Source organism: Gossypium hirsutum, chromosome A08 (assembly GCF_007990345.1).
Source record: "Gossypium hirsutum isolate 1008001.06 chromosome A08, Gossypium_hirsutum_v2.1, whole genome shotgun sequence".
In the NCBI taxonomy this organism is placed as follows: domain Eukaryota; kingdom Viridiplantae; phylum Streptophyta; class Magnoliopsida; order Malvales; family Malvaceae; genus Gossypium; species Gossypium hirsutum.
Window position 1 is genome coordinate 5,031,063 of NC_053431.1, and position 72,089 is coordinate 5,103,151.

The following is a 72,089-nucleotide window of genomic DNA, read 5'->3' on the forward strand; positions in this document are numbered from 1 at the left end:
ATAACAATCCTCTAGTGCTGTATCCGTCCAATTTTAGTGAAATCAGAACATTAGTTTTATGACCACAAATCTGAGTTATAAAGAAAATTTTATTTTAATATTATGGCATGGTCTATGTTATGATAAAAAGGTGGCATGAAAATTTTGATAAAAATAAATTTATTGATTTTGTAGTTAATTGATTAAAAAGGACCAAATAATAATAAAAGGTACATTTTCGGGACTCCGTTCCGGTAAATCGAATTCATAAATATTTTTAATAAATATTTACGAAACTAGTTGTGTAGTTAATTAGGTTTTAATTAAGTGAACTTGACTTAATTAAGAATAATTATGAAAAAGAGCTAAATTGCATAAAGGGTAAAAGTTTAATTATAAATTAAAAAAATTAAAAGGACCAAATAGGAATTATGCCATTTTTAAATGTTGAGGAGGTTTACAATAAAAAATATCAAAGATATTTTAATTAAAAAAATAAATATTATATATTATATTAACTTAACAAATAAGTAATATATTAATTTATATTATTATATTATTATATTATTACATTATATATATTATATTATTATATATATGTAAAACAAATGAAAAAGAAACAAAGAAACAGAATAGGTTGAAACGAACACGGGAGAAAGAAAGAAAGAAATAGGAGAAATTAGGGTTTAAGAGTTTAAATTTAATTTGGTAAGTCAATTTAATTTATTTTCTTGTAATTTTTGAGTTTTTATAATCCTAGAACAAAATACTACTTAGTATATGTTGAAAATTTAAAAGTTAGTAGATTTTTGGACATGTTTTATGTTGAATTAATTGATGAATTAGGGGTTGAATTGATAGAATTTCAAGTTAGAATTGGGTAAAGGATTAAATTGAAGAATAAGTTAAAAGTTTTGTGTAATAGGGACTAAATTGTAAACTAGTGAAATTCAGAGAAAAATTCTAAATTTTGTGAAACATAAGTGTTGTAAATGATATATGAAAATTTCAGCTAGGCTTGAAACAATGATTAGATTGCATGAATTTATTTTTCGAGCCTAGGGACAAAATTGGAATTAATGAAAAATTTAGGGGCAAAATAGTAATTTTACCTAGAGTGTAAATTGAGTCCAAATGAATATGAAATGTATTAAATTAATGATTAAACTTATTTATTTAGATCCGAATAACTCAAATACGAAGCTAGATCGAGGAAAGGAAAAAGTCTCGGATTGTATACAAACAAGTATCGAGGTAAGTTCATGTAACTTAGTATTGATTCTTGAAATGTTGGATTGTATGATTATGTGATATGAGTGTTAATTGAATATTTAAAATATATAAAATGTGATTGTATGTTTGACATGACTTGAGAAAAGAAATAAGTTCCTGTTGAATAAAGGAAATTCGATGGATTATTGTAATGGTGATTCTGCATATGTTGCAGACAGGATTTAGGTTGGACGAGTAATCATAATAAGTCTCTCGAGCATTATGAGGTGCAAGCATAGTAATTGGTAGTTGCATATGTTGTGAACTACCGTAGCTCTTTGTAAGCATCGAGGTATAAATATAGTGATTGGTAGCAATTCCGCATAAGTTGTGAGCTACCGTAGCTCTATGTGAGTATCGATGTATTGGTAGTAACTCCGCATAACTTTTGGACTACTGTAGCTCTGTGTGAGCATCAAAGATATGATTTACCCAAATGACTTGAAAAGGTGGCTCAAGAGCTTCGTACACTTTAAGTGTACTATACGAGAGTATCCATCGATATTCTGATAATTTCATCGGGAAAAACTTAGAAAATGGTTAATGGGTTTGAATAAATTTCCCTTGAAAATGTACATGTGGTATGGAATTATAAGCAAGTATAAATTATAATATGATGAGCTCATATATGTGATGATATTATGTGTAATTGCTTGAGTAACTTTGATGATGAAGTTGTATGTGATAGGATAATGATTTATTTGCTTGAATGCGTGCATGTTTGATTAAATTTAATGGAAACACTTGGTAAGTTGGTTTCTGGTTACATGAACTTACTAAGCATTAAATGCTTACTAGGTTTTATTTTCTATGTTTTATAGTGCTCGGAAGCTCGGAAAGGTTGGAGATAAGTCAGAGCATTATCACACTATCAACCTACACATTTTGGTATACAAAAATGTTTTTATTTTGGTATAATGGCATGTATAGGCTACTAGTACCAATGTTAATGATGAAGTGGATGAATGTACTCTAGCCATTGGAATGGCTAGTAATGACTTGATTTTGGTATGTTTATAAAGTAAATTATGGTTATACATGTATGCTTGGTACATTTTGGGGTAATTAGATTTAAACATGTATGTTATGGAAATGTAATATATGACTTAAAATTTAAAGCATACATATCATGTTAAATGTTTGAAATTAGCTTGTAAATAATGCTTGAATTGGTTGGTTGGTATTGGAGGTTTTGGATGAAATGGGTGAGAAATAGGGCTTGGAAAATAGCTTTATTTTGTCCACAGGGGTGTGTGACTTCTATAAGTAAGAAATTTTTTTTGGAAGTTTGCAAAAAAATTCCTCGAGATACCGATTAGTCTCGAATCGATTCTAATGCATGTTTTGGGCCTCGAGGGTCCATTTAAGGGACGTTATGACTAATCTCGAGAAATAAATAGTGTTTGACTTGTTTTATCTAAAAATGTTCTGTAAACTTTAGTAATGCCTTATGACCCTGTTCTGGCGACGGATACGGGTTAGGGGTGTTACAAGTGCATTGACATGGGGATTGGTTTCTTTACAATTAGGGTTTTTTTAGAGAAAAGACATTGCAATTAAGGGAACGAGATGTATCAGAAAAAGATGGCGAGGAAGAATTAAGCAGATCTGGTAACACTGAGCACAATGACAGATGATGGTTGGTTAGATGGAGAAAGGGAAATGTGACTAACGATAAGACTAAACAAAGAAAACAAGTTGAGAGATAGAATGTCAAAAATGTCAAATGTCCCTTCACTCAGTTGCGAAAAAGCTTTATTTATAGTGTTTTAAAAATTGGAATTACAAATAATTAATGAGAATAATGATAGATATTTTTCAATTACAAAGGCATTAATGGTTCTTTCTATTATAAAAGGATTTTGTAGATGATAGTAAATAGTGAATAAGAATTTATCATGTTTATTAAATAAGGTAGAAGCAATTAATATTACCGGAAAAGGTTAAGAGGAAAATCTTTTAACTACCTTTATATCTGATCCACCATATCTAGCTCTTCGAAACACCCCAAAGTGAAGATAAGTCCCAAGAATCCTACCATATTTCAGGGTTACTTTCACTTCTACTTTGATGAAGTGGAAACATGTGAAACATCTTTCAAAAAGCATCTCTTGAAACACAATATGATGGTTATTCTTGGATGAGAGCTGTTCCTAAATAATGGTTATTTTGACTTGTTTCAAACATGAGTTGCTCTCAATATAGTTGTTCTCAATGTAGATGTTGTTCAGAACAAGAGATATTATATGGTGATGCTTTTCTTAGTAGAGCTTGTTCTGAATAATGACTCTTTTGGAAAAACACAATTGTTCTAAATACAAGCTATTCTAAACAATGGTTGTTTAAAACATAATTATTCTTGAAACATCTTTATTCTAAGCAAGAGATGCTCCAAACTTTAGTTGTTCTCAACATGAGTTGTTTTGAAATAACAACTACAACGGATGATAGTTGTCCTAAATAAAGTTCTGTTATAAATATAGTTATTCTTGAACAACAACTATTCTAAAAAAGAGTTGTTTCTCTGGAAAAAAATATTAAGTGAAATGACAATGCTAGTTGTTTCACAATTGGTTGCACACTTTTCTGAAATATAATATTATTTATCTTAATGAAGAGATAAAATGTTATTACCCAAATCTAAGTATCTACAAGTATCGATTAAGTGCATCAAAAGCTCAAACAAGCTAAGATAAAAAAGAAAAAGCCTAAACAAAATGAAAAGGACAACATCAAACATCTTTCGAGGCAAATACCCTTCTTGAATATCATCAAAGACGGTTTGAGTCCAAACCCCATGCTATTCAAGCTCAAAGATAGCATAGAGGTTTTAAACCACAAAGCAGTCCCTACTCCCATGAATGGCCACTAGGAAACTAATGATGAAACTCAAAATAAAAAAAATTATAAAAATGGATTGAAGAAAAGCAAAACTTGGCAAACCTTAGAATCAATGGATGCCAAATCTCTAAGAAAATAATGAAATTGAAGGTCGCAAGTCGAAGGAGAAAGCCTTCTTAATCAAATTATTGGGAAATGTGTTCATATTGTAGTAAACATCTAATTGTTTTCTATATATGTATATTTGAATGGTGAATAAATTAAGTTAATTTTACATTTCACTATTATATCTTTTGTGCTTTTATCTTTCATGTTTTACATACATAGCGAAATTGTGACAAGCAAATATTAGCTCATTGATTTTCTAAGTTCAAACTGATGATAAGTGACACTGTAAGAACATTTACATTTCAAGAAAGACAACTTACTTCAGTAGATAACCTAAATGAGTCCGTAATCCCTTAAAATAATCAAAGTGAGCATTTGATTCAAATACTTAAAAGGATTATTATGTTGGCTACAATTCCAATTAGGGAAATGACTAGTCTTGGCTATCGAAGCAGTTGACTGCACAGGTATAGACATAGATGTACTCATTGGAAGAATGATACATTGGATTGGACTCAAGTTGAATTAATTTTGAATTCATTTGTGAATAAATTCACTTGTGACGTTCATAGTGTGACTTACCTAAATCCTGAGTTAGTCACTAACCATGCATATGTAACTCATATGCTTTGATATAAATAAAGGCTTATGCTCTAAAGATGATTGAGCCAATAGCAGGTATGTTGGGTGCATGACTTGTATATGTCATGGCTTTTACTAGTAACAATGGAATTCATAGCTCAAGTAAAGAGTTAACAATATCCTCTCATTGGCATTGTGTGGATTGATAAATATGGAATGTGGCCACGAGTTGCTTGTTCTTGAACGAGCAATTTATTACAGTCATTAATTGACAATAGTCATATTAATCATTAAGAAAATACAATGGTGACAATAAGATAAAATAGGATTGTATTGAGTGAACTAATTTAACTTAAAGGAATCAAGGATATCATATGAGGGCAGCACATACATGGCGAGGTCACTAGACAAAATAATTGGATAAATTGCTTTAATAAAAAGTATACAATAAGGAGATTTCAATCATGGTACTTCCTGTGGACTGACTCTATGATTAAGTAAATTGCGAATTATTGGAACAATGCTACTTGAAATAATTGCAATTAACTCGAGCCTAATTGTATATGTTTGATTGGTCTGTTCTCCAAAGAAACAAAAGCTCGATTGGACTGCATTTGAATCAACAGGAAATTCTACGAATTTATAAATAATTTAATTGACTTAATTTATTAGATTTGAAATTAAATTAGGTGGGTGCGAGAATTGTTCAACTAGAGAATTTGATTAAAGAATTTTCTTAAAAAAATAATTTGGAAAATCTTATTGATTTTGGGAAAATTAATTTTGATCAAATAAAGTGAAACTAATTAAATTGATTAAAATAAATGTAATATCTTTGGAAATCAATTTTCAAGTAAGGTAATTAGCTTAATGATAATTGAACTTGAAAATTGGAACTAAGAACAAAAAATCAAGACCGAAACTCAAAACTAGTTGAATTGGGCCTGATATGTGAAATAGGGCCAATAGTCCAATCGGTGGCTGGATAGGATAGGTTGGGCTGTCATTAGCCCAGACCGAACCGGTAACCGCAACAACCATGCACGCTAATGTCTGATTGATGGTGCCTTAGCCATGGCAACAAGCTGTTCGAACATCCTGTTGGGGGTTCAGCTAACCTCATTGGTAGCACCGGGTCAGGTGTGCGAACGCCTAGCCAATGAATGTTGTGTTGGATCTGGTGCCTTGAATGTAATATATTCTTTTGTAAACTTGTAATTTTTTTCAACCTGATTAGTTAATAAAACAAATTCATTGATATACTTTTTATAATTGTCTTTACATGATTTTTGCACATAAAGCAAAATGGAAGCAAATGTTGCTTATTGATTGTCTAAATGTTTAAGCGATATTACATAGTCAGATCGTAGTACAAAAAGACAACTTGTATTAGTAGACGAACCTAAATATGTCTTTAGTCTAATAAAAAATGAGCAAACCAATTAAAAAACTAATATGTCATCTATCAAGTCCAATTGAGGAGATGCATTGTCTTGGGCATCGGAGCGGATGACTCCTAGAAGATAGAGACATAGATGTGACTGACTGGACTGGCAATACATCGGATAGGACCCAAGTAAAATATATCCTAAATCTTTTTATGGATTTATTCACTTGTGACGTTCATAGTGTGACATACCTTAATCCTGAGTGGATGATAAACTATGTTTGTGTGGCTCGTACACTTTGATGTAAGTAAAAGCCTTAGTTCAAATAGATAAATGAATCAAAAGCTAGTGCGTTAGGTGTACGACTTCTATAGTATGTAGCGTCATTCACAACAGTGGAATTCATAAACCAGATATGAGTAAATGATATCCTCTCATTGGCATTATATGGTTGATGAAAATTAAACGTGGTCATGGGTTGTCCGTCTTTGTGATGGATGACTTGATCACTATTTGATAGTGATTAACTTTTCATGAAAGAAAATGTAATGGTTACCATGAGATAAAATATGATCATATTGGGAGAACAAATATTATCCCAAAGAGATTAAGGATATCCTATGAAGGTAACACACTTCTAACAAGGTCGTTGGACGAACATCGAGTAGTTGCTTTTGTAATGGTATGTTGTTGAGGAGAGCTCAGTCACAATACTATAGTGGAATGACTTCATGATTAAATGAGTTTATAATTAATTGAAGAAAAATTGAAACTTAGTTATAAATAATTTGAGCCTCAATTACATATGTCCAACTGGTCCCTCTGCTAAGTCGTTGAAACCAGAAATGAATTGCGTGTTTGAATAGAAATGAATTGAATGAATTGGAAAAGAGAAATAGGAAACATTCAGGAATGATTATGGTTTTCTCTGAAATGGAGAAATGTAATCATTTGAAAATGAATATAGGTTTTCAAAAATGGAAATGGAAACGATTCATTTGCAATCCTATATGGATTGCTAAAAAAATGATCGGAGGAATGATTTTATGTTTTTGGACTGTTTTGAAACCCAAAAATAAAAATAAGCCATTCAGTCATATTGAACATGTTGAGTTATGAAATATTAAACATATTTTTCTCTAAATTTTATTAGGGTCAAAATCATTAAAATTTTACCAAGAGTAAATTAGTCAAAATTTTGTTGGAGGTAAAATAGAGATGAGAAGTTTTTTTTATATATAAATAATAAAGTTAATTTTGAAAAATAGAAAAATTGAATCAGGTTGAATTACATTCCAGAGAATTGGGTCAAAAAGGTCTAAAAAGTACTCGTAATTGGACCCAATGTGAGAAAGGCCCAAAAAACCCCTCATGGACATAAAGGGGGCGACAACCCTAGTAGGAATATTAGGGTGTACTGTCCATCCTAGTCCTATTCTAAGTAGGATGTTATTTTTCTATTTGAAATAAATCACTACAAATCAACAAGGGTTCTACCTTCTCTTCCTATAAATAGATGACACCGGTAGAGCTATTAATACAATTTTAAAAGATTGTTATTCTGCCAAAAAATAGAGAGAATTTATTCTCAACTATTACATATTTTTTTCAGAATAATAATTCTACCGGTTTCTATTAAAAAGAGAGAATTTTCATTTTCACCCTAAAAAGAGAGAATTTTCATTTTCACCCTAAAAAAAGAGAAAATTTTTTCTCGTTCTGTGTATCGATTCAATTGATTCAAACCCACACTTGGAGCAGTTCGTGGAATGAGAATAATAGAGAAGAACGTTTGGTTGAAATCTGGGAATAAAAAACATCCGCTAAGCTGAAAACATAAGTACGAATTCGGTTAAGATTTATTGCTAAATATCACAAATTGGGTCAGTTTCAAAATTTTAATTTTTCGCTATGCAAAAAAATTGTTTTCAAATCGAGATTTTTCCAACATTTTGCTTTTAGCCCTGTTACACCACGATTTTCCAACACAAATCCCTCTCAAAGTCTAAGAGAATGGGAAATGAGCCAACTAAAATGGTAGTAATAAGAGACAAAGTGAATTAAGGGGTTTTACTTTTCGCTGGAGAGAGAGAATAAGGTATCTAATGGTCACTATTTTTTTATCAATAAGAAGTCATTCTATTGATATGAAAAGCACAATAAGAGGTCAAACAACCCTTATTGTATAAGAACAATAAGCCTTAAGTTAAACATATCAAGAAAATGATATGTGCGTCTAACCTAAGGTCATGCCATACCAAAAAAATATGGCTAAAAGCAAAATGAAGCAAAGCCTTGAGGAGTCAAAGCCTAGGACCTCCTAATCATCAAACGGTGTCAGCCTCCAAATTGTTCCCAAAATGGAGCATTGAAAACCTAATAAACCAAGCCTAATTTGTTGAGCTTTCACATCCTAAGAAAATATAGACAACAAAGATGACAAAAAAATGCCATGAGAAACAAAGTAAAATGCCTTAATAAAAAAACCCTCTTAGTCAATAAATGATGGCTAAATGAAGGCCACGCTAAAACTATTCTCTGAAAAAAGGTCGAATCTAGAAAAATGAAGAAAACAAAATAAGATAGGGAAATGGGAGATGGGGGAAGAGGAAGAGTTAGGAAGAAGGTGTAAGGGATGAAATGGCTAGTTAGCTAGCTACAAAGTTGCCATTAGCTATTGATTGATTAAGTAACCACTAGTGATAAGAAATGGAGGGAAGGGGAGGAAATTTTGTGAGGGATGGAATGCAAGAAAATATATGGAAAGAAAGGGGAAAAGGTAAGGAGGAAATCATTGACAAAAGAAGGGTGGCTATCGATCATCGATTGACTAGAAACTAGATTCAACTATACAGTAGTGTCACGGGGCTAAACCTTTCATCTCGCAATCCGTGCGGCCTTAGGCAATTTGCTCGTCCAAACTCGGCCAAGTCAGCCTTTGCACCCAAAAATGAGGATTCCTTAAGAACTCCTCCAATGCACCAATTTGTATAGCGGAAGCGATTGTGCCAAAAGAAGCTACAAATAAGTAAAAGAAAGCCAAAGAAAGAATGCACACAATGTGTTTGAGTAAATGCCCAAGAATTTTATTACTCCTAAGAATTTAACATACAATGGATGGTTTACAAATGAGGGGGAGGCTCTCTATTTATAGTTGAGCTCCCCCAGAACTGATAGTCAAGATACGTTTACATCGACGGACGAGATTAACGATATCCCATGATTTAAGGGATTTACAAGATATGACTTATCAAATCTAATCTAATCTTTACAAGATATGATTCTCTCTATCTTTTAAGATTAGTTGCCCAAAATAGCCTAAGTTGCCATATCTTCGCTATTGGGCCACCCAAGTTTCAATCTGACAGGCTTCTCCAACAATTCTTTAAATCGGGCCAGTTCTTGTGGGCTGAATGATCCCCATCTAATCGATCGACCTCCATAGAGCGCATCTTGTGCCATGGTCACGGGCTTGGAACTTTGGCCCGTGACATTCTTCCCAACCTATTCTCGCAACGCCCTCGTTGCGACTTCCGAATGGCACTGGCTTGATTCATCTCTAAACTCTCTCATTGCCTTGGCTTTTTCCCGGCTTGCCTTGCAATCGGGTTGTCCCTTTCTTCGGAACCTTTACCTCAGCTTCCATCGCCTCTTAACTTGAACCGTTGCACTCGTTGGTACATCTCGTTGGCAAAAAGTCTCCAATTTAACTTGCCCCAATTCTGACTTGGTCCTATTGGAATCACCTCGATTCACACATCTTGGCTTCATTTCGCCCACAGTCCATCGGCCTTATTGCTTACGAACTTTGAAAGGGCCCCTACGATCTTGCCAAGGCAACAAGTCAGAAATCAAAACACTATCAGTATGTTTGCAATGTACCTTACTCGTGGCATTCACTCGTCTCGACTGCTTTCGTATTGCTTCTTTCTCCTTGAAGTCTAATGCACAATCCACCTTCCCCAAAGGTAGCATCTCCACAGTCGACTCTACAGGTCTCATATCAGACTCACGCTCCACTAACTTTTTCGAAGGGGCTTTCGTAACATTCTGCTCTGTCGAGTTAATGCTTCCTCCATATGAAACATCTTTGACTAATTAAATTTACGACAACACCTTAGTCCCAACCTTCATATCCCGATGCACTGGCACAATAATCTTTGATGACGGACCAGTGACAATATGGATTTCATCGGCCCATAGAAACAGAATTGTCTGAATCCTGTCAAGAAAGTTCAAACCAAACACATAATCGTAATCATCTAATTGGATTACCTCAAAGTCTTCCTTGCCTTTCCATTCGCCGATTTGTAGCTCCACATTACGAGTTGGGGCCTCCTCAGAATTTACTGTCTTGATCTTTTTATTCGATTTTCTAATTGATAGACCAAGCTTCTTGGCAGCCTTTTCTGATATGAACAAGTCCGACGCTCCCGTATCAATAAGAGTACTTTGCTTCTGACTCGCAATGTTGATGTCCACAAACATCAACCCCTCTCTACTATTCCTTTTGTTAGGAATAAGAACCATCGAATCTACCCTTGATGTTCTTCCCTCCACAGGCTTCGCCTATTCTTTTGGCTCATCTTTCGTTTGGATAGCCGATATCATTGATCTTTTTGGACATTTTCGCAACATGTGTGGTTCTTGACAAATGAAGCATTTTATTATCTTCCCTTGTCCCTTGGGTTGTTGGATCCCCACTTCGCATCTCGTGGTCTCTCATTGCCACTTGTGCTATCAATACTGTGGCCATGGTCGCGATGTCCCTCTTCATCTTCCTCATGGTTTCTCTCACCATTACCCTTCCCAATGGGCTGAGACGATTCAAACTTGTCTTTTGTTAGACCAAGTTCAACAAAGGATTTTGCTTCAGCCATGGCTACAGTAAGTTCGGTGATTCCTTGCCTATGCAACTTTTGCTTTGCTCACAGTCTTAACCCATCCTCGAACCAATAGAACGCTTCTTTCTCGCTCAAGTCGGATATTTGAAGCATCAACTCACTAAATGCCCGAACATACCCCCGAACTGTGCTTTGTTGCGTGAGATGGCGCAACTTAGCCCGAGCCTCCTTCTCGGCATACTGTGGGTAAAATTGCTTCTTCAACTCTCTTTGGAACTGCTCCCAATGTGACAGCCCTAATTTGACCTTAGTCGAAAAGTGGTTTCGGGACCACAAAACCGAGTCGTAAAAATAATTAACCATTAAATTTTGTGTTTATTGTATGTGAAAAGGCATGTGTGAAAGTTTCATACTTTAATTTTATCATTTGTATGCGAAATTATTAAATAGGACTTATGTGAGAAAATTTAGAAATGTGTTAGGCAAATGTTGAAGTGACTTATTAATGCATGTTATAAAAATGCTTGGACTTGCATGTCAAATATCCCCTTTTGCTAGTAGTGGCCGGCCATGATGATGAATTTATATTAAAATATGTATTAATTTTAGTTAAATGGTTTTATAATTTAAATAAAAATAAAGAAATTTGGTGATGAAAACAAAGTTCTCTCTTTGTTCAACTTGGCCGAATAGAAGAAAGAAAGGAGGGGAAGAATTTCGGTCACTTGAATCCTTAGGGAGGTTAGTATATTGTGTTAAATTTGTGAAATGTTTACTTGTTTTAGGTAAATTATCATGGTTCTTGCTTAGCCCATGCTAAAATTTTCAATAATGATGGGTGAATGGAGCATTCGGCTATGGTTATAAAGGAAGGAATTTTGATTGTTTTATTTGAATTTTGATGATGAATGTGTTGAGGAAAGAAATTGGTCTTTCTAAAAATATGAATGGTTAATGCTTATACTAGTAATAGCCGAAATAAAGATGCTTGATGTCATGAATAAATGTTGTTTATATGTTTGGAATTGAGTAAAATTTGATCACTTAAGGATTCGGCATTGTTTAAGATAATTTATTTAAAATGTGATTTTGAATATTATGAGTATTGGGATGTAAGTATATGTGTGTGCTTGGTCATAGGAGTTTGCTATGAAATTTTGTTTGGTTGAGTGATGAATGGCCGAATGAACTATAGGCTAGGGTGGATAAATTTTTGTACATAAATAGTGTGTGTGACTATTGGTTAATGACATTCGGCATTATATTTTTATATGTGTGCATTCGGTCTTTGGGGGGGGATAACAAGATGAAGTCAAAATGTTAAAGAAGGATTCTAAGACTTGCTAAGTTGTTATGATCATTACCGAATGTATATTGGTCAAAGGGAAATTTTCAAATCATCTATGTATGAGTATGTGAACAAAATATTAAATGAATATTCGACATAATGGGGTTTATGAGTAAATGGCATACTATATATATATGTGAATACGTGGTAGTGCATAAAACAAGTAATCGATTAAATTGTGATAGTCACACATAGGTATAGATATATGAACGCTTTATGTATGTACCTTAAGACATAGGGACATTTAGATATATATATATATGTAGTTAAATTCGTGTATATGGAAGCATGGTAAGTTATGTGAATTTTTGCTTGTTCATGTGAAATAGATATCGGTATAATAAGCATAAAAATTTAGTCTTGGCATATTATATAAAACATATTATACTTTGAAGTTATGTGACTGCCGAATGTGAATAATAAGTAAATAATATTAGCTAAGATATTAAACAAATTTCTTTACATTTATTAAGCTAAAGAGCAAGGAGGATCGAAGTTGGATAGGGGAAAAGAGAAAGCAATAGAGTAATCAATCTACAACCATTCGAATATACCTAGGTAAGTCTTTGAGTAACAGAACTTAGCTTATGATTTTATAGGTATCATATAAAAGCATAGTAGATAAATTGTGATCTTATGGTTCTATATAAATTACATAGTGAAACAAATGATTTTTATTTTATATGACTTGGAACCGAATGGTTAAAGAATTCACGTGGAATAGCGAAATGAAATCGTATTACGTGTATGTAGCTATTGAGCCGTAAGAGTAAGGGTTGATAAGCATGTTGAACTTGTTTGCTAGTAATGCTAATGGGTTATGATATATATATGTGCATAGCATTCGTGCGGGTTATTATAACCGGGTTAAGTCCCGAAGGCATTCGTGCGGGTTATTATAATCGGGTTAAGTTCCGAAGGCATTCGTGCGGGTTATTATAACCGGGTTAAGTCCCGAAGGCATTCGTGCTGATTGTTATATCCGAGCCAAATTCTGAAAGTATTTATGTTTGGAAAGGTGCGATTCTGTCGTAATAATTCCGATTAATGTGCTCATAATCCCTAATATGACCAGGTATGGATCATATATACATTGGAAAAATTTGGTACAGTATAAGTTGTGATTATGTAATCGAATAATGCTCTCCCGGCCATTCCTTAGGGTTATATGAAGTCTATAGCTCACTCGAGTTACATGAAATTGATTCAAATGAAATTTAGTTAAGTTTGACTTCGAATGTGTAAACATATTGATAGAAGTGTAAATTAAAATGAATATGTGATCTTGTGCATAGACATTTATTTATCCTTATGAATGCTATTTCTTTTGTGTTTTTGTTTCAAATGATTTCCTTACTTATAAGCTTACTAAGCATCGAAACGCTTACTCTGTTGCTTAAATTCTCTGTATTATAGATTTTGTTCGTCAGCTATCGGACTTGGAAGTGTCAAAGTCGAAGTCATCCACACTATCTAAGCCTCTTTTTGGTACTCTTTTAGTTGAACTTTGATAATGGCATGTATAGGACTGACCTTTGTTGTTAATTAAGTATCTTTTGGTAATGTATATATTCGTATAGCCATGCGAAAATGGCTTATATATTTTGAGTATAGCATTATAATCATTTTGTATATATGGTCTTATGATATGGTTATTGAGTGGTATGGAAATGCTTGGTAATGATTAGCCATTGGAATGGCTAATCATGATCATATTTGGTGCTATGTATGTCAAATTGCTAGCTAATCCATGAAAACCATGAAATAGGTAAAATTTATCACAAAATAGATTCAGACAGCAGTAGTCACGTGAATTTGAAAAATCACTAAAAATAGTAGAAATGGAATTAAATAATGAATAAGTTATGGAATCGAAGCTTGATGAGTCTATTTTCATATGGAAGAAACAAAACAGGTATATGAGCTATATTGTATGAGATGTTTAAATTTTTGTGAAACAGGGCCAGAGCGATTTCTGGATCCCCTGTTATGACTTTGGAAATTCACCATAAATTTTACAAAGATAATTAAAAGTCATGATTTATATGTACAGATTCATTATTGAGTCTAGTTTTATTAGAGACAAACAGTATAGTCATTGAAGCTCTATACAGGGAGATATCTGATTCGTAATACATAGAGGTCAAAGTAGTCGAACCCTGAAATAGGGGAGACTTTAACTAATAAACTGTACTAATTGGCCAGACCAAAAATTCTAGAAAAAATTAGTAGATAGATGTATGAGTCTAGTTTCAAGAAAAATTTACGGAATTGGATTTCGAGTTTTGGAACTCGAGATATGATTTTTAAAGCGACTGTGATGCAATTAGCCAGCTTGTCTGGAAAATTTTAAAATGAATTGTATGAGCTGTTTAAGTCCGTTAACACCTCGTGTTCGATTCCGGCAACGGTCTCGGGTACGGGGCGTTACACTCAAGTCCCAATTGCGTTCCCTCCATGTTTCTCATCCGTGGACCTACGACGCCACAACAAGAGAGCCACATCAGTAAAATAGATTGAAGCAGTGTTTACCTTAATTGCATCATCCTCGATGCCCATCGCTCGGAAGTATTGCTCTATTTTCCTCAAGAAGTTGTCCACGTCTCTCGCGGTCCTTGCACCTTTGAACTTCTCCGGTTTGGGAACATCCATTACTTGTTGCTTCGACTTTGAAGACAACATCCCATTACTCAAAGCAACTTTGTAAATCGTGAGCTCCCCCTTAAGCTCTTCGATTTATTTCTTCATGGCTAACATCATTTCCTCGAGATTCTCATCTCTCTCTGCCAGCTTTTCCGTAGTGGAGTTCACTAACTCATTTAGCTTTTCTGCATTGGCACTGAGAGAATCCAACACAAAATCTCTGAGTTGCTCCTCCATTGAGTCAAACCCATCTGTGCTCCCTCGACCAACTCAAGCGTCTCCTTCATGTTCCCTACAGACTCCTCGAGATTACCAACTCGATCTTCTAACGCTGACAGCATGTCCCTCGAGCGACTTACTTTTCTACCCCTCTTACGGGTCTGCATTGGCTCATTCTGTTAAACAACTTCTTTTGACATCCCAACAGTACCTTCGAACCAATAGCTCTGATACCACTTGTCACGGGGCTAAACCTTTCGTCTTACAATCCGTGCAGCCTTAGGCAATTTGCTCGTCCAAACTCGCCCAAGTCAGCCTTTGCACCCAAAAATGAGGATTCCTTAAGAACTCCTCTAAAGCACCAATTTGTATAGCGGAAGCGATTGTGCCAAAAGAAGCTACAAATAAGCAAAAGAAAGCCAAAGAAAGAATGCACATAAGGTGTTTGAGTAAATGCCCAAGAATTCTATTACTCTTAAGAATTCAACATACAATGGATGGTTTACAAATGAGGGGGAGGTTCTCTATTTATAATTGAGCTCCCCCAGAACCGACGGTCAAGATATATTTACATCGACGGACGAGATTAATGATATCCCATGATTTAAGGGATTTACAAGATATGACTTATCAAATCAAATCAAATTTTTACAAGATATGATTCTCTCTATCTTTTAAGATTAGTTGCCCAAAATAGCCTAAGTTGCTATATCTTCGCTATTGGGCCACCCAGGCTTCAATCTGACAGGCTTCTCTAACAATTCTTTGAATCGGGCCAGTTCTTGTGGGCTGAATGATCCCCATCTAATCGATCGACCTCCATGGGGCGCATCTTGTGCCATGGTCACAAGCTTGGAACTTTGGCCCATGACACTAGTGACAACACATCGACAATCATTAAAAAAGAAGGTAGCCATGAAAAGGGAAACAAAGGTGGAAAGAAAAGAGAGAAAAAGGAAAACGATTGAAAGAAAATGCACTAATGAGAGAAATGAAGAAATAATAGGGAGAGGATCGACACTAACATTAAAGTTGATGGCCGGCTAATTGGTCAATGTGGGGAAAGTTTAGGGAAAAATATGGATTTTTTTAGAAAGAGTTTAAGGTTTTAAGAGAAATATGAATAATACGTTCACACTTATGGTAGCCAACTTTTTTTGTAATTTTCTATACATGAATTATTTCAAGCATTAGGTTTCTTGAAAATATCTTTGAAGCTTTGAGCTAAAATCATTAATCATGCTTCAAAACTTATCATAAGATTGTTATATTCAAAATTAAAAAAAGAAAAAAATATTATACTCAAAATTGTAAAAGGAAAAGAAAAAAAAACATGTTAAGTTTGTTGATAAATTTTATTTACATTGTGCTTTTTTATTATTCGAATAAAAGACACGTATGCTCTTGAGAGTTTTTTTACATAAACAATACAAAAAAAATTATGAAAATGGAGTACATTGTAGATTATTTACGTAAATGCTATGTTTTCTACAATAAATTTAGGTGCCATCGATATATAACACTTGCCTCAAAAGCAACCCATCATTGCCCAATCATTCTATGTGAAAGAAACTATTTTTTATGTGGTGCCGCCACATTTTTAGGCAATACTAAAAAGCTACGGATTTCCCTTAAATACTGAACAAATATCATAGGAATACAAAAAAAAAACATTTTTTTAAAGTGGTGTTGCTTGACACATTGGCGGCATCGATTCAAATTATATAAAAAAAAGGTTAAAGGACTTTGGAGGATGGGTTGTCGTGACCAATTGATTGGTTACATCAAGTGTCAGGTCAATTCCGCAAGTCAATCGATCATGATAGTCCATCCCCCAAAACCCCCAAAACCTTTCTTTTCTAACATGCCAACTTTCTTTTTGCTCCAATTTTTTATATATAATTTGAATCGGTGCTGTCAATGTGTTAGGTAACATCATTTTAGAAAACTCTTTTTATATTCTTACAGTATTTGTTTAATATTTAAAAGAAACTTGTATTTTTTTGGTGTTGCTCGACGATGTAATTTTTTTTCTCTTGGAATGATTGAGTGATGATGGATTGTTTTCAAGTCTGTTACTTCCTGACACATTGATGATTCTTAGTTACTGTACAAAACATATTATTTACATAATTAATCTAATTAATCTACAACCTGTCTCATTTTCGTAATTAATTTTTTATATAAAAAAAACCATGCTTATGTAAAATAAATTTACCTATATAATTCAACAATATAATATAGTGTAAAAATCTATATTTTGATTCTTTTAATAAACCAAATGGCAGATGTCCGCAGTTAATTGATCAAAGGACATATCGACTTGATAATGTTAAAGGAGAAGTACCACGTTGACAATTTTAATGAATTTTAGACACCATTCATAATATTAACCCATTACATTATTAATTTTTTTATTTAAGGTGTTAGTCGATAAATTGAAAAATTGAAAAATTAGTGTTGCAAAATTAAATATTAAAAATTTAAGTGTTGAATTTAAATTATAAAATTGTTTGATATATTATTTAAAATTAATTATGGAATATAATTAAATTATTTGATATATATTTTTAAATTATAAAATAGAATATTTTATATTTTACACTTAATTTTTAAACATTTCATTATATTCTAAACAAAAATCAAAATTTAAATGTTTATAAAAATATAATATTAAAATAAATACCCATTAACTTTTTTTTACAAAAAAGTTCTATCAAATTATTTTTATTTTGAATTATCAAACATGCATAAAAAAAATAAATTATTAAAAATATTAACTTTCAATATATTTAACTTTTCAAAATTTTATCAAATAAGACGTGAGTTTTATTTATTCAAAAGATTTAGAAATCTATTTAAGTATTATTATCTAAAAAATTTATCCACGTTTTTTTTTATATTTCAATTTGTTAATAAAATATATTCTAACTAATTATTTATTCAAAAGGATAATTATGCACAAAAAATGATTATAAAATTTCCTCAAGGGCCCAACAGACCCAACCTGTTCTAATCTAGCCTTAGATAACCTGTATTAATATAAAAAAGATGTTTTAAAAAAAACATTTTTTTAATAGTGGAAAAGGACTATCTAACTCATTGAAGTGAGTTCAAATTTCAAACTTTTTTCTTTTTGAATAATTTTATGGGTAAATTGTCAAAATAGTCACTTTTGTTTACTTCAGATTATATTTTAGTCATTTATGTTTGAAATTTTACGTTTCAGTCACTTATGTTATCGTTTTGTTACACAGTGGTCACTCTATCGTTAAACTTCGTTACCTCCCTAATGGTGGTCCTACGTGGCAGTCCGAATAGGTTTTAAATGCTAACTTGGCAGTCTAAATTAAATTTATTTAATAAAAAACCTATTTTCATCCTAGCAACTGGACATTTAAGTTGGCATTTAAAACTTATTTAGACTGCCACATAAGACTGCCATTAAGGAGGTAACAATAGAGTGACACATCATAATAAAATAGTAACGTAAGTAAATAAAACATAATATTTTAAATATAAGTAACTAAAATATAATCTAAAACAAACAAAAATTATTATTTTTATAATTTACCTTAATTTTATTATAAAAATTAATTATATATATTTTTAATACAATATCTAAAATTATGTATAACTCTTTTTAATTTATAAATATGAAAATAATACGTTCACTGTTTAAATTTCAAACTTGAATGTAAAAGAAGTTTCCAAAAAAAAGAAAAGAAAAAGATAGGGTGGGCTCAACACCTAAGCTAGGTTGATATCAAGTTGATAAAAGAAAAAAGAAAGGGTGTTGGGTGATTAGCTGGCCGCCTACTTTTTCTTTCAACGCTTGTCTATTCTTAGGATTTGTTTCCTGCACGGCAGGGGTCAATATGTCTTATCACGGTTGACGACTTTTAATTAATGTATCATTATTATTTTTAAATATATTTAGAGTGTGATGGTTTTTAACTGGAATTGATTATGTGTTTATGTTGTTTAAATTCTAATAATTTGATTTTAAAAAATTATAAAATAATTAATAAAATTAATAAAAAATTTATTTAAATTGTTGAGCTGTTAATATCGTTGTTATATAATTTTTTTATCTGTATCATTTGTATTAATCAAAAGTTTTTCTTCTACAATTTAATTTTTTTTATGAAACAACTTTAAATGTTATGAATTTGTAAATTAAAATCCAAACAGTTTTCTTCTTCGATCATCAAATTGACTTAGATTTAAAGTATGTTTTTCTACTCGTTGATGGATACTGATCTATCATACTAATCATCGAATCGTTACTTGGAGTTGAATGACAATCTAGTGACTAAAATGAAAGCATGGCTATTTTATAATCTTTTGAAATTGAATGACCAAAATGAAAACTTCCTAATAGTTTAGTGACTTTAGGTGTCCTCATTCGGTTTAGGGCTTGAGATCAATTTTGTTTTGAGTCGAAATTGTATTCAAGTAAAATCTTCTCAACAATGACAACTTCAAAATTCGAACTTAGTCAAATGTGTGGGGAATAAATCTATTCTCACTTCTTCCGACCACTTGTTGGTGAGAGAGTTGTTTTTATATAAGAGTGGAGCTACAAAAATAAAATATTAAATTAACAAAAAAATTAATACTATTGGTTTAAACACCTAATAGATTTCACACTTAGAGTTTCTTATTTAAATTCTTCATATTCTAGTTTTCTTAGCAATATGGGATTTCTAATAACACTTCCATAGTGTTTCATACACTTCTAACCTCCACTAATGTCTATCACGTGAATCAGCTCTAACCTTTTAACATTATTCAATAATTTCAATCTAATTTATTAATAAAAACACTTCGTATCCAATCAAACTCAAAGAGAAATTTTAACACATTTAGGGTGAATCTTGATGGGCAATTAAGTGCGGTGTGGTGCGTTTAGTTTACTTTTTATCTTACACTACAGTATTACTACAGTATCAATCTTACAGCCAGTGTTATTTTTACACTAATTAAAAATAAATGCACCACCTGTCTACATCTACCATTAAACAAAACCTAGACAACTTTATCAACAACAACTAGAAAGAATCTAAGTAGATTTGACTTTTAATTGTTTATCATTAGTATAACATCTTTATATTTATACAATATATTATGAGTATCTTCGATCTAATTAAAAAATTATTATAAATCAATTTATTTTACAAGATAATAAATTTAATTTTTGTTCGGAAATTATTTTATGAAATGTAAAATTCACTTTAAAAATTCATATAGAATTATATATTAAAAAAATAATTGATCCATTTTGAATTACTGTCTAACAAAAGCATAAAAGACAAAACACTAAAACCAAGTTATGTAGTAAAATAAGACAAATGTTGTTTCAATTAATCTTGATGAGGAACATACATACATTATTGGTATTAATTAAAGGCATGCATGCATCACTCAGCACAAGACGACAAAGTTGTATTTATTTATTTGGGGGAATATTTGTCACCAAATTCTGAACATTTGACAAAATTTTGTTGATTTAGGTCACTTGGCACTTTCACATCTCTAATTTATGTTTAATTGAAGAATCTCTATTAATAATTAGGCAAATTATTATTCATCAACGTGATTAAAGTGGATTAGGTTTTCGAGTAAATACAAAAAAAATTAGTATGTATATATATCAAAATAACTAAGGGACAAACCGTTTCTTATCCTCGTCACCCTCCAGATACTTTTAATTGGATAACGTAACAAATATTTAAAAGCCAACTGGTGGTCACTAAGCTCTAGTAAGAGTATACATCATTTGGAAGCAAGTCAAGTTGAACACCAAAGGTTGGGTAAAAAAAATTGGTCGGAATACTAATTCGAAGTAGACTGGGTTATAGATCGGGTTATTTGTCTAAGTTTGTTTTAAAAGTAGAAGGATTTGAATAAAAATATAGGTCCAAAAAATAGACTTGGATAAAATAAATAAGGTTTGTTTAAATAACCGGTCGGGCCTCAAACAAGATTTTTTTGACTCGACCCGACCCAACTTGAATTTGAGGAAAAAAATTATGCTACTGTTTAGTTTTGTTTTGTTATTGTTTTTCTACCATTTCCCTATTATATTATTACTATTTTGTTGTTATTTTTTAAATTTTATATAATTTTTGTTTTATTGTTAATTTTGATATTTGCTTGTTAAGTTGTAACTATATTAGTGTTATTTATGTATAAAGACTTTTTTACATGTATTTTTAATTTTTTTGGAAAACATTTATTTTAATGTTTTTAGTCTATTTGATGTATTATATTTTTAAAATTTATTTTTATATAAAAATAATCTAAAAAAATTAATATAGGCAGGCTAGGCTAGGCTAGGCTAGGCTTGAGTTTAGCATTTTTTATTCGAGCTGGGCTTGAGCTAAATTTTAAACCCATTTTTCGGGCTGGGCTAGAAAACAAGACTAATTTTTTGCATTGACTCTGCTCGACCCATTAACTGTTCTAATTTAAATAAAAAGCTTGAATCAATTTTTGAATGAATCTTTTGAAATAAAAAAAATTGATTGAATTGAGATCAAAATTTTGTTAAATCAACAATTAACAATTTTTTAATTATTATGAATTTTTAATAAATTATTTAATTGAAATTTGATAATTAAATTAAAAATCAACAATATTATTGATTTAACTATTGATACTGTTTTTAAAACTATTTCCATTTCATTCAACCGAAACACTGTAAAATAGTTTTTAAAGGCATACCAAAAGATTTCTTTATTCTACCGTCCCTTAATCTATTTTTTGGGCAATTAGGCCACTCAAACAATGATCATGTCTTCCATCAAACCTTATAGTTAAGCACAAATATTCGTGGAAACGATAACAATGTCTATCACACAAATTATTTTATTACAAGTGTCTTTGTAATTAATTAAAATGTGCTTTTTTTCTTAAAAATAAAATCGAACTTCTAACCACATAATTTTACAAATTTACCCTTGCCAACATTTCCAGTAGGGGTGAGTATTCGATCGAGTCGAGTCGAATCGAGTAAAAAATTTTCGAGTTAGTCGAGTTGACAAATCCTATTTTAGCAACCGAACTCAATTTGAAATTTTTTCAAATCGAATCGAATCGAGTCAAAAATTTTCGAGTCAAATCGAGTCGAGTTAACGAATCCTATTATTTATACTTAATGTTATGTTTAGATGGACCGATTATTTAACTAGTAGATGAAATACAAGATTATTTAACTACATGAATAATATAATGATTTAGTCTTTTAACTTAATGAGTAAACATTATCAAAACGACGTAGTTTTACCTTTTAACTTAATTATTTTGAATTTTAACTTTTAATAAAGTAAACATTTATCAAAACTACGTAGTTTTGTCTTTTCTTATTCGGATTTTCGAATAACTCGAATTGTGTAATTCATATTCGAGTTAAACCGAAAAACTTAATTTTTTATTCAGTTGATCCGAATAATTTGATTAACTCAAATAACTTGAACTATTTAATTCAAAATTTAAATTTTTTATCGAATTTTTCAAATCGAAACGGATTTTGCTCTCCCCTAATTTCCTGAACACTACTATCTTTAGCCTTAAAATTCCACGCTCCCTTGAGCTTCGGCCTCTAGTTCATTTTCCCATCACGCAACTGTTTGTACGTAAGGATGGAAAAAAAATCGTGAAATTGATTTGAATTCAATAGTATTTGGATTGTTTTTTTTATTTATAAGTTAATAACAATAATTAGTTTAATTTAATTTTAATTAAAATATTAATTAATGGCGTCTCTTTTTTTAAATATTTTACTATGCCCATATAAGATAGTTGTCAACTTCTAACTCTATTTGTAGTGTCTAAAAACTTCATTAACAGTCAACCAATTAATTTCTCTAAAAATTATTGATTAGTTTTTTGTTTACTTGAAAAATTATTATTTTTTAAAATATACATGAAAACGGACCTTAAAACTCTACCAAATAAGTTAAAAATTCATAAAAGTATTTCATTAAAATAAACTCTAAAACCCAAATTTAATAACCTAACCAACTCTATCCTTACCCCAACTAAAGTTACTTTCGCCTAGCTGATTAAGTCTTAGCTCAATTAGCATCAGTATTATTGTCAATGTAGGAGGACGCGGATTTGAGTGCACTAAAACGCACTGTCCTCCTATTTAATGATTGAAGAGAGACTATAGATTATTTTAAGTATTATATAAAATAAAATTACTTTTGCCTACTTCATCCGTTTTACACTGCACACCGTTTACATTAATTTGTATCACCACGACTATATCCCTAACATTGTACAAGAAACCTCTTTCTCCATCATTGTAAGTCATCGATACCGAAGGGGATCTTTAAAATTTATGTCTTTTGTAACAAGGGAGAAATAAAATTTTTTTAAGGGTAGAAATTAAATCATCTATTTTTTATGAGAGTTATAATGTAATTTTATTAATATATTAGTTTATATCTTTTATATTTTTTAAAAGGATTAAATCAAAATTTTAACATTTTTAAGGGGCTAAACTATAATTTTACTATGTATTAACTTAAAATTTTATAAATTTTGAGAGATCTAAAGCAAAAATTTTTCATTTTAAAGGGCCACCATGTCCGCCCTCTCCCTTCGCCCCTATTTTGTAATCACATTTAGAGCGAGCGTTCGATCGAATCGAATAAAAAAGTTTTTAGTTAACCGAGTTGGCGATTCCTATCTTATCATCCTAACTCGATTGAATTTTTTTCAAATCAAGTTGAGTAAAATAAAATTTTAGTTGAGTCGAATCAAGTAAAATTGTTCGAGTTAAATTAAACAAAAATAAAACATGTTAAATTAAAATTTTGTTACAGTATAACTAATTCTATGTTAAAGCACATACTTTTTAAAGCAAAAAAAAAGAAAAAAGAGATACTTTAGCATGATAAACTTGAATCATTAATTAACTTATTTAGGTCCCAAAATTATTGTTTTAGAAAAAATTAAATTTCTTTATATATTCTTTATAATTTTTAAATTTTTTAAAATTTTTAATAAAATATAAATTTTAGAATTTTTTATAAATATTTTTAATTTTAAAAATTATATTGTAATTTTTATTGAGAGAGACCAAATTGCTCATTTTTAAAATTGATAGGGACCAAATGGGTATTTATACCAATTTGTTGTTCAAATTATTCGAGTTATTCGATTTGTAAAATTTAACTCAACTCGAACTCGAATTACTTATTTATGTTAACTCAAATAACTCGATTCGATTAACTTGAAATTTGAAAATTTTTTGATTTTCTAAATTGAATCATATTTTACTCACCCCTAACCTCATCAATATTAAATCATGGATGAAAATAATTATAGAACAAATATATTTATAAAAAAATTATTTAAGAATTAAATGAAGTTTTAAAAATGGTAAAAATATTGAAAATTGCGAAGTTTTGAGTTCAAATATTATGAAACACAATTTTCTAGATTTCAAATGATTTGATATGGCAAAAATATCTCGATAACAATGTCTATCATTTTATGAAAGGAAAAATTTTCGGTAATTTCTCAATTAAGTTGAGACCTGGTTGAAGGGTGACATTCACTGTTTTTAGAATCGGACCAGATATGCTGATTGAAATGGTTGGATTGAGAACCGACCGAGACATTGATTCAAAATAATGGGTCAGACTAGTTAACCAATGAACTGATTGAATTGGTTAGACTAATTAATTGGACCGACAGTCGAATAAGATGAAATGATTTTCTCTAATTTTAAAAAATATTTTTAAATAATTTATTTTATCAAATCGGTTAAACTAATCAAATCAAGAGTCAATAATTTAATCGACTCGATCACTATCCAATTCTAAAAACTTTTGTCACACTAATTCAATAATTCCCTTAAATATATATAGTATAGGTATAGGCAATTAACTAAATTGATGAAAGTTATGTGTTACATATATTCAACATTAATTGGTATATTGATAAAGTCATGTAAATTATATTTAATATTTAAAGTATGATTAAATATATACATTGGTAGATTGATCCAATTATGCATCCTTAATGATTAATGTATGACTAAAGTTAATCTCTTAATGTTTTAGTAAAAGCTAGCTACAATGGAAATGGGCCCAAAACCCAAAACAATATACAAGCCATAAACCCAAGGTTTGACTCAACAAACCATCCAAAGTAAATAGTTGGACCATTTCTAACTCTCTATTATTATTTTTTGAATAAATTCATTATAAGTTTTGATTATATCTTTTTTTGACACAATGTTTAGAATTATTTATAATTTCTCCCCAACTCATAAATAGGAGGATAATATATTTAACACACTCGAACTTATGTCTTCCTACATTGACAACAATGCTCGTGCCGATTAAACTAAGACTTAATCGACAAAACTCCCTACTTGATAACAATTCATACGTTACAATATTAAACAGACGTTACACCTTTTCTGTTAGCCAAGTTGGCTAATAATACATACAATTTATGGAAAATATAAGTTTGATAGAGGAAAATTAAGTTTCATTATTAGTCTATATATGGAATGCTATAATAGTGAGTAACTGATAAACTTTAATTACATTAAAAAAGGATTATTAACAATAATTCCTTTTGTTTTTCTTGTGATTAAATATAAATTAGCCACTACAATATCAACACATGCCTCATAAACATACCACTCTCTCCTCTCTCGAGGTCTAAATTGAAAACATCCCCAAAAATTTTAAACATCAAACAAAATCTGGTCCTTTATTTACACCTCGATTCCATCGATGTTTATCACCAAACTTTCTTATCAAATTAAACACTGAAAAATCAGACTCTTCTCTGCCCTCACCATTCAATACAAGCTACCATGAGTGATTCCTCCAACTTTGTAAGCCAGGTACGGTAAAGTATTACAACATTTTTCTTTTTAAGTTCATAAGTTTGAGAAATTGTTTATTAAATTGATAACATCATTAGTGGTTGCGATAATTGAAATGTTTTTGGTTATTATTCAAGCATACCATGAGTAGTACGGGAAAGTTTAGTCAGTCACATTCAACTAATAATTATAAATCTATGTCATTCAGATGTTTAAAATTATATTAAGGTTAAAATATATTGTTATTCCTTATACTTACAAAATTTGAGATTTTAATTCTCGTGCTATCAATAAAATTGTAAGTAGTTTCTACCAAAATTTGTCAAATTGAATTTTTGATTTAACGTGGCATATGATTAACAAAAAATAAACAAATTAAGTTGATAAATTTTGATAAAAACTATCAACGACGATAATGATTGAATTAACAAAGAAAAAAAATTATGTGAAATTACAATAGGGAAATTAATTCTCATATTCTAATATAGTAGAGGGACTAAAAGCATAAGTAAACTAACTATTTCTAATAAATAGTTTTTGTCAGCGATAAGTTTATTATTACAAAGCCTACTTTCATTAAAATCTTGTTAAACAGAATTATTAGATAATAAATAAATCATAATTAAAATTATAGATATTAAATTACTTCATTTTCAAAATTCTAAATAGAAAAATTTATGTTGATTTTTTAGATTTTTACATTAAGGTTAAAACAAACAAATTTATATAGTAATGTTAGTTTGATGAGTATAACTTTTTATTAATTTTATTATTCATAAAAGATAAATTACGTGTGTAAATTTATAAATTTATAAGGTTTATATAGTAATAAAGTTAATTTGAGTTTAAGTGTTTTAAGTTTGAGTTCTATAAATGACACATAGTTTATTAATTAATTAATTTGAATTGAATTGAATTATTTAGTTAAATACTTGTGATGCTTGAAGAAAAGTAATGAATATATATTCGATATGGCTTTGGGTGGTGGTTTGTTAGGTTGAAGAAGAAGTTATAGAAAAGAGAAATGAAAAGCCAGAGTGGGTAGAAGCATTTCTGCGAAGAACATTCTTTGATGGATGTACACTTCACCCAATTCGAAGGAACGAAAAGAACAGATACTGTATCAACTGTGACTCATCTGCTTGCCAATATTGCTTGTCTTCCACCTCTCATCGCCATCACAAGATTCTTAAAATATATCGGCATGTCTACAAGGACGTTGTCTCACTAGTTGCCATGGAGAAGTACATTGATTGTGCTGAAATTCAGGTACCCCTTTATCTTCCTACTTGCTGTCACCATTTGATTTATGCACTTAAAAAAAAAAATTAACATAGATAAAAGAATCATATGAAATTGTTATGTACTTAATAAATTTCAAATCGATCTGCTTTGTTTAGAATGAATATTTTTTAAAGTGGTTGTCGGGTAGGGTGGGTGGATTTTTTTTAGATGGTGGATATAAAATAGTTATGGTAATTACTTGCCATATTCTACCCTGCTCTACAATGTGCTGTATAGAAATTCAATGTTGTTTTTGAATGATTATGTTTAAATATTTATTTGACTATAAAAATATTGAAAATTTTAAAAAATAATTAGCAAGAATTAAATTAAAGTGAAGTGACGTGGTGTGAAGTGGATGTTGGATGCATTCAACAACCATATGCATTCATGGGATAATGGTAATTTTTAAGATTATACATTTATAATAAAGTAGGACGAATGATAGAGTAGAATATGCTAACAATAGAGTGATAATGAATTTGACAACATCTACTCTCGTCTCGTTCCATTACTATATCTAATTATGTCGCATACTGCTTATGCATAATCACTGTTTGATAATATTTTTTTTATCATTTTATTTTAGCCATACAAGTGCAATAAACGGCTGGTAATAGCATTGAATCCTCTCCCCCATTGTGGTCCGATATTGAACACTGAGACATCATGTGACATCTGCAAGAGAAGGTTAGCTGAACCAGATCTTTATCGTTATTGCTCTATTTCTTGCAAGGTACGTAATTACAATTTAGGTTTATTATTAATTAATTAATCACATTTATTTATTTATTTATGGTAATTTGCGAACTTCAATGAGCAGGTCATAGCATTTGAGAGGAAATCAAGCGATTTAGCTCCCCCTTTTCTTTCGATCAGGTCCCCAAAGAAAGCTTTGAAAGCTGAGCAACTAAAGCACAAAAGAAAAGGAAAACCTCAAAGGGCTCCCTTCTTTTAATGTCCAAAATATTCTTAACACCCAACAATTGATTTTCTTCATATATATTGTTTTGTTTTGGACAATCCCCCTCAAGTTGAGGGGGTGAAAAATATCCTTCATTTCCAACTTGGAACTAAGATACTTATGCTGTTGCACACTTAGGCTCTTTGTCATTATGTCTGCAGTCTATTCTTTAGTTGAAACATGTTGTGTCTTGATTCAGTCCTTGGATTTTCTCCCTAACAAAATGACAGTCGATTTCTATGTGCTTAGTTATCTCATGATCGACAGGATTTGCTGCTATTTGTAAAGCTGCCTGATTATCACAATGTAATTTTCAGCTTTTTCAACTTTAATTCATTCAAATTACTTCAGCTACTGCCACTGACATGCTTCTATACTCTGTCTCAGCTGAAGACCTGGAAACAATGCCTTGTTTCTTTGATTTCCAAGAAATAAGTGACTTCCCAACTTGATACAGAAACTAGAAGTTTACCTTCTTGTCATAGGACATGCAGCCCAATCTGAATCACAATAAGCCTCCATATGTAAAATGCCTTTTGCAGACAATAAAATCCTTGTCCTGGATTTTTCTTGACATATTTAACTATTCTAAGTGCTGCTTCATAGTGAGATTTCTTTGGCTGTCGCATAAACTGACTAAGATATTGCACTGAGTATGCTATATCTCGTGTTGTACTAGTTAAGTAGAGCAGCTTTCCAATCAATCTTTTGTAAGCAATAAGCAATAACATCTTCAAGCAAGTCATCTCCTCCTTCTATATGTAAACATTGATCATACTCCTGTGTTGTTAATCTTCTGTTTTGTTCCATTGGAGTTGACACAGGTTAGCTCCTTCTAATCTGGCTTCTGCAATAAGTTCTAGTGCATACTTTCTCTGGCTAAGCACTATCCTTGATGAACCATGAGCAATTAAATTAAAAAATACATATTTTATTCTTTAATAAATAAAATCAGTGAACATAAGCTATGTATTTATACTTTACATTCTATCATAACTAACTAAACTAACTTTTATCTATCTCAATGAATTCTATAAAAATATAATCATATTGAGCTTATCAATTGAGGCTTTGATTGGTTGGTATTGTTGCTATTGTAGCAATGAGGACATGGGTTTGAACACGGTTAAGTGTGTTTTTCCTCCTTTTTAAGGGTTAGGGAGGAGTTATGAGTTGCATTGGATTAAAAAAAACCATATTGAGATTAATTTTTTAGGATATCAAGTGCTAAAGAGATATTAAATACTAAACCTTTTAAATTTCAATCTATAATGCCTCTAAAACCGCTTTGCTATAAAAAAATGGTATCAAGTTTGAGATCGTACATAGTGGATTTCTTAGTAAAATGAAATAAGGTGTATAATTGATAAAAGAAAAGGTTGATGGATGCCAAAGAAAGTTGAATCAAGAAGTTTTTTGTGATATATTAATTGAACGTAGAGAATAAATCGTAAAGATGTGAAAAATTTTGGGACTCAAGTATAAATATTCAAAATTTAAGGGGTTAAAATATAAAAATGGGAAAAGTTCAAGGATTAAAAGTGAAAATATTCTAAAGGTGGAAAGGACATAAATGGAAATATAAATATTTACTAGGGGTCAAATGGTCATTTTAAGAAAAATAATGTTTGGCTAAATTACTAAAATGCCCTTGGGTGTGTAGATGAAATCTTAACCTTTGACTTTGTTTAATTAGAAAGGATGAAATATGGGCCCTCGACTATAATTATGATGTTGGTGATTTTTATATTAATTAATTATCTAAATATTATTTTAATAATAGTTTGTTAAAGATATTTTATCATTATTTTAATTAATAAATATTAGATAAATATGAAAGAAGTATGAAGAAAAGGCTTCATACTTCCCATTTGCTTCCAACGTCTATGAGAAATGGAGAAGAGATAAATTTTCTTTTTTCTATAATTTACTCATTTTCCATAAATTCTACCTATTTCACTCAGAATTAATGGGAATTTTTATAGCTACCAAAAAGAAAAAGTGAAGTAGAAATCTTAGAGAGTTTGATTATTATCTTGGAAGCAAGAAGTTGGAGTTGGAGGTGAAAAAAGTTGAGAATATAGTGAAGCGATTAAGGAGACAAAGTGAGATTTCAAGTGTTTTCTTATGAAATTTATGTTTAGTTGAAGTAGAGATATGAGAAAGTGATTTCCAGTAAAGAAATTGATTATGCTTTACTATGTTCATGAAGTGAGAAAGAAATGAAGGTACTGATGGAGACATTATAGACAACGGAGAGGAAGTGACAAAAGTGTGAAAGAATGATAAGAGAAGTAAGAAAGTGAAATCTAGCAAAAGAAAGGCACATACTCATACGAACTCTACTTATTTTTCAAAGGATTAAATTGAAGTGTGTTATAAATTAAGTGTAGTGAATGAGAATTTAATTAAAAATAATATTTAGAAATAATAAGAATTAAAAAGATTAAATTGACATATTATGAGATATGAAAAGTGATAGTGAAAAATAAATTTAAAATGCACATAAAAAAGTAGAAAGTGGGGCTAAATTGAGTACTACTTAAAAGTGTAGTGAAATTGGTAAACCAGTGATCTTAAGTAAATATTTAATGTGTGATAAATAAATTAAATAATAAGTAATTAAACTAGCGAAGTGACAAAGTAGTAAGTATTTATGAGTGAATATCACTAATGGAAGTGAATAATTCCATGAATAAATTATAAAGTGTACAAGTTATGAAAATTGACATTTAAGTGAATAGAATAGTGAAAGTGATAGTCGGGGTGTTTAATTTATTAGTACATGATATATTAGTTTAGGAGACTAAATTGAATAAAATATAAAAGTGAATTAAATTATAGTAAAGTAAGTATTCTTGAGACTAAATTATATGAAATATCTAGTAAGTGAATTAATTAATAAATTATTTAATATTAAGTGAACTAGAAGCATAATTTAGTATTGAAACAAGAAATAAAATAGTGATGTCATGAACAATAAGAGAAATTTCATGTACAAGACATGAAAATATTTAGAGAGGAATTTAGGAATTTAGAGAATTTAAAAGTGTAATAAAAACATAAAAGAAATTAAATCATCGAGAAGAAGTGATAAAATCGTGTAATATATTTGTTTCGGGATATAAAGTATAAGTGAAACATAGAGTGTAATTGTGATGTTAATTAAAGAATTGTGTTTAAAAGAATAAATAGTGCAAAAGTCCTTGTAAACTAGGTAGGACTCGTGGGATATAGTTGGCATGCCATAGGAACTGGAGCGCTCCTGTGTTATTTGTATTACTCGTGACATTCTTGGCGCTATGGTACAATTCGTGTTAATCATGATATGAGCACTTCGGTGCATCCTATGTTTTCTTGTGATATTGTTCCATGTATCCTTCGTTGTTCTCCATTGTTTACTCAGGGCATTTATGTAAGAAAAAGGTAAGTAATGATCGTGAAAAGAATAAAAACCGAGTCGTGAATAAGTTAATAAAATTCTTGGTAAGTGGATATTAAGGGCTATTTCATATTTATAAAATCAAGTGATAATGAAATCTTGGTAATTTGGCTATATTAAAGTGGATTGTGAACAATCGTGTTAATAAAAAATTAAAATATTAAAGAGATATTATATGTTACATTTAGTTATAGTAGAATTCATGTGAGTATTTACTAAGTTTTTCTGAAGCTTAACACGACGTTTCTAATGCATAATGTGCAGATAATGCTTGGGAGGAAAAAGAGCTTGAATAAGCTAGATGGATCACATCTCATCTTCAATAAGGTATGGGTTAAGAATTATGAAGTTAAATTATGAGATTAGAGTAGCATGTACATAGGTAATATGAAATGTACTCATATTTCCAAATTGCAGAAAATTACAAAAGAAGAAGATGAGGTAACAAAATTCAGAATTTTCCAAAAGAAACAACATGTATTTCCATCATTTTGCTTATTCTCTTCATACTTCAAGTTCTTACTTCCCTGCTGACATGGTTCCCATAACAAACTAAGCAAATTTCTTTGGTGCCTTACGGTTGCGAATGGGTCTTAGGTTTACTGATGGTCCATCTTCTTAGTCTTTTTTTGTATTGGTCCTTTCATTGTGTGGCCTATTCACAACATTACCCCCGGTTCGGAAAGAACATTGCCCTTAAGGTTTCAATCAGGAAAACTACAAAGCATGTGGGTTTTGTCCTCCCAAGTGTCTACTTCATAGGGAAAACCATTCCATTGGATGAGATATTGTATTGTAGTTTGGCCAGAGCGCTAGACATTCCGAATGTCAAGGATAGCTGATGGTTGGAGGATTAGTGTTGCTATGGAGTAGACCAAATGAATGGGAGTAACTTGTTAATCCAGGATGCCAATACACTTGTGAAGGAGGGACACATCGAAAACATGATGAACCTTTGCTGTGGCAGGTAAATCCAATTTATACGCCACCGTGCCAATACATTTGAGAACTTGAAATGGGCCAAAGAGAAGTCATCCAAGCTTGTGGTAGCGTTGTAGTGGGACAGAATTCTAACAAAATGGTTGAAGGAGGACATATACCTAATCACCCGCTTCCAAGATAAGATCTCGATGATATTTATCAGCTTGAGCTTTCATCTCAGCCTATGCGCGCAGCAAATTGGTCTTGAGGAGATAAAGTGTAGCATCTCCATCACACATATACTCATTGACTAACAGAGATCTCGATATATCCTGAATATAACAGGCAATTGTTGGTGGTGGATACTCATAAAGGACTTCAAAGGGAGACATACATGGTGCTTTTTGAAAAGCAGTGTTATACCAATATTTAGCCCAATGTAGCATGTGTTGTAACACCCCTAACCTGTATCCGTCATCGGAACAGGGTTACGGAGCGTTACCAAAATTTTTCAGAACATTTTTCAGATAATTCCTGCAAATTACTATTTATTAATCGAGATCATTCAAAACGTCCCTTAATTGGACCCTCAAGGCCCAATACAAGCATTAGAATCGAGTAGGGACTCAATCAGAACCTCTAAGAATTTTTCGCAAAAATTCAAAAATTTTCCAAGGTGCAGGGCTCACATGCCCGTGTGATCCAAGGGACATGCCCGTGCTAGAGGCTGTGTTCAACCTCGTGTAATTTTCTGACTTGTGCACACGGCTATGCCATACGTCCGTGTGCAAGGCCGTGTGGTTAATTAATTCAATTCGAAGTTAGGTGCATGTTTCACACGGCCAAGACACAAGCCCGTGTAGCACACACGACTGAGACATACTCCCGTGTCTCTGCCCGTGTGCTCAATTCTGAGCATTCTGGTTCTCAAAACTAAGGTGCAGGGGACACACGACCTAACTACATGCCCATGTACTCAGCCGTGTACCACACACGGCCTAGACACACGCCCGTGTGTCTACCTATGTGGACAAAATAAAGCCATTTCCTATCCTCATTTTTCACTCAAATTCACCATTTTCCTGCACCAAAACATACCAAGTGCAATCCAACCATTCCAAGCATTCAACATGGCATATTATTCCATGCATACATGTGTCTAATTTTACCTTAATTAACTCCTCAAGTTAGACATAATTTGATCAATTACTTAACATATATGAGGCTACCATAGTTTAACGTTACAAGTACATCAAAACCTGTAATACCCCGAAAATTTTTATAGTAAAATATTATCCGTGATATAGTAAAATAAGGAAATAAAGTGACAAAAAGGGAAATTTTGAGTTATGTCAATATTGGGAAGTATATTATGACATATTGGTTCAAGAAAGGATTAAATTGTAAAAGTGAGAAAAGTTTTGTGGCCTAAGAGTAAATACTCAAAATTTGAAGGATTAAAGTGTAAATATGAAAAGTTGAAGGACTAATAGTGCAAATATTTTAAGGGTGGAATGATCTAGAAACCAAGGAAAATTGATGAATTAGGACCAAATTGAATAGGTGAAGAATTATAAGGGACTAAATTATAATTTTATCAAATTAAGTGATGACTCAAGAATGGAATTTTAAAAGATCACAAAGGGCAAAATGGTCAATTGGAAGAGAGAGAAATCTAGAGACAATGATGATCTTGGAGATATTTTAGATAAATTAAATAAATATTAGTTTATTAATACTTTAAAATTAATTTTTAAATGATATTTTATTATTTTATTATTATTTTATTTAATATATATATATGTAAGGAAAGAAAGGGGAGGATGATATGACCACCTTTCTCATGTAACTAACGTGAGAAGAAGAAGAAGAAAGAAAGTTTTCATTTTCTTACAATTTAGTCCTTCATCCAAAAATTCATTATTTTCACCTAAAAATTGAAAGAATTTCCATAGCCATCAAGAGACAAAGATAGCAAGGAGATGATGGGGAGCAAGAATATCAAGTTAGATTCAAGAAATAGAAGCTGGAGGAAAGAGAAAATCAAGTTAAAGATTAGTATCAATAGAACAAGGTAAGTATATCAAGATTTCAATATGTTTTTAAGTTTGTTATTATTGACAAAGCATGGAAATAATGTTATAGTAGAGTTTTCTTACATAAGGTCCTATGTTCTTGATATGTTAGTAAAGAGAAAATAAGAGAAAGTGATGAGAAATGGTGTAGAAAAAGAAAATAAGGGTGTTATAACATGGTAATTAATATCTTGCACTAAAACAGTTTTGGATAGCAGCAGTAGTCTAACTTTGAAAAATCACAAAAAATTGTAGAAATCGAATTATAGGATGAATAAAATATTAGATTAAATATTATTGAGTCTAGTTTCTTATAGAAGAAACGGTGTAAGTAATGGATTTGTAAATCATGAGATATAATGGATTTTGTGATACAAGGTCAGAATGAATTCGGGTTCCCCTGTTCTGACTTTGAAAAATCATAAAAAATTGGATAGAAATAATTAGGGGCTTAAATTTATATTTTTAGAATCTTTAATGAGTATATTTTCAATATAAATAAACAGGAATATCATTTGAATTCTGTACAAGGAGATAATTAATTTTTAGTGAAGAAGGGTCAGAACTGTCAGACAACAGAACAGGGGTAACTTTAAAGAATAAACTGTACTTATTGGCTAAACTAAAAATTCTGAAAATTTTATGGTAAGAAGATATATGAGTCTAGTTTTAGGTAAAATTAGAAGATATTAATTTTGAGTTCTATATCTCCAGATATGAATAATTTAGTGACTATGACACAGATGGACAGCTTGAATATTCATAAAAGTAAATAATAAAAAAATATAGATAATGTTACTTACAAGTGTGTTATATACATTAAGGATGTGGAATGGAGTGGAGGAGGAGGAAAACATATATGAATATTCATTTATCATGGCTAATTTGCATATTTTAGGCTTAGGGACTAAATTGAATAAAAGTAAAACTTTATGGGAAATTTTGTAAAAATGTCAGAAATGACCAAATTGCGTGAAATGGATTAATTTTATTATTTAAATTAAAAAATTGAATGAAATTATTAATTTAGTTCAAGATAGGGGGAAAACATGTTTTAGGGATTAAATTGAAAAGTTTTGAAATTATTGAAAATTTTGATATTTTATAGAATTCATGGATTGTTATCAATATGTATGAGAATAATAGCTGGAAATAAGGATTAAATTGCAAGAATTTTATTTTCCTGACCCTAAGGATGAAATCGTCATTAATTAAAAGTTTAAGGGCAAAATGGTAATTTTTCCTAGAGCGTTAATTAAATGCATTAGAATATGAAATGAATGAAAATGATGATCAAATTTATTTATAAAGATCCGGACGACTCAAATATGAGACTTGATCGTGGAAAAGAAAAGATATCGGATTAATGAAATTATAAACACAAACAAGTAATGAGGTAAGTTCATGTAACTTGAATTATATTCTTAAATGCTTGAAATGTATGTTATTGATGTGAATATGATTTGAAAGTTCATTGTATGAAAATTTATGAAACATTGATATATTTGATAAAAAAGAGGAAGAAATCCCGATTGAATGAAAGGAAATTTCGATGGATCTCTGAAAAGGAATTGACGGTAAAAAGGATCTAGCCCGGATTGGTGATCCTATCCTGATATGAATATGTGGAAAATGGATTTAGCCCGGACGGGTAATCCGAATTAGGGTCTGAATTTAGTTTGAACTGGTAATTCAGACCAAGCTCATTAGAGTAATTGTCGTTGCAGGGGATTTAGTCTGGACTGGTAATCCCGACAATACTCTATGAGTTTATATTACAAGGGATTTAGCTTGGACTGGTAATCCCACTATAAGGATGAGGTTCACGAGAGTGTGCTCTCTGATATGAAATGTGTAAGACCATGGATGAAAGATACCATGGCAACCTGATATGAAATGTGTAAGACCATAGTTGAAAGATACCATGGCAACCTGATATGAAATGTGTAAGACCATGGTTGAAAGATACCATGGCAATCTGATATGAAATGTGTAAGACCATGGTTGAAAGATACCATGGCAACGTGATATGAAATGAATAAGACCATGGTTGAAAGATACCATGGCAACATGACAGAAAATGAGTAAGACCATAGTTGAAAGACACTATGGCATCATGTCAAAGATAAATAAGACCGTGGATGGGAGACGCTATGACATCTATTGAACAATTGATATTCAGGTAATACGTATCAGATGACGAATGGTTATATGAAATGGTTGTGTGAAATGTTTACAAGAACTGGTCATATGGAAATATATGTACAAAATAGTTGTATGAAATAATTATGAAGATAGATAAACGAAATAAGTATAAGTACATGGAATATAATTTATGTTAAGTTTGATATAAACTATCACCAGAATAAATATACATAAAATGTAACGACCCAAAATTCGTGGGCACCAGAAAAGTGTGTTATCGGTCCTCCGTCTTAGTGAAATAAGTTCGAAAATAATTATTAAAAATATTTATGAGTCTAGTAGTGTGTTTAATTAGGTTTTAATTAAGTAAATGTAGCTTAATTTAGAGTAATTAGTAAAAATGATTAAATTGAATAAGGGTAAAAGTTTAATTATAGATTAAAAAAAATTAGAAGGACTTAAGAGGAAATTAAACCATTTCCTATAGCTGAGGCGGTTTAACGTGGAAAATATCAAAGATTTTATTGATTAAAAAAATATATATTTATTTAATAATTAAGTATATTATATTATATTATATTATATTATATTATATTATTATATATATAAAAGAAACAAATAAGTTAAAAGAAAAGGAAATGAAAACGAAAACAGAGAAGAAACAGGGGAGAAAGAAGAAAGAAAAGGGGAAATAGGGTTTATGAAGCTTGGAGTTAATTGGTAAGCTCAATCAAGTCCTTTTCTCATAATTTTGATATTTTAGAAGTCTTAAAACAAGTTTTTGATGAAATTAAGTTGTTAGTTTGGAAGTTCTTAGGTTTTTAAACAAAGTTCATGTTGAATAAAATGATGAAATAGGGGTTTAATTGAATGAAATTCAAGTTAGAATAGATATAAGGATTGAATTGCAAAGTAAGCTATAAGTTTTGTGTTTTAGGGACTAAATTGAGGAAAATTCAGAATTAAGAAAATATTTTGAAAATTTAATAGTTAAATTTGAGTTTAAATGAAATTTGAATAGGAATAAGGTGTGAATTGGTGTTATAAATTTGGTTATTAACATTTTACATCAAAACAGTTTTGGGAAGTAGCAATGGTCTGACTTTGAAAATTCACTAAAAATTTTATAAATTGAACTAGAGGATGAACAAAATATGGAATTAAAGCTTATTGAGTCTAGTTTTTTATAGTAGAAACAGTGTAAGCAATTAATTGATGAATCAAGAGATATTTGAAATTTTGTAATACTGGTTCGGGGTGATTTCGAGATGCCCTGTTTTAACTTTGGAAAATCATTAAAAATTGTAAAAAAATTATTATGGAGTGTAATTTATATATGTGAACTCCTTAATGAATCTAGTTTCAAAATAAATAAATAAGAACCTTATTCGAGTTCTGTACAATGAGATAATTTATTTTTAGTAGAGAGAGGTCAGAACTGTCAAATGAAATAACAGGGGAGTATTTAACGAATAAACTGTACTAAATGGCTAGACCAAAACTTCTGGAAATTTTATGGTTAGAAGATATATGAGTCTAGTTTTAAGGAAAATTTACGGATATTAATTTGGAGTTTCTTAGCTCAAGATATAAATAATTTAGTAACAATGACTCAAGTAGACAGCTTAATGGTGAAATTATATATTTATACATTAAAAATGGTTAAATTTGCATGTTTAGGCTCATGAATTAAATTGAATCATGTTGTATTGATGATTATAAATTATTATTTTCGTAGCCAACAAAGAACCTGAAGCATCAGCATTGAAAGGAAAGGAGAAAGTCATCGAGGACTAAAACGGGAGAATTACGGTGTGTATTACTATAATTCGAATTTTAATTATTATTGATTGCTGAAATTTTAATTGTTATGTATGGTAAATAAGACTTGAGGTAAGTATGTGAAATTGAAATTAGAAAAAGTAAAATAATACCCTATTAACTCGTCGGACTAGATTCGATACAAATGGCATGCCATTGGATTTGTGATGTGATGAAGAGATTGTAGTTCGGCCGAGAAGATGTTTCTGTTATTATATACTTCGGTTTATCTAAATAGGCATTTAATGCCTTATTGGTGTGTTTGGGAGGATATATTATACCGGTGTGTTATGGAGGATTTACAATATTCCGGGTGTGTTTGGGTTGGATATTCTGGTGTGTTTGGGTGGAAATCCGCGTATCTATCATAGTCCGAGCTTTGTTAATAGGGTAAATAATTGAAATGAAATTTTGAAAATGAGATTATTTGTTAATAGGGTAAATAATTGATGTTTGTAATTTATTAATGTTAAATAGTCTTGGATTATAGTAATACCACTGAGTATATCCATACTCAGCGTACGGTTGTTTCCGTGCGCAGGTTAGTAGAAGTCAAGTGTCCCGGCTCAACATCCAGAACAATCCCGACTCCAACACAAACTTGGTGATGTATATTTTTCTTTTGGGTAAAGGTGGCATGTACATAGGTGTTATTTAGTCACTTGAATATGTATATTACTTTGGGTAGTGAAGGATGAATTATAAAATTTAGATGGTTAAATGAAATGGTAAGGAAAGTACATGATATTTTGATACATGAATATCAAGTTGTTAAATGAATGAAGTTTTTAATCAATTTTGAATGATGCTATAATAGTTATTAAATTAAAATTTTGTTAATAATATAAATATTAGTATATGAATGTGAAATATTGGTGTTGGTTGTTTTGGTTTGAATTTGCAGGAGGTTTAGGTAAAAATAAGCAGAAATGCTGCCGAAATTTTTATAAAAAAATTTGGAATACTCGAACAAGTCCCGTTCTACTTTTAATACGTGTTTGAACTTCGAGAGTTCAAGATAGGGACTTAATTATTATATTATACTGTGAAAGTTATATTAATTGTAAATTATTCGTAAGTTGTTTGATATATCCGGTAATGCCTCATAATCTCGTTCCGGTAACGGTTTGGGGTTAGGGGGTGTTACATAAAATATATGGAAATGATGGAGCATGAAATATTGATATAATGAAATGAATGATATGTGCTTATGAAGAAACGGTAAGAGCATGATATGTTTCATGACATGTACATATATGATTATCTTTGATATGTTGATACAAGGAAATTATGTAAGTTGAGACGATTATTAAACTCAAGTGCGATATCTCGAGAAAATAAGTATATTAATGTTGAATTTAGATGAAATATGTGCAAGTATACTAACAATGATGTTGTTTGACGCTTAGACAAGTGTCAAGCTATTGATTGAATGGTAACATGTTTAATTATAAGAAGCATTGAAATAGTAAGTACTTAGAGGAAAATAAAATTTAAGATTTTGCGAAATTTTTTTTTATGATCCCGATTTAATTCCGGTTGGTTTTTAATGTATGTTTGGGGCTTCGAGGGCCCAATAAAGAGACGTTATGATTATTTTCAAAATATGAATAATAAATGACTCAGAATTATCTGAAAATGTTCAGTAAACTCCGGTAATGCCTCGTACCTATTCTGGCAATGGATACGGGTAGGGGGTGTTACAAAACCAACCATTACTAGCCATTCCAATGGCTAGATTACAAGCATCATTTACATTTACATGCCAATATGGCCAACATATCCTATACATGTCATTACAACCATAATTGATTTACCATATTGTATCGACATGGCCCTATGGATAGTGTGAGTGATCTCTGCCCAGCTTCCAATCCAACGAGCTTCTGATTCACTATAAAATAGGGAAATAAAACTAAGTAAGCATATAATGCTTAGTAAGTTCGTATAACATGGTACTGAACTTACCATTCATTCTATTTTGAGGTAACTATGTAAGGCATAATCAACCAATTTGACCTCAAGCCCTACACACATTCTCAATGCCCTTGTTAGTCATATAATCCATAATATCATCAAACATATATGGGCTCAACAACAATCAAGTTTCCATGCAAAGATGCTTTTCACAACATGTATAAATCATCTCTTTATATTGCAAGTATAATTTCATAATAGTTCATCTCGAGTTCAGATCATTTCATATCAAACTTTACCCATATTACTCGGAATATCAAGGTCACGATTAGTACACTCAAGGTGTACAAGTCTATAATCAAGGATATACATACTCATTAAATAAATTCCATGTACAATATCATCATTTCATATTTCCATGTATCAATCATCACGTATTGTCATATTCATGTGTTCCAGGCCGATATGTGTAATAACTCAATTCTTATTCATATCTTCACATGTCAAGAACTTTAACCCGTTGAATTTATTCAGAATATCGATGGATACATAGGTAGTACACTCGAGGTGTACAAATCAGAATTCATCAGTTCGTGTCCAATGGTACCCATAAGGTACTATTTCAGAGAGTACCCTCTCGAGCCACACATGTATACAACAAGATTATCAGTCTAGGCTAAATCCTTTTTATGACATATGCTCTAAGGAGCTTGATCTAGATTACCCGTCTAGGCTAAATCCAATCCATAACATATGCTCAAGAGGACTTATATCAGGATTACCCGTCTGGGCTAAATCCTTTCTGTAATGAGGCAAATAGGATTACTCGTCCAAGCTAAATCCCGTCAGCAACAAATGCAGGACCTCATTCATTTCGGGAAATCACATATCCATCGATTTTCCATTTATTGAAATGGAATTTAACATCTTTCAAGCATTACCAAGTAAGTGGTCTAACAGTCCGATTTAGACCCTATTCGAAACGTTGGTTTTGGGACCACGAATTCGAGTCAGAAAAATATTTTAATATTATTTTCTGTGTTTATAATGTGTGAATTTATATATGTGAAATTTTTGTATTTTAATTTTATCGTTTGAGTGCCCGATTTAATAAAAGGGCTTAATTGCATAAGTTATAAAAGTTGCTAACTAATTATTAAAGTACCAAATTGTTTTTTTATTTTAATTTGGGGTATTTATAATGCAATTATACCCTTGAATTTTAGCATGGACAAATTCGACTATTAGTTAGTGGAATGAGAATAATTTTATAAAGGTTAATTTTGTAATATGTTAAATAATATAAGATATAATAAAACATAAATTAAAAGCCATGCATTTTGTTCATACTTTTGGCTGAAACTTGAGAAAGAATAAAGGGTTTTAAGCTTTCAAATATTCAGCCTTGTCCAAGCTTGATTCAAGGTTAGTTTTTGTTCGGTTTTTGATAATTTTTACGTTTTTGAGATCGTTGCAATGTAATGTACAAAGCCCATGCTTGAATTTCTGATTTTGATGAATATTTTGAGTTATGCCATTGATGTATAATTGAGATTTATGATGTTAGATGATGAAGTATGAAAGATATGTTTTGGATTAATATGTTTTGTATTAGAATTTTTGATGAATTTGAGTAATTAGGGCTAAATTACAAAAATAATAAATTGATGGACTAAAATGTGAAATAAATGAAATGTATGGACTTGTATGAGCATGGATAACATTCTGCTTAAGCATGGTGTGTGCAAATTTTGCATGTTTTGTGTGATATGGACTAAATTGTAAAAAGTGTAAAATGTTAGGGGTAAAATGGTAATTTTCCCATTTATGTGTTTTGGACTAAATTGAATGAAATTACATTTGAATGAGTTTAATTTGAATATTTTTAGATCGAGAACCAAAGAAATCAGATTTAGATCGGAGAAAAACCAAAGTTGTTGGATAGTCGTCTCGTTCCGATTATTGTTGTCCGAGGTAAGTTTATAAGCAAATAAATGCTATAAATTTTGAATATATGTGAATTTAAAATGTTGAATTAAATTTTATGAGCTTATATATAGGATGGCCAAATGTGTATATGCTTGGGAACTATGTTTATGAATTCGATTCGACCAAGTTATGACGTCCGAAAGCCCCGTAAGAACCTTAGGAATAGCTAGGATATATATGTCATAAAATAGGATTTCCGATATGTGTTCTCGTGTAAGACCACGTCTGGGACGTTGGCATCGATATGTATTCTCGAGTAAGACCCTGTCTAGGACAGTGGCATCGATATGTGATTACATGTAAGACCACATTTGGGACGTTGGCATTGTACGATATGTGTGATTATCTGATTATCCTATTCAATTCCGAATGGTTCAATGGGCAGTGATAAGTTGTGATCGAATGTGTAAAACGAGCTAAAACGATCAAGTATGTGATAGTTGATTACCTATTTGAAAACAAGGTAAGTTGGTTATAGATGATACTAATGTAAATATATGTGTATTTGTGTAGTATATTCGACCACATGTTATGTATAAGTATGTGATATTAAAGTTTGATTCATGAGTATATGCATATGAATGTATATATATTCGGTTATATAGTGATATTATGGCTTTGAAATTGAATGATACTTTGATAATATATATATATGTATATTTGGCCAAGATAAAGTTTATATATGAAAGTATATGTTGTATATGAATCTGTAAGCTTGAAATTAAATGTGATTATGATAGCATAAATTGGTTTGGTTAAATTGAGTTGAATATGTCATTGAGTTGCTTATTTGCTTATGACCTACTAAGCTGTGATAGCTTACTGTGTGTGTATGTTTACTTCTGTTTTATAGATTTTGGAGACTAGTTACGGGCTCGGGGATCGTCAACGAAGTCTATCACACTATCGACTATTTTCAGTACTTTGTAAGTTTGAACTTGAACCTATGGCATGTATAGGCTAGTTTATATATTTGATTTTGGGGTATGTAAATATAAGCCATGCGAAAATGGCTTATTATTTTGTTAAGCTTGGATTTTCTGCTTTGATCAATTGATGGTTATGTTTGGTTTTGGTGTTTCGACTATGGCTTAGATATATATAAGTATATATATATGTGAATCTTGTTTGATATGCTTGTTGAGGTTTTGTTATGTGAGTTGGTATTAAGGTAGATTCGGTTATGGCATATAGAGGAAGTGAAGTTGATATGATTTGTTAATATTTGAGGTTTAGTATGTTTAATTATGGATTAGTTTATTTTGGTAAAAATGTTAAAGATATACGTGTTGATGAATGTATTCGGCTAATGATAAATAAATTAAATACATATGCATATCATTTGTTTGTTTGTGGTTTGATATTTAAAGGTCAAGTTGAATAGTTTAATGTTTGATTTTTGTTATGTGCATAAAGTTTTAATGACAATTATAGAAGTAAAATGGTTACTTTGATTCGGTTATTTATTAGTAAATAATGACTATGTATTAGGTATGTTTTGTGAGTTAAATGGATAGTCATAAAGTGACAAGTTGACATTTGTATTTACCTATGCAATGGTAACTTTAACTTAAGATTGAATGGTGGAATTGGTTGTGTACTTGTAATTTTGTCATGACGCTAACATATAAATTTTGGTATGTTTTGAATTGGTAATTATGTTTAAAAATGGTTCATAGGTTGGTTGAATTTATGATGGTTAGACATGTTATTTAGCTTGCGAATTAGGCATGATATATCTTGACATTTGTGTTCAAATATGGTCCATATTGATATGGTAATATGCGCATGAATTTGCAATGTAGAAGAAGTATATTTGTCCATGTTGTAATGCTAGCTATTATCTATTATGCCAATGAATATTATGCCTTGTGATATAGGATGATATGGTGTAATATGCGAATGTACATAGATATGTAAAATGGTATGTTTAGTATTTAGTCAAAGAAGTGAATTTGCACTAGTGGATGTCTTATTGTACACTCGATTTATGAATTGAAATATGATTAATTATGACTTCGGTATTCGAATGTTATAGAATTGATGGCCATATAATTCGAACTTTGTAATTATGAAACGTATGAAAATTTTGGTTTTGATGTATAATAGCTTGGCTCGAATATTTGAATAGGCTGATGATATTGATGAAATAAAATTATAAAGCATGATTAATTTTAATTGGTTAAATGGTTTAAATGTACACATTTGATTTATATGAAATAGTAAATGGTTGCTATTCAAGTTTGAGAATTATTGGAAAGGAGTTGATATATCTTTGTACATGTAATGTATTATATGAACGTACTGAGCTGTGTTTTGTCCAGTAATGCCTCGTAAGCCTAATTCGGTGACAGATACGGGTTAGGGATGTTACAAGTGATCAATCTCATATATTTATGCATTTCTGCAACTCAAATGTTCACATTCATCTCAAGCATAAAATTTAACATTTTTATCATTTATCCTTTGTCGAGCATTATAATTGATCAGACACTTTCATTTATCAGGCTTTAACGAGTATGTGATCATTTCACATATTTATGGCATTTATACAATTCACAAACACAACATTTAATTCAAGCATAAAGACATATACAATTTAGTTACATGAACTTACCTCAACAAATGTTCGTGTACGAAAAATATACTAATATGACTTTTTCCTCTTTTCCTTGTTCTAGCTTCGAATTTGGTCTATCTGGATCTATACGAGTAAATTTGACATCAATTTATCATATTTTATATTCAAGTGGACTCAATTTTTATCCTAGGAAAAATACCATTTTGCCCCTAACTTTTCCATAAATTCCAATTTCATCCCTAAGATCAAAAAATGAAACTTGTGCAAATTACTCCCTATTCCAAGCCTAACAAAAATCCCATTACAAAATTTACAGCACATGTATTCATAAAAATTTAGAATTTTTCATCAAATTTCACAACTTTACATTTTAGTCCCTAAATCATGTTTTCATCAAAAATCACTTTGTAAAAGTTGCTTATCTATCAACAACCTTTTATTTTCTACCATAACTTTCTAATTTTCAGCATATACACCCATGACCCATTTTCCATACTTTGATAACTTCTCAAATTGATCTCTTAAATAGATATATTAAGCTATCCTTGTTTCAAAAATATTAAAAGTACTAAAAACGGGGCTTGATTACTTACCCATATAAGTTTGATAATTCTTATTCCTCTCTCCTAAGGCTTCCATGGAAATATTTGGGGAAGATGATATGAAATTTTTTTCTTTTTCATTTAATTAAATTGTCATTTAATAACTTTTCATCTTTTCAATTTAGTCTTTAGCCTTTTTTCATTTTTCCAAGGCTGAGTCATACCAAAATATCTACATATTTTATTTAATGGTCTAATTACCATATAAGGACCTCTATTGTTGAATTCCATAGCTATTTGATCCTTCTAGCTACTAGAATTCAACTTTTACATTTTATGCGATTTAGTCTTTCTCGTAATTAAACACTTAATCGATAAAATTTTCTTATCAAAATTTTCACATGACATGTCTATTATAATACAAGCCATATAATAAAATAAAAATAAAATTTATTTTCAGCTCGAATTTATTGTCCCGGGACCATTGTTTTGATTTTATCGAAATTAGACTGTTACATGGGTACCCAAGCATGAAGAGTGTCAGCGATAAAACATTGGAGTTACATTTCTAAAAATTTATTAATAACTTCTGTTTGACTGTCTATTTGGGGATGGTAAGGGGTGCTCATCGCCAGTTTGGTGCGTTGCAAGCGGTTGCCAGAAAGTATGCATAAAATTAGGGTTTCTATTCATGAAGATAGTTGTGGGAATCCCATGAAGACGCACAATGTCATTCAGAAAAGTTGTGGCGATAGCTTTACTCGAAAAATTATCAGGAAGGGCAGTAAAATGGTTGTATTTAGATAGCTTGTCAACTACCAACATGATTACTGTTTTATCTTTTGACGGAGGAATTCCCATGATTAAGTCTATCGAAATACCTTCAAGAATCAAGTAGGGAATTGGCAGAGGCTATAAAAGGCTCGTTGGATGGGGGGAAGAATACTTCATTTGTTGACATATCTGGTGTTAGAATTGAGTAAGTCAAATCCTTGTTAAAATAAAACACAGTGATAAAATAAAATAAAAGTAAAATCTATATAGAACTACACTTCTTTTATTTTATTTTAGAATAAGGTTTTTCAACATTATTACACTTCGTTTATTTGATATTGATTAGAATAAGGTGTTTCAACCTTACTACACTCCTTCTATTAGAATATGGCTTTTCAAACATATAAATAGATATAATATACTCCTATTATATTTTATTCAAATTTGACATAGTGAATTGCCTTCTCCTCTGCCCGTTGTTTTTTTCCCGAAAGGGTTTTCACGTAAAAATCTGCTTGTTCTTTATTTTTCTTTATTTTTTCTTTGAAATACATCACTATTATCGACGTTTTATTTTTTAAAAATTGGTATCAGAGCTTTCGGGTTGTTTATCTTAATCACAATAATGGCGTCTTTGAAGTATGAAATTCCGCTATTAGATCACAACACTAGATTCGTATTGTGGCAGATAACAATGTAGACAGTTTTTGCACAGATAGACTTAAAGGATGCCTTGCTAGGGATAGATAAGATGACTTCTACATTGACGAAGAAAGAGAAGAGTCGTAAAAATCGAAAGACGTTAAGACAGTTACATCTGCATTTGTCTAACGAAATTTTACAGGATGTGATGAAAGAAAAGACCATCGTTGCATCATGGGAGAGGCTGGAACAAATATGTATGTTAAAAACTCTAACCAGTAAGCTGCATATGAAATATCGTATTTATACTTATCATTTAGAAGAATGTGTATCTGTGCACGAACTCATAACAGTGTTTAAAGAAATTCTCTCAAACTTGGAGGCTATAGAGGTTCAGTATGATAAGGAAGATCTAGGGTTGATTCTACTTTGTTCATTGCCCCCGTCTTATTCAACCTTTAGAGACATGATTTTATACAGCCGCAAGTCTCTAAAAGTTGATAAGGTTTATGATTATTTAACCTCGTATGATAAGATGAAACATCTTGTGGTTAAACCCAACTCTCAGGGAGAGAGTCTCATTGTTCGTGAGAGATAAGATCGAAATGCTGATGATGATCGTGGAAGGATACAGGAATGAAATCCTCGCGGTAAATCTAAGGGTAGATCAAAGTCTTCAAATAGAGGTAAAACTTGTAACTTCTGCAAGAAGAAAGGACACATTAAATCTGAGTACTGTAAGCTGCAGAACAAAATCAAAAGGGAGGTTGCGAACCAAAAGGGAAAACAACCAGAAAATTTTGGTGAAGCTAATGTTGTAGAAGACTATATCGATGTTGAACTTCTAGTTGCTTCTGTCAACAATTCTAAAGTGAGCGAGGAGTGGATCATTGATGCGAGCTGCACTTTCCACATGAGTCCTAATCAGGATTGGTTTACAACTTATGAAACAATATCTGAATGTGTGGTTTTGATGGGAAATAATGCTTAGTGTAAAATCGCATGTGTTGGAATGATTAAAGTTAAGATGTTTGACGGAGATGTTAGAGCACTTACGGGCATGCGACATGTTCCAGAATTGAAGAGAAATTTAATTTCATTGAGTACTCTTGATTCAAAAGGGTACAAATACACAGTTGAAAGTGGAGTTTTAAAGATTTCCAAAGGTTCCCTCATTGTGATGAAAGGGCAGAGAAAGATTGTTAAGTTATATGTTTTGCAGGGTTCTACTATAACTGGTGATGTAGCTGTCTTTTCCTCTTCCTTATTAGATGATGATGTCACTAGACTTTGGCATACGTGCCTAGGGCATATGAGTGAGAATGACATGGCAAAATTGGGCAAAAGAGAACTTCTTGATGGGTAAGGAATTTGCAAACTGAAGTTTTGTAAGTACTGCATTTTTGGGAAGCAAAAGAGAGTTTAATTCACCAGAGGAATCCATAACCCAAACGGAACTTTGAAGTATATTCATTTTGATCTGTGAGGGCCATTCATAGTGCCTTCGAAATGTGGAGCTAATTATATGCTAACACTTATTAATGATTTTTTTAGGAAAGTTTCAGTGTTTTTCCTGAATTAGAAAAATGATGTGTTTTATGAATTTAAGTATTGGAAAACTATGATTGAAAAGCAGACGAGAAAATAAATAAAATAGCTCCGTACAGACAATGGCTTAGAGTTTTGTTCTGATGAGTTTAATGAACTATGCAAGTCAGAAGGGATCGTGGGACACTTGACGGTTCGTCATACTCTACAACAAAACAACATTGTAGAAATAAAATGATCATGAAGAAGGTTCAATGTCTGTTGTTGAATGCTAACTTACCAAAGTCATTTTGGGCCGAAGCAGTTTTTACTGCATTTTTTTTGATCAACCGATCTCCATCTATTGCCATTGAGAAAAAGACTCCACAAGAGGTATGGTTTGGTAATCCTGCTGATTATTCTAATTTAAAGATCTTTGGGTGTCCTGTGTATAATCATATTGATAATGGAAAATTAGAATCGAGATCCATTAAATGTGTTTTTCTTGGTTATAAATGTAACAACACATTTTCAGTGGTGTCAGAAACAGTGGTTTCGGGGCCACTAAATCCGACGAGTAAGTTCGTAAATATTAAATAATAATACTTACGAGTCAAATGTGATTTTAAAAAAAATGTTTTTGATTTGATATTTATGTTATATAAGAGATTTATTAAGTTCAAGTAGTTTTAGAAAATGAGGTATCGGGACCTTTTTTTTATAAACTGAGCCATAAGTATTTTTATAAATATTTACGGAGTGTCATTAAGGTGGTATTAAAGTTTCGTTAAGAAATTTTAACGTTTCGATAGTTAATTAATTAAAAAGGACTTGAGAAAAAGTACATTTTCGGGACTCCGTTTCTGTAAATCGGACTCGTAGTTGTGTGGTTAATTAGGTTTCAGTTAAGTGAATTTGCTTGAATTAAAAGTAATTAGGTATAAGAACTAAATTGCATATAAGATGAAAGATAAATTATAGATTAAAAAATTAAAGGAACTAAAGAAGCAATTATGCCATTGTTCTTTAATGAGGTGGCATAAGATAAGATATTTATAAATTTAATATATATTATAATAAATATGTTTACTTTAATCTATAAGTATACATATATATATTATATTATAATAATAAAACAAAAAAAAAGAAAAAAGAAAAGAAAGCCAAAGCCAAAGCCAAAGCCAAACGAAAACAGAAAGGAAAGAAAGAAAAAGAAAAAAAGAAGAAAGAAAGACGCAAGGCTAGGGATTTTTTAGGCTCAAAGTTCAATTGCTAATGTCGTACCAGAATCCTCAACTAAAAAGGGGAAAGATAAAGTCGACGTGGAATAGCTCAGAATTCTTGGTTTGTATTTCTATAATCTGAATCTAGTTATTAATTGTTTTATTTTGATTTAAGGCTTATGGTAAGTGGTTGAGGTGAGTATTTGGCACTTTGACATTGAATTGAATTAAAAGTTGATTGAATGGATTGAATTGATATATATATTATGAATATATTGATTTTTTGAATTGAAATGAATATATATGTGCAAATATGATAATTAAATATTTGTTGTATTTGGAAAGTGAAATTAAACCATACTAATTGTATCGGGCCGAGTCAGATATAGCTGACATGCCATAGGATTGGAAAAGTTCAGGGATTTCTTTAACTTCGAGTCGATGAGGCACTAGGTGTCAATTTACTTCAGTTTAACCGATGAGACATTGGGTGTCAAATTTATATAGCGTTGGACACAATTATTACTTCGGATTTATCCGATGAGGCACTGGGTGCCAAATTGGTGTGTTGGTTGGATCCGTGTATCCGTCCGAGTCCAAATCGTATTAATATGGGTCATTAAATAAAATGGTACTATGATTAATATTGGATGATATTGTACGTGAATTGAAAATGAAATAGTAAATTGAAACATGAAAATGAGACACATGATTTATGTATTCATGAATTCGATATTGTTATTATTTTAAAAGATATGTGGATCAAATTGTGAAAAGCTATTATATAACAAGTGATGATAATTGAGTATGGTACAAAATGATGTATTTATGATTTGAGTATTGAATGGTTAATGCTATTGTATAAATAAATGTGAATTTTAAATATTCAATTGTGCTTAATATTTAATTGTGCTTATTATATTATTTTGTTTTTAAATATTCGGATTATAGAAATACCACTGAGTTTTACTCAGCGTACGGTTTTGTTCCCCATGCCCAGGTTAGGTACTTAACTTTTGATTGCTGATTCAACATCCAACAATAATCCCGAACTTAAATGTGGGGATGTTTATCCTTTAGGGTGTCTAAATAATAGTTATTTTGTGGTTTGATTGCAAATGAGGTTATAAGTTTAATTTTGGTTGGTTTTATACATATAAATATGTGTTTGTTTTTTAAGCCATATTATGGCATGGTAAATTGAACTAAATCTAGATAGCTACATGTGGATTTAATTCTATGTTTAAGTGCTCATGAACTAGGCAACTTGATTTGAATTTGGTATGTTTATAATTTGGATAAAAATGATGCTTTGATGACTTGTTTTGATGATATGAAAAGTTTGAAATTTCTGTCTGTTGGATCTGTAAACTCCGGTAATGCTCTGTAACCCGATTCCGACGAGGGATATGGGTTGGAGGTGTTATAATAAAGCTGGTGTAAAAGGGTATAAGTTATGGTGTCTTGAAAATAGAAAAGTTGTGATTAGCAGAGATGTTGTTTTTGATGAAACTGCTATGCTACCTAACTTATCTCTTAAAGACTCTTTCAATAAAAAACATCAAAAGCAGGTGGAGCATCAGATTAATCTAGAATCTACAACAGAGTCGACTTCTCAAGCCAGTACAGAAATTCAGAATAAAGTTGCTTCTTCACCATAATACTCTATCACCAAAAACAGAACTAGAAGAGATATTAATCCTCCAAAGAAGTATGTCGAAGCTAATCTAATTGCTTATGCTTTAAATGTGGCTGAAGACATGCAAACCAAGAGCCATCTAATTATTTTGAGGTGATTTGCTATGAAGACTTAGAAAAGTGGATGTTTGCTATGCAAAAATGGAATCACTCCACAAAAATAGAACATTAAATCTTGTGAAACTTCCTAAAGGCAAAAAGATTGTTCGTTGTAAATGAGTGTTTAAAAAAAAAGAAGGGACTCCAGAAGTATAAGAATCTAGATATAAAGCAAAGCTTGTTGCAAAGGGTTACAGTCAAATTCCAGGAGTAGACTTCACAGATGTGTTCTCCCTAGTTGTGAAGCATAGTTCGATTCGAGCTTTGCTTAGTATTGTGGCCATGCATGATATGGAGCTTGAGCAGTTAGATGTAAAAACTGCACTTTTGTATGGAGAACTTGAGGAGGATATTTACATGCAACAATCAGAGGGTTTTATAGTCTTAGAAAAAGAGGACTATGTTTGCTTGTTGAAAAAGTCCCTTTACAGTTTGAAACAGTCAACAAGACAATGGTATAAGAGGTTTAATTCCTTTATGACTTCTTATGATTTCAAAAGAAGCAGCTTTGACAGTTGTGTTTACTTTAAGAAAACAGTGATGGTTCTTTTGTGTATCTACTCCTTTATGTAGATGACATGTTGATAGCAGCGAAAGATAAAAGAGAGATAAGAAAGGTCAAAGCCCAACTAAGTGAAGAATTTGAAATGAAAGATTTGAGACTAGCAAAGAAGATAATTGGTATGGAGATTCTCAGAGATAGAAAAGCAAGTAAATTGTACCTAAGTCAGAAGGGGTACACTGAGAAAGTTCTTTGCAAGTTCAATATGCAGAGTGTTAAACCTATTAGTACTCCTTTAGTAGCCCATTTCAATCTTTCATTGGCTTTGTCTCCACAATCAGATGATGAGATTGAGTACATGTCACATGTCACATGTTCCATGTTCTAGTGCAGTGGGATCTCTCATGTATGCTATGGTTTGTTCACGTCCAGATTTGTCATATGCAGTCAGTACAATTAGCAAATGCATGACGAATCCTGGTAAAGAAACTGGAAAGCAGTTTAGTGGAATTTAAGATACTTACGAGGTACTATTGATGTTTGCTTTTAGTTTGGAAGAACTAGAGATGGAGTCATTGGGTATGTTGATGCTGATTTTGCTGAAGACCTTGATAAAAGGAGATCTCTCACAGGTTATGTCTTTACAATTGGAGGTTGTGTAATCAGTTGGAAAGCCACTTTGCAAACTATAGTCGCTTTATCTAGCACTGAAGCTAAGTAGATGGCGATTACTGAGGCTTGTAAAGAAACCATTTAGTTGAAGGGACTCTTTAGTGAACTTAATGAAAACCTTCAAATCAGTACAGTATATTGTGATAGTCAAAGTGTCATATTCCTTACGAAAATCAAATGTTTCATTAGAGAACAAAGCACATTGATGTTTGGTATCATTTTATTCGTGATATTATTGCTTGTGGTGATATTGTTGTGAGCAAAATTAGTACCCATGAAAATCCTGCAGATATGATAACTAAGTCACTTCCCATTACCAAGTTTGAGCATTGCTTAGACTTGATTGGTGTTTATTGTTGAAGTTAAATCTTTAAGGGGTTTTTATGGAGGAGGTGAGAAACTTTTTAATTGAGAGTTCTCGATGAAGAACTTGTTTGTTGAAAAATTCGTGTCAATGTGGAGATTGTTAGAATAAAGTGACCCGAATCCTTGTTAAAATAAAACACAGTGGGTAAAATAAAATAAAATAAAAGTAAAATCCATATAGGACTACACTTCTTTGATTTTATTTTATTTTGGAATAAGGTTTTTCAAACTTATCGCACATCATCTATTTGATATTGATTAGAATAAGGTGTTTCAACCTTACTACACTCATCCTATAAGAATATGATTTTTCAAGCCTATAAATAGAGATAGTCTACTCCTCTTGTATTTTATTCTAATTTGATATAGTGAATTGTCTTCTTTTCTGCCCGTGGTTCTTTTCCCGAATGGGTTTTCACGTAAAAATATATTTTTTCTTTATTTTTTCTTTGCGATACATCGTCATTATCGATGTTTTATTTTTCATATTTGACATTTAGAAACAAACTGATGAACATCGTGACGCATACCTTTCCAGTAGAAATTGGAAAATAGTCTATGAAATGTTCTTGTAATGCCAACATGACCACAAATCGAAGACGAATGAAATTCTGACAATAGTTGGTGACGAAGTGGTGAATTTAATGGATGGACTAGACGGTCACGAAAGAAAAGAAGTCCATCATTGTAGGCAAAGTTAGGTAGTAATTGGAGGATTGGAGTGAAGATGGTGACGCAATTCTTGGACTTCTGGATGGGATTGAGTAGCAAGACCTACAACGTCTACAATTGTAAAAATTGGGCATGAGAGCGTAAATGATGTCAAAGGAACTTGAGATAAGGCATCGACGGCGAGGTTAGACTTTCCTAGGCGGTATCGAATTTCAAAATCATATCCTATGAGTTTCGCAAATCATTCTGTTGCTCCGGTGTCTGAATCACTTGATCAGTGAAACACCGGAAAGATTGTTAATTGGTAATAATGGAAAATCGTTGACCCAACAAATACTGGCCCCATTTCGTGACTACTTGTGTAATGGCGAACATCTCCCGTTGATAAGTGGAAGCAGATTACATTCGATGATTGAGCTTTTGGCTGAAATAACCAATTGGATATGATCCTGGGACAAAATGGTGCCAATACCTACTCTGGTAGTATCCGTTTCGAGAACAAAAGGTTTGATAAAATCCATCAATTGCAAAATCGAAGCCGAAGCAAGTAACTGTTGCAAACGGAAAAAAGCATCCGCCACTTGGGAAGTTCAATAGAAGTTGTCATTTTTTAGCAAATCAGTAAGAGGTCCAGCGATGGTAACATAATGACGGACGAAATGGTGGTAATAGCCAGCGAAACCCAAGAAACTTTGGACCTTATTAACGGTGGTCGATGTTGGCCATTAGGAAATGGCATGAATTTTGGTAAGATCGACAACAATTCATTGGGCCAAAATAATCTGTCCTAAATAGCCAATGGAACCTTGGCCAAACAAACATTTGGACTGTTTAGCTATAAGCTGATGGATCCGAAGCCGTTGAAAGACCTGCTCAACATGATGAAGATGAGTAGCCCAAGTTGAACTATAGACCAATATATTGTAAAAAAAACCCAGAACAAAGACACGAAAAAAAGGTCGGAAGACATCGTTCATCAGGATTTGAAATGTTGACAGTGCGATGGTTAAGCCAAATGGCATAACCAAAAACTGGTGATGGCCCTCGTGAGTTCGGAAGGCTGTCTTGCATTCATAACCAGCCTTTATCCTAATATGATGATAACCCGCCAACAAATCCAATTTGGAATAAAATCGGGCACATAGAGCTCCTCAAACAATTCGTGGATCGACAGAATGGAAAATCGGTCTTTGACCGTGACAGCGTTGAGGGCGCGATAATCAACACAAAATCACGTTCTGTCCTTCTTGCGCACTAACAATACAGAAGAAGAAAATAGACTGGTACTGGGTTTGATTACACCATCGCGTAACATTTTGTGAACTAACTTCTCTATTTCTCTCTTCTGAAGTGAGGATATCTGTATGGTTGAACTTGGATGGGTCCCGTATTCGGTAACAAGTGGATGGCATGATCGTTTGGATGGGCTGGTGGAAGACCCAGAGGTTTGGCAAAGACATCCGAGAAGGTCGATTAGAGAGCTACGAGATCAGTCGGATACGGAGGAAGAGAAGTCGTGTCGGGGCACAGCAGTTTGAGTGAAAAATACTCTGCAGTAGCTTGTGTATGGGCCATTCGTCGAAGACAATTGTACTAAACTTGATGAACAATCGGAGACGTGTCACCTTACCAACAAATTGGTTGATTGTTGTAGGTAAACTGAAATTGGGCGGTGGCATAGTTGGTGACAACCAGCCCGAGAGTCGCCAACATTCAATCCTAAGAACCATACCCTAACCCTTAAGAAGCAGAACAGAAAAATCAACATTAATCTCTTGACCCTAAATGACCAATAGGACTTAACGACAAAAACCTGTACAATGCAACCGCTCACCGTTTCCGACTAAAACGGAGAATAAGGGAGTTTCTTTAGTAGTCAAATGCAAAAAGGTAGCCAAACGGGTCTGAACAAAATTGTGGATACTATCCCAATGCAAAAGCACCCATATTGGCTTATCGTGAATGCAGCCAGTAAATCGAAGGTAGTGGTGGAATAGCCACCGTCCAATGCATTATAAGAAAGAGCAGAAGCTGTAAGAACTTCTTGAAGTTGTGGATGAGCAGCTAGAGAGGCATCAGACGGTTCTTTGTGGGTGAGTTCATCGCTGGCAGACGGAAAAGAGTCACGATCATCATCAAAAAAAAGAAATTGAGGCTTAGACTTGCATTTATGATCATACGAATATTTCTCGTCACAGTTGTAGTAGAGGCTGAAAAGGAACTTTCGTACCCCTAAGAGAGTAGCAACATTGAGTGGTGTTGGAGAAGACAAGATAGAGTTTGTAGAAGGTGATGCCGACTTAGGGGTTGGCAAAATGGGCCTTCCATGGCCCAATGTAGGTTTTAGGAGCCCTTTTTCCAAAAGAGACCGTTGCTTATGCAACTGGGCAAGCGCAATAGCATTCTCGAGCTCCGTGGACTTGTGGATAAGTAAAGCAGTTTTGAGGCCTGGTCGTAGGCCAAATGAAGATGGTAAAACATGGTTCGGTTCGTAATGGCCTCAAAACATGCACGATATTCACTGACTGTGGAGGTTTGCTATAATTTGGCAAGTTGACCTTCAGGAGATTCCAATTCACGGGAACGAAACCGCTTAATGGGAGCATCTGTAAAATGCGCCCACCCAGCTAACTGTCGATTACGATACATCCAATCATGCCATTCTTCAGCCGCGTCGTCCAGGTAAAAAGAAGCTATCGTCAGATGATCGTTCTCTTTAATGTTGTAAAAAGAGAAATATCGATTGGCTTGTAAAACCCATCGATCGAGATTATCTCTAGAAAATCGAGCAAACTGGATTAGAGCTAGTTTATGAGTTCATAAAGGAATTGGCCCTATTGGCGATTGAGAACCGCGTCTACGTGAAGAGGTGGATGTCAAGGAGGTAGTGGGGAGATGATTCAGGATTTCTTGAAGCATCTGTTGGTAAGAGGCGAACGAAGTGGTCAAGGAGTCGAGTTGTTTGCGGATCATGGATTGAGATGCTTGAACAGATTTGACAATCTCGTCGAGGAGCTTTAGGTGAGTACCATCGGCTATCGAAGCGGATGGTCAATGAAAGCACCAAATAGAATGTACTCGTATTTCTAAATTACATAAAATTACAAAAGAAGAAGATGAGGTAACAGAATTCAGAATTTTCCAAAAGAAACAACATGCATTTAATCATTTTGCTTATTCTCTTTATACTCTAAGCCGTTAGTTCCCTGCTGACATGGTTCCCATAACAAACTCAGCAAATTTCTTTGGTGCCTTGCAGTTGCGAATGGGTCTCAGGTTTACTGATGGCCCATCTTCTTGGTCTTCTCGTGTATTGGTCCCTTCATTGTGTGGCCCATTCACAACATAATAGAAGTGTGTATAATAGCATGCAAGTTTTTAATGAACCGTAAGAGGAAATTTGAAAGGAAAGACGAAAGGTTCATTAGGGAACAATGTTTTTGAGGTTGCCAATAAATCTATTTTAACGAAGAATGTTAATGATTGAAGAAATATCAAGGAGGTTAGCAGCACTGCATCATGGAAGAGAGGAGGTTGAAGAAGCTGGAGCTCTAAGGAAAAAAAATTGGTCTTAGTGCAATTAGAGTGGAAAAAGAGGTAGTTGCAAAACTGGAAAATATTAAATTGAGTGGTAAGACTATAATGATTTGAAGTAGTGTTTTTTGAAGGTGAAAAGGTGATGGTATGGAAAGTTGCTTAACAAGATTAATCTTATCTTTGCAAGCTTGTGCTTAAGGGGGTTTTACAATATTTGTCAAATAGTAGCAATTGGCTTGTGTTTGGTGTTCGGAGTTTGCCGAGGTTCGTAGCTACTAATGTTTTGTGATGCTAAGGAGTGTGCTTGATTTTTTTTTATTTATGATTTTTGGTTTATTTTGTTTATTCTGTCTTACCGAGCTTACTTCTTGTGTAACTGAATTTTAGGTGCTTTTATGGAGTGTTCTTGTTGCAATGTTTTGCTACTTTTAGGAGTTTCTTGTTTGTATTTAGGTGTGAATTTGCATTTTTTCCTCTCTTGTTTAGAGGTTTACCCTTTAGACTAATGTGTTTTATGCAAGATAGTCAATATTACACTAGTAGACACTGTTTTTCTACTAGAATTTGTATGTATCAATTTCAAATATAAACTATTTATCAATCATGTAGTCAGTATCAATTTGTTTCAGTGTATTGTTTCAGATTTATTAATATTTTATAAAATATTTAATATATATAAAAGTACTTGTGAATATAAAATAAATGATACTGAATAAATTTCACATATAAACTTTTTATCAATTATATAAAATACTCATTGATAAACTTCAAAAATAAAAATTCCAAATCTAGTTTCATTTTTAAGATCCATTTTAAAATAATTAATAACCAAACACTTAATCTTAATTTTTTTCAACCTAAATTTTTAGACCAGATTATTTTTATAATATTTTATTTAATTATACTAATCATTTCTAACCTAATTCCGGTATCTAAATCAGATATCCAGTTCACTAACCCGATTCTACTAACCCGATTTTTGGGATGTGATAATTATATTATATTTTTGGTGTTTGTTCTTGCAAATATAAAGTAATTTTCTAAATACGTAGGGGAGATGAACCCTAGGATGAATTATATTATTTGATTTCTAATTTTATGCAATAAAACCTTAGTTATTTGTTTTCAATTATGAATGTTTAATTATTCTTGGGTTGATAATTCTAGAGTATTAATCCATATTTGATGTGCATAAGTTTGAAGTTGAATAGACCCTTGTGAATAGATCTTGCATAATTAAATGGAGTTGCAAGTAATCTTAGAAATAGGACGATATAAAGCAAGTAATCTTAGAAATAGGACGATATAAATCTACTGGATTAGAGTCAAATCTAATATGGGGATTCATGGAGCAAATTAATATGATAATAGGTATTTTAATTAGAAAGAAATTTCCATTAATCAACCTAAAGTTAGTTGCTCTTATGCTCGAAAGAGATATTAGCATAAATTAGGATTTCTAAGGATCAAAGAAACTAAGAAAAGAAATTGCATAAATTAGATTGAGAATTACAGTTGAAGTCTAGGTGGATTCTTACCTAGGTATTGTTTTCTCACTTGGTTGATATTCGATTATTTTTGTGTTTTATTTCTTTAACGCATTCATTAGTTAGTTTAGTTAGTTAATTTTAGTTTTAATTAATCCTTTGAATTATTAGGCTAAATAATAAAAAGACAATAATTATTAGTAATTTTCGTCATTGAGGGAATAATATCTGTGCTCACCATAACTATACTATTAATTGATAGGTGCACTTGCATTGTCGATTAATAATCAGTTTGGTGGACATCATTTGGCTTCAAGAGTTGCTTAGTGAAGTGGAAATTAAGCAAAAGTATGTCAAAGTACATTACAATAGCCGTAGTGCTATTCAGCTAGTAAAGAATCAAGTTTATCATACAATGATTAAGCAAATTGATGTTCAGTATCATTTTGCACGAGAGATTCTGGAAGAAGGTGGAGTGAAGATCCAGAAAATTTCAACCACTAAGTATTCTACAGATATGATGTCTAAGGTTGTGATTGCGGCCAAGTTCCAACCATGTTTGAACTTGATCACTGTTAAAACTTTAAGGTTGAAATTTGAAGACTAACAAATGTTGTTTTGCAAGGAGATTGAAGATGTGGAAATTTGTTTAGGTAGAGATTTGTTAAAATAGCACAATCCCACGTCTAAAAAATACAAGGTTGTGGAGAGTTTGTACCTATAAACAAAGATTGTTTCTCCACCTTTGAATTATTCCAAAATTTTTCATTTTCTTCATAAGGCAAATTTTCCCTCTTCTTATTTGTAATTTTTCACTTGTAAATTTTTGGTGTTCTATTTTATTTTTATTTATCTTAAATTGGGTTTTAAGTGTGATTGTTTGTGACCTCTCCAATCTTTTCCAGAAATTAATCTAATATGAATCTATGTATATGTATATATATATAATATACGTCAGGAGCGAAGCTAGAAAATTTTTTTTGGGGGGCCAAAATTTAACTGTAATTTTTACAATAGTAAAAATGCAATTTCACTATTTTAATAGTCTCTATCTTTATAATTTTTAAATGATTAAATCAAATTATTTTTTATTTTTAGGGGGAACCAAAGTATAATTTTATCTTTACTAATTTAAAATTTTAAAAATTTCAAAGAGCTTAAATGAAAAAAATTTCATTTTAAGGGACCGGAGCCCTTACTAGCCCTTTGATATACGTAGAAATCTCTTGAACAAAGAATACATATTTGAAAGATTTATAATCCATATAATTACTCATATAGAAATTTAGAAAGTCTTCCTTTTTAAGATCCAAGAAATTTATGTTGGATACTTTTAATTTAATATTTTTTTGTTTTTATTTTTAATTCACATATACCCAAATCATTTAGTATTACGAGAGGTCAGTAATGGATTGAAAATCCTCATGTCACCAGTTCAAAGCTGGTTACAAGCATATGATTATTTTGTATGAGTATCTACTCTACCAATTAATTGATATGGATGGACATATATAAGAGTAAACTCTCTATTTATTTTATTTTCTTTTATTTTCTAGTATAATAATTTTTTTTTGCCCTATTCGCACAAAAGTAACATATCAGTTGGCCACACTGCAATTTCTCCTGATTTCACCTTGTTGTCCAGTGAGAACATCAAGGGAACCCATATGCACCATTGCGTTGCCGAACTTTTTAGCCCATGCTTCACCGCGCCTCACATTGTTCAACACCAACGCGGAGGTCAAGGAACTGTCCATCAATGTCTGGTCGGAGGTGAGCAAACCACGACGACGCGTCATTTCAATGTAGTACTTGTTGTCCAGGCGATTGGGTGTGACACTTTCAAGTGGCACTGTTGGATCCCCTCCAGCACCAGCCGCAGATGTCGGGGGTGGGCACTTGGTTTTCAAAAAGGCAGCGTAGTTAGGATCAAGAGAAGGGTCTTGAGCATGAGTGGCGTTAAAAGAGTAGAGCCGGTTGGAAAAGGAAGAGCAATGCGAGACACCAATGGAGTGTGCCCCTGATAATGTCACCATCTCATCCACTGACATTCCTTTCCTTGCGAAAAGTTGAGCAATTTGTTGCGCATTGAAGAACGGCGGGGGCAGGTTTTGTGGTACTTCGTCGCTAATAGAGACACGGCCATCCCTGCGGCCGGCAGGAATGGCGTAATAAATCCCTCCAGCTTCGTAGGCACTGTCACGGGCAGCGAATGCGATTATGTCTGCACAAGACACGGTTCCTGGACATTGTGCCTCGATTTGGGCTTTGGCCTCATCAATCACCTCGAAACCTCGCAAACTAGGGTTATTAGCAGGGTGATCCATCTCTGCTGGGGGGTTTCCGGGCACAGATCTTAGAAGGACAGAAGCATCACAACCCTGAATTTGCATGCAAAAAGTGGAGTTAGAGGAGGAAACACGATGAATCAATCTATAAATTATTAAGAAAATGAACATATACATACCCTGACGAAGCAGTCATGGAAATACATTCGGATGAGACCAGCACCTATGCCAGGATTAAGTGAAACCGCTTTGTTTACAGCTTTTCTTACAATGGTCTCTGCAAATGGACAAGTTCGTGTATAGAAGCCCACCTTCAAAGATTCAGAAGCCACAATTGAGCAGCCAAGCATGAAGGAGAACAAGGCAACAATGTGAAATTTCGAGCACAGCAAAGTCATTGTGTCTGATATATATAATATAGCAGAAGAAAAACTTCTAAATTAATTGGAAAGGGTTGAGGATCAGAATATGGTGGTTTGTGCAGTTGGAATTGAAAGATTATGAGAGTGGAGATGTTGGATGGAGTATATATACATGGCCAGAGGAGGAGTTGGTGGTGATTACTTGTTGGAACCAAAAACGTGTGTAGTTTTAGCTGTAGGCTTGAAAGCATAGCTTGAGGTTGAGGTGTTCCTTTGTTTTGAACCATTTAGAGGCATGCAGCAGTTTCTTTGTTTTGATTTGTCGATTTTCTTCTTTATTTTTTAATATTTACATTTTTCCTCCTTAAATTACAATTGTTCTTATTTGTTAAATATTCTACTCATATTTAATAGTTTAAAATAGTTGTTTTATTAAGTAAAATAATTAAATCTATAATTATTTAATTTATTCACGAACACCTTTACATTAGAGAAAGTGACATAACCAAAATTTTAATTTAGGGACCAAAATTGATTTATAAATTTAAAAAAAAAATCAAAATACAAATTTATAATTATATTAAATTATTATTTTACAATTTTTAAAGAGATTAAACTCAAATTTTATCATTTGAGAACCAAAATATAATTAATTAATATTAAAATTTTATTTTAATAATAAAATTTAACAATAAAAATTTTAAATAATATTTTTAATATTGAAAAATATTGATATTAATAATTTAATCATAAATTTATATTACAATTTATAAATATTTAATAATAAATGTTTTATAGTATATAATATAAATATTTTAATTATATATATAAATATGAGTATTTGCTTAAATCAAGTTTAGGTTCATTATCCCTTCCAACTCTAATGCGTCACTATGCACTCTCGTATATGTAATCTAAATTAAGTTTTAATTAGGTATTGTTTATAATTAAGGTTGTATATGCAATGTTTTTTAAACCGGACTGGTGGTCAAACTGGTTAAGTCACCGATTCACTGGTCCAATTAAAAAAGTATTACAAACTAAAAAAAATTGAAAACCCTAATTCAATTGGTTCGATTGTCGGTTCAATGGTTCAATCGTTGATTCAAACTGTTTTTTAGTCCGTTTAATCGATTTGTACCGGTTCCCGATCTAACCAATTCAAAACCATCTTCCAAATCGGTACCCCAATCCAACCGACTAGTCCAATCCGATTCAAATAACATTGTATATATGATATAGATGATTATAAAATATTATCTTATTATAAAATAAATTTCAATTGTCAAAAAGTAAATGTTACTATAATATTTTGTAACAAATATATTTATGTTGTGTTTGTTTCACTACGACAATTTTTAAACAATAATAAAAAATATTTTATGTAAAATTATTCAAACACAAAAAAAAATCAATTTATTAAAGAATCAATCCATTTAAAAAAAATATTTTTAATGAAGCTTAAGTTTCTTTTTATATTATATTTATTTTATGTAATTGTATAATGTTAAAAAACGAATACCTAGGAATTTCAACTTGTCCTAGATAAGTAATAGTTTTTATATGACTTTGGCAAGTTTTAAATGCTATGGCAACTAGCTATTTCTAGTTGTCAATACGCCAATTTTATCTCAAATCCAATTGAAGTACTCCTATCCATTCACACACATTATCCAAAACCAAATTTTATTTAATGATAATTCTTACAACATTAGGTACAACTTACAAGTGGGATTGTCCAAATATAGGAGAGATAATTACCATTAAAAATTTAAATATAGTGAGAGGTACTAGAGAAAAATATATGTGCTAATGAAACAATTACAGTCACAAGTGGTTTTCACGAAAGTAGTTTTTTTTAAAATTGAATCTCTTAAATTGTTAGTTTTCAATTCAATTGATGTTAGAGATCAATTCAATTAAGTAACGAATAAGTAAAAATATAGTGGAAGAAATTGAGAAATTAAACAAATAAATTTAACGTGGAAAAACTCATCCAAAGAGAATAAAAAAACATAAGCAAAGATAATTTTACTATAATGGAAAAAGAATGAAGAGTACAAAAGATGGAGATAAAAACTAAACCCGAAAATAAAGAACCCTCAAAATATAAACACAAAATTCTCCAAAAGTGTTATGAGTTCTAATATTTGATGGGTGTGTTTTTGTAAAAGAGCATATTTATAGGCTAAATTCGTAGGTCAAATAATAATAAAATAATCTAAACTAATCAGAGTTTGACTGAAACAAATAAACATAGTTTAACTAGGAGATTATCTTTCAAATTTGACTGAAATACATGGCATACTCAACAAATCTCCACCTGTACTCGTATTTTCACAACACCATCTTTGTCAAACCCGCCATGGGCCTATCTTGAACTATGCAGGAAATTAACTGAGTTTAATCTGTGCTTAGAAGATAGAAGACTTCTAGCCTTTGACTTGTGCATTACTAAATCAAAACTAACCTAGGTCTGATTTTCACAAACATAGAGTTTTAACTTTTCAAAACTTGCATCCAAAAGATAACCTCTTTTCAATGAAACGGTCATGCATTTTTCCCTCCTATGACCAAGTTGCCTCCGCTCTAAACGAGTTGGCTTTGACTCCGTAACAAACATGGGACATTCGGTTTCACCAGTCATTGTAGAACCTTCAAGAATATAAAGATTGCCGATCCTTTTTCCTTTTAACAAAATGAGAGCCCTATGAGACACCTTAATGCTGCTCGACTTGATATTGATTCTGTAACCTTTCCAATTTAAAATACTCAATGAGATAAAATTCTTTCGTAAATTAGGTACATACCTGACATCTGAGAATGTCCTAATCGTCCCATCGTGCTTCCTAATTTTAACAGTACCAAGACTGATTACCTTACTGGATGGATCGTTTTCCATGCGCACAACTCCACTTGCAACCGAACTGTATGTGTAGAACCATTCTCTGTTGGGAAACATGAGGAAAGAATGTCCCGAATCTAGGATCCACTCAGACGTAAGCTCAAAGCTATCGCTCGTTGACACTAACAAGAAATGATCATCACTTTCATCGGTCAAATTAGCACCAACTACATCTTCCTCGTTACTCTCAACAACCCTTTTTATTTTGCAGTTTATAAATAATCTACTCTGACGTGACCTAACTTCTTACAATAGCGACACATTTTGTCTCACTTCTTCGATGCTACCAAAATGAAAGCTTGCCTATCTTCCTTGCTATTCGAACCAAACTCATTGTTGAGTTTGTCTTTACTCAACAAATGACTCTTCATATCTCGAACGAGAGTTTGTCTCTGCCATAAATTAGGGTCCCCTTGAAAGAATTGTATAAAGAGGGTAAAGAGCACAATAATACCGTAGCCTGATCTTCATCATCAGTCTTAAACTCAACATTATTTAAATCATTAAAAAGAGTAATAAATTGACTAATGTGATCTCTAAGAAGCTCACATTCTTTCATGCGAAATGTAAATAGACGTTGTTTCAACACTGAACGGTTAGCCAAAGACTTAGTCGCATAAAGAGTTTCTAACTTTTTCCAAAAGGTGAATGAGCTTTTCTCCATCAATACCTCCTGCAATACCCTATTCACAAGGCACAACTGGATTATAGACAATGCTTTTTCATCAAGCTCTTCCCATTTTTCCCGATTTAGATTCCCAAGCTTTTTCCCGATAACAACCTTTTTCAGGCCGGTCTGAACTAGAATTGTCATCATCAGAACTTGCCATAGATTGAAATTTGTGACACTGTCGAACTTCCCAATGGCAAATATTGTTGTTGCCATTTTTGAACGGGCTAATTAGCAAAAATCGAACTAGCTGTAATATCACTTGTTGGGGATCAACTCAATTAAGCAACGAACAAGCAAAAAAAATAGTAGAAGAAATTGAAAAATTGAACACACAAATTTAACGTGGAAGACTCCTTCCAAAGAGGATAAAAACTCATGGGCAAAGATAATTTTACTATAATGAAAAAAGAACGAAGAGTACAAAAGATGGAGATAAAAACCAAACTCCGAAACCTGAAAACAAAGAAACCTCAAAACGTAAACACAAAATTCTCCAAAAATTGACTTGATCATTAGTCTAATGATAATTAAATAAATAATTTAAAAATCATAAATAATTAATAGAAATTATAAATTGGTTCAATTGATTCAATTATCAAAATTTACCTCAAATTTAGAGTTTTTATTGATTTTCAAAGTTTATTTAGTGAACAATTCAATCCCTTTGTTCGAATCGATATAGCGATTGATTTTCGATCAGACAAGATTTCAACAACATCGTCTCTTATTTTACAAAATTTAATCTCATGGATCTTAAATTATAAAATTATCTTGAATGAGCATGCCTAATACTCTTTATAAAAGTTGGTGAAAGGTGGCTTTGTAATTCAATATCAATGTTCTATGGTGGTCAAAGCGATTATACTATCGGATTTTAGTTTAATCGGTCTGATTCAAAAATTGTTAGATAAAAATAAAAATTTATAGAAGAGATGAAATTTAATAATCGAATGAACCGTCAAAATTTTGTGTTTGATCCAATGTGTAATTTTATTCATGACTTTTTTATTTGATTTATTTTTCATAAATGACTAACATCATTATCGACAAAATATCATTTTATGTTTACATGTTACATTCACAAATACTTATATTTATCCAATATAAAAATAAATTGATGTATTCATTTCTTTAAATGTGTACAATTGAATCAAAACAAAAGTTTTATATATACATTTGAACCAAAATCAAAATTTAATGATTATAATTGCACAAAATCAAAATTCATGTATAAAATTAAATATTAAATCAAAGCTCATGTATAATTTTAATATTTATCTCTTATTTAATGATGGTTACAAAACTAATTATAAATACGATAAAGGCAAGCGCACGTATCGAACAATAGTATAGCTATGGTGAGTAGAGAATATCATATCCATGAGGACTAAAAGTACTAGTAATTATCGTTTTGTTATTATTTAGCCGACAAATTGGAGTGATTATTTTTAATCTAAATTTACTAAACTAATTTACTAGGAACGCAACAAATAATAAATCAAGGAAATAAACGAATATTAACCAATGAAATAGATAATATCCAAGAAAGAATCCACCAAGACTTCACCTATTATTATGAATCTGAATTAGATGATTTATTCACTTGTTACTTGATCCGTAGAAATCTCTAAATTAGGTTAATATCTCTTTCGAGAGTAAGAACAACTAACTCTAGGTTGATTAATTGAAATATCTCGATCTATGGATTCTCCTATTAGATTTGACTCTAGCCCGGTAGATTTATATCATCCTATTTCTAGGATTGCATGCAACTTTACTCAATTATGCTAGATCTACTCTTAAATAGGGACTTTTTCTCCACTAAAATAAGCACATTAAACATGAAATAATATCCCAGAAATATTAAAACAAGAAATAACGATACATAATTGAGAACAAGAATTAAGTATTTATAGCGTAAAATAGAAATTAGATAAAATGATTTATCATAGGTTTCATCCTCCCTAGGTATCTAGGGAATTAGTTCATAGTCCTGAATAGAAATATCTCAAAGTAAAAAAAGCCACAAGACATAAAGAAACTCAATAAAACTTCGAAAGAAATTAAAATGAGATCTTCAATCTTGATGGAGATCCGCTTCTTAGTTGGTTTTGATGGCATTCTTCAAGTGTTTTCTTTGATCTTCTTCGATTTCCCCCTTATGTCTTCCTCTTATGGATATTTATAGACTTTAGAATGCTTAGAAAACTTAAAAATTGGGTTTTTCCGCGTATTTGAGAAACAGGGTGCGAAATCGACACGGGCAAGTGTAACAGCCCAATTTTGGGGCCAGCTAGAACAGTGGTTTTGAGACCAAAAATTTGGCATAAAAAATCTATTTTTATTATATTTTATGGTCTACAGTTGCACGGAATGATTTCGTGAAAATTTCGTTCGAGTGCAAAAGTTGAGTTCTACATGCTAGAGGTGTCCAATTTCTATGAGATTTTAAATTGAAGGTCCTTAGATAGTAATTAACCATTTTACTTTAAGTTGGACAAAAATAGACATGGGGTAAGAGAATTTTTGTGTTTCGAGAAAAAGGGCATTTTGGTTATTTGGTTAATAAAAGAATAAAAAGGGAAAATAAAGCCAAAATTGTGTCCATCTTCTTTTACCTTGGCCAAAATTCTCAAGACACCATAGCTAGAGTTTTCTTCAAATTTCAAGCTTGACTGTAAGTACATCCTAGTCTTCGTTTTTAATGCTCTTTACGTTTTTGAAGTCGTATTCACCTGATCTTTCCATTTCTACCATTGTTTTGAAGTAGGGTTCATGTTTAAAATTTTACCCATGTGTGACATGCATGCATTTTGATGTTTGATGGAAGATATTGTATGTTTAAGGTGTGATAAACAACTTTTACTAAGTGATTTTCAGTGAAAATGTATAAAAAGGACCTATTTGTAAAGATGTAAAATGGGTAGTAAAAATCTGATTTGATGAAAAATTTGGGCTGATATGAGTATGTGTATGGTTCGGCTAGACTTGAATAACAAAGAAATTGAATGCATTTCATTTTACGAGCCTAGGGACAAAAATGTAAATATGTTAAAGTTTGGGGGCAAAAGTGTAATTTTTTCCATAATAGGATTTTTGGGCTGATTTGAGTAATGTGAATATTAAATAAGCTAAATTTGCTATTATAGATCAAGAAAAACGAAGTTCGGACTTTAATCGGGGAAAGAATAAGGTGTTTGACAATTAGATCATTTTCTACTATTTTTTGTACCGAGGAAAGTTCGTATGTAAATAATGCATTATTATTTATGCTTTAATTGTGTTATTGTTGTATAAATTGTGATTTACTCTTTGAATGAATTCGACAAAGTTCGACAAGTGAGAAAATCCCAGTTGAACTTTAGGAATAGTTAGGATACAAATGCCATGGCATTAGGGTTAGTTGAGATTACGTGTAAGACCATATCTGGGATATGGCATCGATATGAGACTTCGTGTAAGACCATAGCTGAGCTATTGGCATCGATATGAGATCCCATGTAAGACCATATCTGGGATATGGCATTGGTATGGTACTATGTGTGTGAGATTTCTTGAATATCCTTTAGTATTCCAAGTGGTTCAACGAGAAACTTAACGGAAAAGTTTAAGTTGTGAAAGACTATGGTATGTTGTGAAAGATTATGGCAAGTTGCAAGTTTGGTATAGGTATGTACATAAAACTCATGCTTAATGAGTTCGATATGTGATGAACCTACGGTATGGTTTGATTGAGTAAGTTATGATGTTAAGGTATTAATAACATATATGCTAAGCTTGATTATGAAATTTACAATAACATTTATGTTAATTTACTGCATGTTAAGTATATGTTAAAGTGTGTTTAATGATGCCTGTTATTTGTATAGGAACTTACTAAGTTTTAAAGCTTACTTCCCTTTCTTTTTCCCTTGTCTTATAGTGTCACCAAGCCAGCTCAGAGATTAAAGACGGTCGGAGATCCATTCACACTATCAAATTATCATTTTGGGTACTTATAATTACATTATTTTGAGTTATAGCATGTATAGGGACTTGGTCTTTTTGTTATGCGTCATAGTTGATTTGGCCAAAAGTGTTGGCTTATGTTATTTGATAATTCATTTTGTAAATGGCCATTGAAATTGGCTAATATTGGTTAAGTATATATATGCATAAGAAGATGTCTTTCATGAATGTGGATTTTACATGGTCTATGATGATAAGTATAAGGTGTTGTATGTGATAGGGAGTAACATGTAATTGCTGTGTGGTTGACTTGGTTATGGCTAAATTGGTTGTATGTATATACTTGGATTTGTGTTGCTTGTTGTTGTGTAGGTTGGTGCAAGTAAGTGTGGTAAAATGGCTTGGTAAATAGCCTTATTTTTGTCCACACGGGTAGACAGGCGTGTGTCTAGGCCGTGTGTGACACACGGCTTGCCCTATGGGTGTGTGATCCGGCCGTGTGTCCACTGCATCTTAAATTTTCGTTTTAAATTGGCCACACTGGTAGAGACACGGCCGTGTGTCTCAGCCGTGTGAAGAGCACGGCCCAGGGACATTGGCGTGTGCCCAGGGCGTGTGAAGTCTGCATCTATTTTATGAAAAATTATGAAAATTAAATCGCCCACACGGCCTAAGCACATGGGCGTGTGACTTGGCCGTGTGACTTCAATTTATTGATGACGTCATAAACAGAGAGTTACAGGGTTAGGGACACGGACGTGTGTGATCACACGACCTACCCACACGGGTGTGTCCCAAGCCATACGGGCGTGTGGCCCCTGTTTTGGTGAAAATTTTCTAAGTGTAGGGGAATTTTCTAAAGTTCTCGGATTAGTCCCAAACCAATCCTAATGCATGTTTTGGGCCTCGTAGGCTTGTTTAAGGGACGATATGAATATTTTTGAAAAGTTTTAAATTTGAGTGGAAATTTATATCTAGGTTTTGAGTGTTTGTTTGAGTTTAAGTCCGGTAATGCCTCGTACCCTGTTGTAGCATCGGATACGGGTAAAGGGTGTTACAGCGTATATCTAGCTCGTGTGGAAATGCCCAGGTCGTGTGCCACACGGGCGTGTGTCCAACCTGTATGGAACTATCCAGGTCGTGTGGATCTGGAAAATAATTCTTTTTGTCTGATTTTGGCTCTTTTTTTGCTCCTTTCGCTCCCAAATGCTCTCATAAGTATAGAAACATGAATTTAAAGGATTAGGAGCATCAAATTCACTAATTTGCATAATTAATCATCCAAAAACGAATTAAGAATGGATTAAAATATTACTTTTATAGCTTATCATTTAAAAATTCATTTTAATGAGATTTAAGCTTTTAAATCTATCTTTAGAGGAAGCAATATGTTTGGTCAAGTATGTAACAAGATATTATGGTGCAGGATTCACTACCTTGAACCAAACAAACATTTACGGTAAGTAGTTAAATCCATATTGGATTCAGTTGAAGCGATTGAATAAAAAACTAATGGTTTGACTAGTGATAATAAAAAATAAAGTGAATTGCTATAAATTAATAAAAAATTGAAAATCAAAACAAAAATTTTGACAGTTCAACCGATTATTAAAATTTCATCTCTTTTATAAATTTTTATTTTTATTTAACAATTGTTGAATTAGATCAATTAAACTAAAATCAGATAATATAGTCAATTCGACCACCTTAGAACATTGATGTTGAATTACAAAAACACATTTCATCAACTTTTATAAAGAGTATTAGACATGCTCATTTAAGATATTTTTGATAATTTGATATCCTTAAAATTAAATTTTGTAAAATAAGAGATAGTGTTAAAGGGTAGGGGTTTTTTGGATGTGGCTCCTACTTCAATGAGTAGTTGAAATCGGCGGAGGATGCTTAAGTTTAAGCCTTTGGTTGCTGCCACTTCTCGACAGTTTGCTAATGCTAAAGTGAGTACTTCTCAATCGTGGGAAGCAACTAGAACTCATGGTGTGAAGGTGGAATGTCACTGTTTGCTATGGTTCCCTTTATATATTCCTAAGCATTCTCTTATTACTTGGATGGTCATTCTTAATAGGCTCTCAACCCGAGATTGCTTGCTTGCTTTTGGGGTTTCGATTGATACTTGTTGCTTTTTTTGTATGGATGCTGCAGAGAAATGTGATTACATTTTCTTTGAGTGAAGTTGTAACACCCTTAACCTGTATCCGTCGCCGGAATAGGGTTACGAAGCATTATCAAAATATACAGATCAAAGAAACAGACATTTCATTTTATATAGTATTCATGTTAGAAATCAAACATAAAGTCCCTTATATGAACCTTCGAGGTCCAAAACATGCATTAGAAACGAGTCAAGACTAAATCAGGTACTTAGAGAATTTTTTGCAAAATCTCAAAATTTTTCCTAGGTGTAGGGGTCACATGCCCATGTCTCAGGCCGTGTAACTTTCTAACTTGGGTCAAACGGCTAAGCCACATGCCCATGTGCTAGGCCGTGTGTAAATACCTAGGCATTCTGTTTTGAAATTTTTAAGATGCAGGGGACACACGGCTAGGTCACACGCCCATGTGCAAGGCTGTGTGTCACACACGGCTCAGACACACGCCCGTGTCTCTACCCGTGTGGATGAAAATAGGTTATTTTTCAAGCCATATTTCTCAACCCATTTTTTCACCCTCCTACACCAACACTTTAACACATTCACAAGCTATTATAGGTTATTTAACCCAACTCAAAATTAAGTCCTATACATCATATAATACCTCATATAATCAAGTATACACACTTACTTAATTACCAAGTTCACATATATGCATATCTTATCAAATATGTTAACTTAATTCAATCATCAATATGCCAACATAATTTCTATCAATCAACCATTTCAAACACATACCAAACATATCCATTACAAGCCATTCCAATTGCTAGTTAC

The 72,089-nt window shown here is 31.9% G+C and overlaps 2 protein-coding genes across 2 annotated transcripts; one reads left to right on the forward strand and one right to left on the reverse strand.

The window, feature by feature from the left end:
- The first annotated feature begins 25,914 nt into the window (after positions 1–25,914).
- Positions 25,915–29,123, forward strand: LOC107953547 (protein RGF1 INDUCIBLE TRANSCRIPTION FACTOR 1). Its single transcript, XM_016888890.2, has 5 exons — positions 25,915–26,103; positions 27,082–27,354; positions 27,959–28,105; positions 28,193–28,639; positions 28,721–29,123. Exons 1-4 carry the CDS (start codon positions 26,074–26,076, stop codon positions 28,325–28,327), a joined length of 585 nt encoding a protein of 194 aa, XP_016744379.1. The 5' UTR covers positions 25,915–26,073; the 3' UTR covers positions 28,328–28,639; positions 28,721–29,123.
- Positions 29,124–60,373: 31,250 nt separating this feature from the next.
- On the reverse strand, positions 60,374–61,755 carry LOC107949398 (peroxidase 5). Its single transcript, XM_016884087.2, has 2 exons — positions 61,433–61,755; positions 60,374–61,346 (listed from the first exon to the last, which is right to left on the reverse strand). The coding sequence occupies exons 1-2, from the start codon at positions 61,649–61,651 to the stop codon at positions 60,564–60,566; spliced, it is 1,002 nt and encodes a 333-aa protein (XP_016739576.2). The 5' UTR covers positions 61,652–61,755; the 3' UTR covers positions 60,374–60,563.
- Between the last annotated feature and the right edge of the window lie 10,334 nt (positions 61,756–72,089).

Bases quoted from the DNA above. Each gene is read 5' to 3' on its own strand.
- LOC107953547 (XM_016888890.2), top strand. From the start codon at position 26,074: ATGAGTGATTCCTCCAACTTTGTAAGCCAG. The intron at 26,104-27,081 runs GTACGGTAAAGT...GTGGTTTGTTAG, and splicing joins CCTCCAACTTTGTAAGCCAG to GTTGAAGAAGAAGTTATAGA. The intron at 27,355-27,958 runs GTACCCCTTTAT...ATTTTATTTTAG, and splicing joins TTGATTGTGCTGAAATTCAG to CCATACAAGTGCAATAAACG.
- LOC107949398 (XM_016884087.2), bottom strand. From the start codon at position 61,651: ATGACTTTGCTGTGCTCGAAATTTCACATTGTTGCCTTGTTCTCCTTC. The intron at 61,347-61,432 runs GTATGTATATGT...ATGCAAATTCAG, and splicing joins TCCATGACTGCTTCGTCAGG to GGTTGTGATGCTTCTGTCCT.